Source organism: Nicotiana sylvestris, chromosome 5, assembly GCF_000393655.2.
Source record: "Nicotiana sylvestris chromosome 5, ASM39365v2, whole genome shotgun sequence".
In the NCBI taxonomy this organism is placed as follows: Eukaryota; Viridiplantae; Streptophyta; class Magnoliopsida; order Solanales; family Solanaceae; genus Nicotiana; species Nicotiana sylvestris.
The window spans coordinates 87830957-87903045 of record NC_091061.1 but is presented as its reverse complement, the minus strand read 5'-3'; the positions used below and the strand labels follow the sequence as shown (position 1 = coordinate 87903045).

General features: G+C 40.5%; 3 protein-coding genes across 4 annotated transcripts; 1 reads left to right on the top strand and 2 right to left on the bottom strand.

Moving 5' to 3' along the window:
- Positions 1 to 10035: 10035 nt before the first annotated feature.
- LOC138868938 (uncharacterized) lies at positions 10036 to 11661 on the bottom strand. Its single transcript, XM_070146519.1, has 3 exons — positions 11454 to 11661; positions 10263 to 10634; positions 10036 to 10175 (listed from the first exon to the last, which is right to left on the bottom strand). The coding sequence occupies exons 1-3, from the start codon at positions 11659 to 11661 to the stop codon at positions 10036 to 10038; spliced, it is 720 nt and encodes a 239-aa protein (XP_070002620.1).
- A 37091-nt stretch (positions 11662 to 48752) lies between these two features.
- On the bottom strand, positions 48753 to 56072 carry LOC104225045 (uroporphyrinogen decarboxylase, chloroplastic-like). 2 transcript variants are annotated; one of them, XM_009776807.2, is made up of 6 exons: positions 55813 to 56072; positions 53464 to 53585; positions 52760 to 52870; positions 52389 to 52577; positions 51518 to 51643; positions 48753 to 49537 (listed from the first exon to the last, which is right to left on the bottom strand). In XM_009776807.2, the coding sequence occupies exons 1-6, from the start codon at positions 55928 to 55930 to the stop codon at positions 49022 to 49024; spliced, it is 1182 nt and encodes a 393-aa protein (XP_009775109.1). In that variant the 5' UTR covers positions 55931 to 56072; the 3' UTR covers positions 48753 to 49021. The 2 variants fall into 2 exon arrangements, with proteins under 2 accessions (XP_009775109.1, XP_009775110.1); XM_009776808.2 differs by lacking the exon at positions 51518 to 51643.
- A 5110-nt stretch (positions 56073 to 61182) lies between these two features.
- Positions 61183 to 62348, top strand: LOC138868937 (uncharacterized). The gene is made up of 3 exons (XM_070146518.1): positions 61183 to 61306; positions 61679 to 61927; positions 62074 to 62348. The coding sequence occupies exons 1-3, from the start codon at positions 61183 to 61185 to the stop codon at positions 62346 to 62348; spliced, it is 648 nt and encodes a 215-aa protein (XP_070002619.1).
- The last annotated feature ends 9741 nt before the right edge of the window (positions 62349 to 72089 follow it).

The window sequence follows — 72089 nt, the reverse complement described above, 5'->3', positions numbered from 1 at the left end:
CGAAAACGCCGGGCAATTTTGATTTAGTCTCGAAATGGTATAAATTGTCTGTTCTTTGTCAATAACACACAAAGAACATCATTCTGAGACGAACCAGGCTTGGAAAACTCGGGGGAACTGAAGGGATGACCTTGCATGGATGAACCTAACTTTGACCTCTAGAACTCGAACCCTAGATTTAAGATTCGAAAGGTTTTGGAGGTATTTGAAAGAAACTAAATAAGATTTGAGATGAGGGGAGTGAGGTGGTTATAGGGTATAATTTTGGGAGGGATTGGAGGAGGCGGCGCCACCCTAAGGCGGTGGGGAAATGGTGGCGGCTCTAGGGTTCTAAGGGTCCCTGAAAGGCGGGGTTCTGAGCGAGACGAGAGATGAGGGGGGACCTGAGGGAGCGGGGTCCATTCGGACACTTATATACCATCAAGACCCACAGTTCCCAACCGTCGGATCTAAAGGAGATCAATAGCTGAGATTCATGCCTATCGAAACGAGGTTGTTTGGTTTAGTGTGGAGACGGACCGGTTTTGGACGGGTTCTGGGCCAACTTTGACGGGTATGGGAGGGAAAATTATTCGGGTTTGCCAAATTAGCCCAAATACAGCATTTCTTATTTCCTTCTTTTGTTTTTTTTCTTCTTTTTTTCACTTTTTTTTAGTTTCTTTTAAATTAAAATTAAAACTAAACCTAAATTAATCACTAATCAAATTATCCTATTATATTATCTAAATCTAAATAACATTTACCACAAATAATTAAAACCCAAATTCAAGGAAAAACTACCAAAATTCAAAATTAAAATTAAAAATTCCAAAATAAACTATTTTTGTGATTTTTCCCATTTTTATAAAATAACTAATTTGTTAATTAATCCTAAAATGTAGAATTAAATCCTAAATGCAAATGCAACATATTTTTGGTATTTTTCATTAATTAAACAAAGTTAACATGTGCAGACAAATGCAAACAATTAACGAAAAATGCTACAAAAATCTACGAAATTGCAAATAATGGGAAAATTTATTTTGTTTTGAATTTGTGGGAGTAATTCATATAGGTAAAAAATCACGTGCTCACACTGGGTACCGTTATGGTATACTAATACTATCTTCTATATATTTTGTGCAGATTCAGGTACTTTAGATCGTGTTGGGTTTTAGAGTTGTGCCTTTCCGTTCGTAGTTCTCGGAGTCACCATCTTGCTTTATTTATGCTACTATTTAAATTGTGATCCAAAACAGTATTATATTTTGAAATATCATGTGTACTCTCCGTAAAGCTTATGACTATGTATTACCGGGGTTTGGGTTTGTGAAAGCGTAGTGGCTATGTTTTGGGTCATTTTTCTCAGTTTTATTTCATATTAAATTGTTACATCCTATCTGAGGTTATTGTGTGATAGGCTTACCTAGTCGTAGAGACTAGGTGTCATCACGATCCCTAAGGTGTGATTTTAGGGTCGTGACAATCTCTACTATTTTTAAAGAAATCTATATGTGTATGTGTTGGGGGAATATGAAAGAAGAAAGGTGGTCGGATGGCGAGCTACTACCGATGGTCAGGGGCGGATCCACCTCCTGCCTACGGTTCACGTAAACCCAATAGATTTTTTCCAAATAGTGTAAATATGTTCGAAAAATTTACAAAATATTTATAAATATTTGAATGTGAACCCAATTACTATTGAAAATTTACTCGATGTCATTGCAGGAAACCATAAGTATTAAATCCTGAATTCGCCTCTGTCGTTGGTGGCACCAGACAAAGAAACAGAAAGAGAATATACTATGGTTTGAAAGTGAGATCCCATTTCCCCTTGTTTTCTTAGGCTTCATCTGTAACCATATCCCCTTTCTAAGAATCTGTATATGCATCTATGTAAAAATATGTATGTGTAAACTTAATGTATGTATATGTAATAAAGAATCTTGTTTACCGTGAAAATGGTAATAACAATTAAATTTGTTGATGGGACTCTAAAAATACGTGATCTATTTTTATGTTAGTTGTTAAGTAGTTGATGCTATGTATGTGAGACTTAGAAACAAAATAAGATTTAAAGATAGGGCGATAATCAAACCGTTGGGCCAATTATCGGGGCCTCGAGCTTGTTTATTCGGGGCCTCGAGGTCAATTCCGGAGCTCGGCATGGAGTTATCTAGGGGGGCCGGAATACGGATAACAGTCACAATATAATTAACGGAGGCTCTTTATGGCCAATAATAAACAATAAATGATGAACAAATATGAAGATAATAAATGAAAGCAATAATATCAAGAGAATATGTTAGATACCAAATAGGATGTTCTTGTATATTTCATGTGGAGCAACTGAAGCAACAGGAGACATACAAAATGACAAGGATCCCCTTTATATAGGAAGGGGATTCCAACATAGTACAAAATACATTAATTACAAAGAAATGAGGGTGGGACAGCTAGCTGATGTCATGATGCGGGCTTAGACTAGCCTCAGACTATCCTGACAGAGTTTATCAGCTCTGACTGCACCCATTGGGAACTCCCCTATTTTCCAATATAGCCGTTGGTTTGCATTACCCCGAGGCCGAGCCTCGACAACCCTCGAAGCCAAAACTCGATCCCAGTCTCGAACCTTGGGAAGTATGTTCACGGGGCATAATAATCACGAGGAAATTGGACCCTCTGGTTTCACCGTGCACAGATAGTCTCCGCGTTTCTTAGAGTAAAAGTGATAAGAAACGACTTTGAACCTTTTCCCCCTCCGATATTCTTGAAATGACGGCAGTCATAAGGTGCACAAAGATGGTGCACACGCAACCCTTGAAGGCCTCCGGCATTGATTATGGTAGCTAGCTGCCTTTTGGCCTTCTTCAACGCATACACGAGGCTCCTATAAATACTCTCCTTCTCGTTCTTCCCCACTCCCTACATTTCCAAACCTCAAAAAAGGTTCCTTCTTCCTTTACCCTTGTTATTTCCTAGGAACGCGACTCCCCTTTTTCTTCCGGAATTTCCTGGTAATGGCAAAAACTTCCCCCTCTGTTTCTCAGGAGAATATGGACTCATCCTCTTCTCTTTTATCTCAGGGTGAAGTGGCAGTGCCTCCTTGTGCTGAGGAATGTGTTCCAGGATTTTTCGCGATGGCTTCTGATTTTAAGGTTGAGAAGCCTTCTTCGAAGTCGGGGTGCAGTCAGCTTGTGACTCAGTATATTAGCTCAATAACAGATATCAAAAAAGTGAGAGCCGATTTCCATTGGGGGGACACGGTGCTTGTGGAGATCCCTACTTGGGAGGAGGATATTACAACATACAAAGTCGGTTTTCTCAGTGTGTACACTTACCCGTTCACCCTAGGGCTGGTGGTATCATCTTCGCCCCTGTTTGATCTTGTGATTCTCAACTTCTGCCAATGGTATCAAGTGACCCTTGGTCAAATTAATCCTTCATTGTAGCATGTTGTTTACTTAATCAGATAGTACGCAAATATGGTCGAGGAGATGCCCTTTACCCTCGACCATCTAATTAGGATGTACAGCCCCCGTCTCTTCCATGGGGGACTAATCAAGATCCGTTGTCGAGCCCTGAGGGCCCTCTTTGCCTGTATCGAGGAGCTCGGGAATGGAGGACGGATAAGCCGTTTTGTCCAAGTAAGGACTTCAGACCTGATCCCGGTAGAAAGGATGTTGTTTCCTGAGAGATGGAACGTGGAACGTAAATAAACATGTTACCTGGTTATTTCCTCACTTCATTTTTACTACATTCCCTCAGGCACATAATTTCTCTTGCTAATGTAGCCGCAGTAATTTATCATGGCACGGCCGCAGACCTACCAAGTTGGGTCAGCCGCCTGGACTCGATTTGCCCGTATGCAGAGCGAGTGTGGCGTGATCTATCTCAGGCTCGGTGGGAAGATAAGGATCATGGTGAGCCTCTACCCTTGCCGTAGTCATTCTTCTTGACCTAAATCGCGTCTGGAAGCTCTCTCGTCCCCTGTGATTACCTTTTGCATTTGTGCAGGTCCGGGGGAAGTCCCCTTGATGAAGGGAGCATTACCTGGCGGGGAGGATGATTTGGTACCTGATGAAGAGAAGAAGAGACAAAGGGACCCATTAGACGAGCCTTCTGAATCTAAGAAGATTAAGGTGGAAGAAGCTAAGGCCGACTCGGCAGCTCTAACCTCAGAAACGGTGGGCAACCCTTGAGTTGAGAGTGAGGAGGAAAATATCTTCTCGACAGTGCCCAAAAGAGGAATGAACCTGGCCGATCCTGGGATCATGGAGATGGTGGTTTCCGAGATGGAGTCTGATATCGTTGCGGTCTCACTTTGTGGTGGAGAGACAACTGAGAGAGTATCGAGTTCTGCCCCCGAGCTGGTTGGTGGTCAGAGTTCCCCTCGTTCTGGGGTGCCTTCGTTAGATGGTTCGGAGGAGCCTAGTTCTGGGGCCCTGAATAGGCAAGGGATGGTCTTGACTGAACTTTCCAGTGTCGTAGTCGTGATTTATTTCCCCCCAGGGACCGACACTGTCACAATCCAAACTGGAGGGTCATGACTAGCACCCGGGCCATACTTGCCGAGCACCAACATACATTTTATCTAACCTTCCTTATTATCCGTAAGGACCGATAAGTCAATATAAATGGTAGATATGGATCATGAACAACAAACAATGAAAGATAATGGCATGAACATACTTTACATGGGATAACCAGAAAGTCAGGAAACTATATATAAGGTACGAGCTACCGCGCTACCATGAAAGACTATACAACAAAAATCGACCGAAAAGGCATACCAAACTATACACGAGTTGACACTTGTCTATGAGCCTCTAAAGAAACATAAGTGCTGCAATATAGCCGGAACACGGCCCCGACATACCTATAATGTCTATAACAAAAATGCATACCAAGACCACGGCAAGTCCGGAGAAGGGATCTTGCCAATAACCGCTGAACTGGGCAGCCTACTGTGGTGGGGAGCAGCGTCTACCCGTCTATCAGGACCTGCAGCACGACATGCAGCGTCCACAAATAAAAAGGATATCAGTACGAATAAAGTACTAAGTATGCAAGGTTGAATAGCATAGTATGAATAGTAATGTGAATAAGGATAGAGAATATACAACCTGTAATAGCCATGTACCTTTGTGGGCTACTTACATGAAATTAATGATACAAACATATATATACATAAACTTTTAAAACATGTGCCTCTGTGGGCATCATCATCATATTGTATCCGGCCTCAGAGAGGACTCGGTAAAATTGTACCAAGCCATAATAAGGCTTGGTAGAATAGTACCCGGCCACGTGGAGCTCGATAAAACCCAACTGATCAATGGTTGCACAATAGGTACCGTACCCGGCTGTCTATAGCGCAGTTCGGTAGAGTACATTAGATACATATATACAATGCATGCTGGACTCATTGGAATAATATTTTGAACCTTCCGGAGTGATTAAGGTCGGTATCCTCTGTACACGTTATTAGGATTAACTCTTCATCATGAATCTAATAAGAATCAGGAAGTACCAACAACATTGATAACATAAGAATAAGAGAAGCAACATCAACATCAATTGCTCCATAAGAAGGGAAACAATGTAAGTACTACTAGCTTCTAAGAGTAGAGTATCTTTAGAATCTCGTTCATCACATTATGTACAATCGGAGTCGTGCAAAAGAAGGAAAGGGATAGCCTCACATACCTTGTATGTACTACCCAACCTCAAGCTATGCATATTTCATGACTCCTTAGTCTATAATAAGAGACACGACACTATCGTTACCATTTAAGCGTCATAACTATTATGTATCGACCACAACCTATTTTATGATGAAATGGACAGCACCTCCCCTATATATATGACTTCACACAAGTCAAAACAATCACCAAAAATCCCAAACAACATCAATAATAATCATATTGAGCCTCCCAAAATAGTCCACATAGCCTAATCACTTCATACATAAGATGACCATCGTAGTAGTGTCAAACGACCCAGAAATGTTACAACGAACGACCAGCCCACCACCCTACATATATATGGTGTTTCTCCACACCCTTCCTCCTCCAAAAATTTGCAAAATAATAGTAAAATATGCAGCCCAACAGCAACACAAAACAGTCCACAAAACAGTCCGCTACAAGTGAATCACTCAAACTCACGACTTCCGATCACCGTCCCGTGAGTCCTTACAAGTATAGAACGAATTACAATGAATTTAAAGTGGAAAAATGGGTGAAATATAGCAATAAAATTATCTTACTTGTTGGATAACTCAACCCTTATCTTGGTTCTTCAAACTCTAGGTTTTACCCCCAGTTGGAACTTGAAAGAGAGGGAAAATCAATTAGGGTTTGTGGATAAATTTTGGGAGGTAGTTTGCAGGGGTTTAGGTCTGGTTGTTTGTGATATATAATGAGGGTTATATTTCAGGAGATAATCCTATAAATGGGCTCTTTGGATGACCCAAAATTGCCTCTTTTTGGGATATCATTTAACCAAGTAGGTTACACACCTACTTGTCACCTAGCAGCTTGTGCAGTCTCGCAACAATGCCTATATCTATCTACTCCAATATCGTATTGATAAACGGTTTAATGCATTGGAAACTATACTCATAGATATTCAATTTGGTGGATAGATCACCCCGTAATTCAAAAGAAATCGGGAGAAAAGCTTCATAACATTTGACCTAAAGTTTAAGTAAAACTATGAACCTAAGTTGCGACAACTTTTGTCTACTTTTGTTTCATAACTCGTTTATCTTCAACACTTATGATATGGATATTATATGATTCAAATAACTTAAAATAAGACCTTTTGAGTGTATTAAGAACCTCTAGTTTTACCCAAAAATACGGCTGACAACATTCTTGATTCGTTTAACTTCTAATACTTGTTAACCACCCTTATACACCTTTGTATCATTTAAGACCAATGGGATTAAATTCTTATCATCTCAAAGATAATCTCTTCTTGGATTTATGTTGACTAACTTACGGCATAAACTAACGCATGTGAATATAGGTTGTAACACCCTCCCCCTCCCCCATTAGGAACTTTCATCCTCGAATGTAAGGGTTCATGGGGAGTCTAACTTATTGTGGATTTCAACGGAAATTTCTGGCCAAGTTTCTCCTATGAAATGGACGCTAGCCAAACTCACAAGCAGTTAAACCCAACGTATTGCATCAAAAGGCTATATAAGCATGATGGATATGTAAATTGTCTGCATATCAGTATTTTGTATTAAGGAAGAGTATTCTCAAGCTATTTCTTACCTCATAGAGTTGTTTCACCTTCTAATGCATCCTTTGTTCCCCTGGCATCCTCGTTATCTTCCTTCTGGAATAGGTAAGGGTATTTAGACTTTATCTCCTCTTCTTCTTCCCATGTCATTTCTTTTATATTCTTGTTCCTCCACAATACTTTGACGGAAGCTACATCTTTTGTTCTCAACTTGCATACTTGTTGATCTAATATAGCTACTGGCACTTCACCATATGATAGATCCTCTGTAACTTGTACATCTTTGATAGGGACGACTCGAGAAGGGTCTCCAATACATTTTCTTAACATAGATACATGGAATACCGGATGGACAAATTCCAATTTGAATGGTAATTCTAACTCATAAGCAACCTGTCCAGTTCATCGAAGAATTTTATATGGAACAATATACCACGGACTCATCTTACCCTTCTTCCCAAAATGCATAACACCCTTCATTGGAAAGATCCTCAGGAAAACCCAATCACTAACCTCAAACTCCAGATCATGACGTCGGACATCAGAATAAGACTTTTGCTTGCTTTGCGCCGTCCTCAATCACTCTTGTATCACTTTCACCTTCTCAATGGCTTGGTGAATCAAATCTGGCCCATATAATTCTGTTTCACCGACTTTGAACCATCCAATTGGTGATCTACATAATACTGGAATGGTAGCTATTATTGTAGGCAAATTCTATGAGTGGAAGAAGGTCATCCCAATTCCCCTTGAAATCTTGAACACATGCTTGTAGCATATCTTCAAGTGTCTGAATGGTACGTTCAGCCTGTCCGTCAGTCTGCAGATACAATGCAGTGTTGAGATTCACTTGTGTGCCTAAACCCTTCTGAAATGACCTCCAAAAGTTAGCCATAAATTGAGCTTCTCAGTCTGATATAATAGATATTGGTACACCATGAAGCCTAACAATCTCCTTGATATACAACTTCGCATAATATTCAGTCATGTAAGTAGTCTTAACTGGCAGAAAATAGTCACATTTTGTAAGTCGATCAACTATCACCCATATGGAGTCAAACATATGATAAGAGCGAGGTAATCCAATAATGAAGTCCATATTAATCATCTTCAATTTCCAGGTCAGAATCTCTATATTCTGAAGCAATCCACCGAGTTTCTGATGTTTGATCTTTACTTATTGAGAATTAGGACACTGGGCTACAAATTCTGCAATAGACTTTTTTATGTTATCCCACCAATACTGCTCCTTAACGTCATGAAACATCTTTGCCAAGCCGGGATGGATGGAATATCAGGATTGATGAATCTCAATCATAATCTTCTCTCGCAAACCTGCCACATTAGGCACACATAGTCAACCTTGGAATCTTAGTGCCCCATCTCCTCTGATCTTAAAAGCCAAAATTTTACACTGGTGAACGCTCTCTCTCAATCGTACTAAGATAGGATCTTCATATTGTCATGCTTTTACCTTGGCTACCAAAGATGATTCTAATGTATTCTGTAGAGTAACACCTCTGTCATCCGAGTCTAACAATCTGAATCTCATATTGGCTAGATGATGAAGCTCTTTAGTCAACCCTTATCTACCTGCCTCAATGTGTACTAAGCTTCCAATTGACTTACGACTGATAGAGTCTGCCACAACTTTGGCTTTATCGGGATGGTACAATATCTCGACATCATAATCTTTCAATAATTCAAGCCACCTACGCTGCCTCAAATTCAACTCCTTCTGCTTGATGATGTATTGCAAACTCTTGTGATCTGTGTATATGTCAACATGGATGCCGTATAAGTAGTGCTACCATATCATCAAAGCATATATTACTGCATCCAATTCCAAATCATGGGTCGGGTAATTCTTTTCATGCTTTTTCAATTGTCTTGATGCATAAGCAATCACCTTCCCACATTGAATCAATAAGCACCCCAAACCTATACCTGAGGCATCACAATATACCACATAACATTTTGTTCCTTCTGGGAAAGTGAGCACTAGCACGAATGTCAATCGATTCTTTAGCTCCTGAAAACTTTGTTCACAAGCGTCAGACCACTGGAACTTAGTAGCTTTCTGTGTTAACTTAGTCAATGGTGCTGATATATAGGAAAAAACTTCTACAAACCACCTATAATATCCTGCTAGCCCTAGGAAGCTGCATACTTCTGATGGTGTTATAGGTCTTGGCCAATTCCTTATTGCATCGATCTTCTGAGTGTTGACACTAATACCCTCGTCAGATATCACATGGCTAAGGAATGCTACTAAGTTTAGCCAAAATTCACATTTGGAGAGCGTAGCATATAACTTACAATCCTAAAGCGTTTGTAATATTATCCGCAAGTGGCCCGCATATTTCGCCTCCGAACGAGAATACATCAGAATGTCATCAATGAATATGATCACAAACACATCAAGATAGGGATTGAATACAGTATTCATGAGATCCATAAAAGCTACTGCGGCATTTGTTAGCCCGAATGACATCACCAGAACTCAAAGTAACCATATCTTGTCCGAAAGGCCGTCTTTGGAATATCCTTCTCCTTAACCCTCACCAGATGATACCCTAAATGTAAGTCAATCTTGGAGAAATACTCTGCACCCTAGAGTTGGTCAAAAATGTTGTCAATCCTTGGAAGTGGATACTTGTTCTTTATAGTAAACTTATTCAATTGTTGATAATCGATACACATCCTTAACGACCCATCTTTCTTCCGCACGAACAGAACTGGTGCACCCCAAGGTGAAATGCTAGGCCTAATGAAGCCCTTATCTAGCAAGTCCTTCAACTACGCCTTCAGCTTTCGCAACTCTGCCGGGGCCATCCTGTATGGAGGAATAGATATGGGTTGAGTGTCAGGAAACACATCAATGCTAAACTCAATCTCCCTTATAGGAGGAAGGCCTGGTAGTTCATCTGGGAAAACATCTGGAAATTCATTGACCACAGGGATTGATTATAGAGTAGGCGACTTCGCCTTCGCATCCCTAACGCGAACGAGATGATAAATATAACCTTTTAAAATCATCTTCCTTGCCTTAATATAGGAAATAATCCTATCTTTCGGCATAGCAATGTTCCCCTTCCATTCAATGACGGGTTCACCAGGAAACTGAATACTAACCATCTTCGTACGACAATCAACATTTGCATAGCATGAGGCCAACCAGTCCATCCCCATTATCACATCGAAATCAACTATTTCTAACTCAAATAAATTTGCTGAGGTTTGACAACTACAAATCATCACTGTGCAACCTCTATATACCCTCCTAGCAATCATAGAATCTCCTATCGGAATAGATACCACAAGTGGTTTACTTATTAATTCAGGTTCAAAGCCAAACTTATTAGCTACAAAGGGTGAAACATATGATAATGTAGATCCTGGATCAATCAACACATATACATCGTAAGAAAACATGGACAATATACATGTAACAACATCTGGAGACAACTCAAGATCCTATCTACCTACTAGAGCATAGGTTCGATTTTGAGCACCACTCAAACTTTGCACTGCACCTCTACCTCTATCTCGACCTGTCGACTGTTGAAAACCCCGTGCTAGAGGTCGAACTGATTAGGAAGAACCAGACACAGATCCAATCAGCTGAGCCATACCAGCTCCTCCTCTATTAGTACAATCCCGCATCATATGGAAAGGCTGTCCGCAAGAATAGCACACATCAGAACCTCGATGGCACAGTCCAAATTAGGCCTTGCCGCACTGATCACAACGTGGTGTTGGGGGTCTCGTCTGACTAGTATCTCTGTGATATTGTGAGCTTGATGCCCGCAAATTCTGACCTGGACTAGAATAGGTAAATCAATCATATCGAGGCCTCTGAAACTATGGAGAAGCACTAGCTACAGATGGCGCTGAACTCCTTGAAGACTGGGGCCTGACACTACCTCTGAAGTCATCAGAATACCCTGAAAATCTCTCCATATTATGTTGGCCCCTATCATGCTCCCTATCTGCCCTTTACTGGCGCTTACGATCCTCTAGGTTCTGGGCATAAGCCTGAATACGGGAAATATCCATGCCCTCCACCAAGGAGGCTGTCATGCACTCATTTATCAGATGTCGTCCCAACCCGTTCACGAATAGATGCACCCTATCACTCATCCCTGCTACTATATGGGCAGCATACCATTCTAAAGAATCAAACTGCATACTGCACTCTCACACACTTATATTACCTTGTCTAAGGTTCAAGAACTTATCAACTCTAGCTCGTCGTATCTCAACTGGCAAGTAGTGACGAAGAAAGGCCTTAGAAAATTCCTTCCACACAGATGGAAGAGCTTTCGGACCCTTGGATCTCTTCCAACTATCATACCAGAAAACTGCTAAATCCTGTAGCCGATAGGAAGCAAATTCTACTGCCTCTGTATCACTAGCATGCATAACCCGCAGTGTATGATGAACATGATCAATAAAAGTCTACCGTTCCTCCTTAGGGTCTGCTCCGGTAAACACTGGAGGGTCTAGATTAATAAAATCACAACCTCTCGTACTAATCGATTTATCAACAACTACATCGCATTCTGCATATCCTGGTCTGTAGTGACTGACAGAGGAACAAGTGGTGTTGGGTGCCTCCTAATTTCCTCTGGAGGAAATGGAGTAGATGAGGTATGAGCCAGCATCTCACTTTGAGCCTTACTTTGGCTTGCTCTAGCTTGGGGCACCTGACTGGTACCCTCTCCCACAGCTGTATCAAGTCGTCTACTAATATTTTGCTTCCTAGTCGAAGGCATCACTGAAAGAAAACAAAGTGAATATTAGAGACGAACATTTACGACTCAACTCTACGCACGATCTAGATTCAGGAAGAATGTAACAACCCTAGATGTCATGTAGCCTCCTGATTATAAATGTGGCATACTACACATCCATAATCAAGACTATACTAGACACGGCTCATAGACACCCTAGGACAAACTCGCTCTAATACAAAGTTTGTCACGACCCAAACTGGAGGGTCATCACTAGCACCCGGACCATACTTGCCGAGCACCAACGTACATTTTATCTAACCTTCCTTATTATCCATAAAGACCGATGATATATGGATCATGAACAACCAATAATGAAAAATAATGGCATGAACGTACTTTACATGGGATAACCAGACACTCAAGAAACTATATATAAGGTACGAACTACCACACTACCATGAAAGACTATACAACAAAAATCAGCCGACAAGGCATACCAAACTATACATGAGTCGACACCTGTCTATTAGCCTCTAAAGGAACATAAGTGCTACAACATAGCTGGAATAGGGCCCCAACATACCTAAAATGTCAATAACAAAAATGCATACCAAGACCACGGCAAGATCGGAGAAAGATCTCGCCAATAACCGCTGAACTGGGCAGCCTACTATTGTGGGGGAGCTGCGTCTACCCGTCTATTAGGACTTGCGGCACGACAAGCAGCATCCACAAATAAAAAGGACGTCAGTACGAATAAAGTACTAAGTATGCAAGGCATAAAAGCATAGGTATGAATAGTAATGTGAATAAAGATAGAGAATATACAACCTGTAACATCCGGGTACCTCTGTGGGCTACTGACATGAAATGCATGATACAAACATATATATACATAAACTTTTAAAACACACGCCTCTGTGGGCATCATCATCATATCGTACCCGGCATCAAAGAGGACTCAGTAAAATTGTACCTGACCATCATAAGGCTCGGTAGAATAATACCCGGCCACATGGAGCTCGATAAAACCCAACTGATCAGTGGTTGCATAATAGGTGTCGTACCCGACCGTCTATAGCATGGCTCGGTAGAGTAAAATAGATACATATATACAATGCATGCTAGACTCATTGGAATTATATTTTGAACCTTCTAGAGTGACTAAGGTCGGTATCCTCTGTACACGTTATTAGGACTAACTCTTCATCATGAATCTTATAAGAATCAGGAAGTACCAACAACATTTATAACATAAGAATAAGAGAAGCAACATCAACATCAAGTGCTCCATAAGAAGGGAAACAATGTAAGTACTGCTAGCTTCTAAGAGTAGAGTATCTTTGGAAGCTCGTTCATCACATTATGTACAATCGGAGTCGTGCAAAATAAGGAAAGGGATAGCCCCACATACCTTGTATGTACTACCCAACCTCAAGCTATACAAATTTCATGACTCCTTAGTCTACAATAATAGAAACGACACTATCGTTATCATTTAAACGTCATAACTATTATGTATGGACCACAACCTATTTTAAATGAAACAGATAGCACCTCCCCTATATATATGACTTCACACAAGTCAAAAAAATCACCAAATAGTCCAAACAACATCAATAATAATCATATTGAGCCTCCCAAAATAGTCCACACAACCTAATCACTTCATACATAAGACGACCACCGTAGTAGTGTCAAACGACCCGGAAATGCTATAACGAATGACCAGCCCACCACCCAACATCCATATGATGTTTCTCCACACCCTTACTCCTCCAAAAATTCGCAAAACAATAGTAAAACACGCAGCCCAACAGCAACACAAAACAGTCTGCTACAAGTGAATAACATTGAACTCACGGCTTCCAATCACCATCCCGTGAGTTCTTACAAGTACAGAACGAATTACCATGAATTTACAGCGGAAAAATGGGTGAAATAGATAAATAAACTTACCTTAGTTGTTGGATAACTCAGCCCTTATCTTGGTTCTGCAAACTCTAGGGTTTACCCCCAATTGGAACTTGAAAGAGAGGGAAAATCAATTTGGGTTTGTGGATAATTTTTGGGAGGAAGTTTGCAAGGGTTTAGGTCTGGTTATTTGTGATATATAACTAGGGTTATATTTTAGGAGATAAGCCTATAAATTGGCTCTTTGGCTGACCTGAAATTGCCTCTTTTTGGGCTATCATTTAACCAAGTAGGTGACACACCTAATTGTCACCTAGAAGCTTGTGCAGTCTTGCAACAATGCCTATATCTCTCTACTCTGATGTCCTATTGATAAACATTTTAATATATTGGAAACTAGACTCATAGATCTTCAATTTTGTGGGTAGATCACCCCGTAATTCAAAGGAAATTGGGATAAAATCTTCATAACATTTGACCTAAAGTTTAAGTAAAATTATGAACCTAAGTTGTGACAACTTTTGTCGACTTTTGTTTCATAACTCGTTTAACTTCAACACTTATGATATGGATATTATATGATTCAAATACCTTAAAACACGACCTCTTGAATGTATTAAGCACCTCTAGTTTTACCCGAAAATACTGCTGACAACATCCTTGATTCGTTTAACTTCTAATACTTGTTAACCACCCTTATACACCTTTGTATCATTTAAGACCAATAGGATAAACTTCTTATCATATCAAAGATAATATTTTCTGGGATTTACGTTGACTAACTTATGGGATAAACTAACGTACGTGAATATGGGTTGTAACAGACCCTTCCTCTTAAGGGAGTTCAAGATGCCCCGCACGAAGGATCTCCTGATACGGGGATGCCCGTCAAAGGCGGAGATGTACTCGAAAGGCTGCTAGTCGTTCCCAAGGGAGTCCTTGAGATCGATGCTTCCCTCGTCTTTGGTGAGATGAACAGGCTTTGCGAGTAGGTAATCTTTGCGAACCCTGCCTGTCGCTCGGGCCTCGGTTGCCTTGATCTTTGTCTTTCTAACTTGTCTTTTTTCATGCCTTCAGGCCAAGGTGCTTTACAATCAGACTTGCACTAGAAGGCTAAGGTGACCCGTCTTAAGCGTGAGAAGGCTCTTCTTAATGAACAGGTTATCTAGTCCCCGTTTGTCATTATCTGAATGTTTTGCCAAATCCCGATGTTTTAACGTCTTGGATCTGATTTGTGTAGTTTGAGAAGGAAAGTTTCTTGCTGAGGGAGGAGCTCCGGGCCAGAGATTCTGAGGTCTCTAAGCTCAAACGGCGAGAGAGAGAGAGAGAGATAACTTCCGAGAGGGATGCCCTACATGAGAAGGTGACCTTAGTTGGGCGTCAGCTTAGTGAGGCTAGGGAGGATAGTAACAAGTATAGAGGTATCCATTTTGAGTTGGTGACAGCATTATCCAGGATCAAAACTGAAGCCGAGGTGCTTATATCTTTGCATGGAGAGGATGTTATTGCGACAAACGCTCAAGCCGTGGGGATGCCCGAGGGGGATGAGCCGAGATTGACTCGGTCTGTGAAGCGTGCTCGATTGGGATCTTAGAGACAGACATTTGGGAACATATATGCAGGAGATATCATTTTGCCTGCCTAGTTCGAAAGGGTGAAGAACCTAGAGAAAGCAGATGCTACCTTTCTTGCTTTTGGAGATGTGCCGAGAAGTGGCTCAGGAGGTGATAAAAATGAAGGCACAGCCCTCGGAGGGGAAGAGGCCATCGAAGAAGGGTCGCTGAAGGACCCGTAGTTGTTGGGCCACAACCTTTGGTAAAGATATTGAAGACGTAGGCTTGATGATAGATTAGGATTCTGTTCGTTTCTCTCTCTCTAAGAGTTTTTTCGAGTCTTGTAAACATCCCCCTGGGGCCATAAAAAGGCTTTTTGTGTATACAACTAGCACGGTCTTTGATCTTAGTGCTGGCAATAGTGACTCATACGTATTGGGTCGGTACACCCTTTTGGTGTAAGCTGGAATTTGACCTCTTATGCCTTTGCTCTCAGGCATTTTCAATAGTTTGAGCTCAGTCTCTGAGTTGGATTTTGCCTCAGGTTCATTTGACCTTCAAGTTTTAAAAATTTCGAGCTAGCTCTTAGGCTCTTATGCATTGGGTCAAAGAGACCTTTTAGTGTGGGCTGGCAAAAATGGATCTTACGCCTTGCCCTTAGGCATATTTAGTTAACTATTTTGGGTTCAGTCTCCGAGTCGGGTTTCGACTCGAGCTCATTCGACCCTCAAGTTTTGTACTTGTGCGGGCTGTCGACAATGCCTCTTACGCCTTGGGCCGATGCGGCCTTTTATGTGTGTGAACCTGAGGCTCATTAGGTTGGCGACAATGGCTCTTATGCTTTGGGCCGATGTAACCTTTTATGTGGGCTTTATTTTTCCCCCGATAAGGATTTTTTGAAATAGTGTTTGCCCGGCTCTTTGATGTCTTAATAAAAAACCTTGATTGTGAATCGTATATGGCAATGATCGAGCACCTCGGGAGGTTTGGCTCGGAGGCTGAGAAACTCGAAGCTGATGTTTGGGAGCTAATGTGGTAGAAGCTCATTTGCTTGTATCAAGGGTAGCCTACTTAACCGGTTCTTTTCGAAGTAGATTCGAAGTAATTGAAGGACTGTGATTTTGTAGCGACGGTCGGGCGTCCCCAAGTCGCGTTAGTGCGGCTGGTACAGCCATATGACCGGAGTCATTTGTGTTCGGCCAGAGCCTTTGAGTCCCGAGTGAAGTAGTTTCGGCATCTATATCGAGGGTATGCCTTTTTAGGGGTCTTACAAGTTCGATATAGAGCCGAAACTTTGAGATCAGGTTTATGCCTTTAGTAAGGCCTTACAAGTTTTGCATGCCTTTGTGGTCTTACATTTTTGGATACTTGGTACAAGTATTGCTCATGCCTTGCTTGAGGTCTTACAGGTATTGTTGCTTCCTTATGTAGGTCTTACGAGACCGAGTCTGCCCGCTCGGTGTCTTAAGGCCTCGGGTTTTTTAATGAATGGCGATTGGCAATAGTCCCCAAGTCATCGAGGGTATCTTGGCTCGGAAGCCGTTACTTGTACTCTTTGTATTGCCTCATTGAGGGCTTACAATTTCGGAGATCCCGACCCTGAGGTCGTGTGTTTTTTGGAGATTTTGACGCTAGTCCCCGAGTGTTCGAGGCACTTTCGGCCTTGGAAATGCCTTGTGATTTTCATGTTGCCTTGCTGAGGGCTTGTGAGTTTGGAGTCCCAACCCGGAGGTCATTTAGGTGCTGAATTGTTGACGCCAGTCCCCGAGTGTTCGGGGCATTTTTGGCGGAGGAGTCGTTGTTGCGAAGGTGTCGAGCTTCTTTTTGAAGAGAGAGATGCTTTGATAGAAGATGCTTTTTCAATTACCTGATATAAGTGTACATGTTTTCGCCGTCGGGGGTCCAGCTATACAGACACGGTTCATTCGACCGTTTGGCCCGGTACATCATTTTCCTATTAGGACCCCTTTTGGCGTTTCTTGGCTTTTTCGAGGGGACGGCATTCCGGGGGGAATGTCCCTCAGTGTTCGAGGTTGATTGAAAAAGAAGCCTTGAATACTTGTTGAGTCGTACTTAGGTAGCATAGGAAGGTTGCTTCATTAAAAACCTTGCCGGTAAAACCCTTCTAGGGACAAAATCTAGTCGAAGGAAAAGAGTGCAATGCGTACTCGAGGGTGCTTTCAGAATATCTGATCGGATGTCCTAGCAATAATATCGTTTTAGCATTGGTATGTTCTAGTTTCTTGGAAGTTGCTCGCCCTCCATGGTACCGAGCTTGTAAGACCCTTTGCCGACTACTCCGAGGACGCGGTACGGTCCTTCCCAATTTTTGCCTAGCTTTCCTTTGTTAGGGTTTCGGGTGTTAAGGGTGATTTTCCTTAGAACCAAATCCCCAACTCCAAAATGTCGGAGGTTTGTTCTCCTGTTATAATATCTTTCAATCATTTTCTTTGGGCAGCCATCTGGACCTGCGAGGCTTCTCGTCTTCCATCTAGTAGTTCGAGGGCCGTTGTCATGGCCTCATTGTTCGAGTTCTCAGTGGTTTACTGGAATCTGGCGCTCGGTTCCTCGACCTCCACTGGTATCAAAGCCTCAGCGCCGTACATTAGAGAGAAAGGTGTTTCCCCTATGCTCGATTTTGAAGTTGTTCGGTATCCCCACAGCACCTCTGGAAATATTTTTCTCCACTTTCCCTTGGCTCTTTCTAGCTTCTTTTTTAAGTTTTGGATGATGGTTTTATTCGTGGACTCTGCCTGGCCGTTTGCACATGGGTGGTAGGGCATCGATAGGATTCTCTTGATTTTGTGATCCTCAAGGAATTGTGTTACCTTGCTCCCGATGAATTGTTTCCCGTTATCTCATGTTATCTCGGAAGGAATCCCGAATCGGCATATGATGTGGTCCCAGATGAAGTTGATGACTGTTTTTTCCCTTATCTTTTCAAAGGCCTGCGCTTCCACACATTTGGAGAAATAGTCAGTCATAAATAAAATAAATCTAGCCTTACCCGGTGCCGTTGGTAGGGGTCTAATGATGTCCATCCCCTACTTAATGAACGGCCATGGCGACAAGACTGAATGTAGTTGTTCACTGGGTTGGTGAATCATCTGGGCAAATCTCTGGCATTTGTCGCACTTGCGGATGAATTCTTTCGTGTCCTTTTCCATATTCTCCCAATAGTAGCCTGCTCTGATTACCTTTTGGACCAAGGCATCTGTACCGAAATGATTTCCACATATGCCCTCATGAATTTCTCGGAGTACATAATCTGTATCCTCTGGCCCCAGACATACTGCTAGGGGGCCATCGAAAGTTCTTCTGTACAAATTCTTGTTTTCATCGAGCGAGAATCGGGTTATTTGGTTCACAAGGCCCTCGATTCCTTTGGATCCTCGAGCAATTTTCCGTCTTTCAAATAATCAATATATTTATTTCTCTAGTCCGATGTTAGGCTGATAACCTTCCTCGATCACTGATTTAGATACCTGAACAACAACCCCGGGGAGTAGGTCATCTTCTTCAACTGACGATCCCAGGTTTGCGAGGGCATCGGCCTCGCTATCTGCTCTCAAGGTACATGGACTAAAGTCCATTCTTTGAAGCGACGTAATGCAACCTTGAGTTTGTCCAAATATCTCTGCATCCTATCTTCTCGGACCTCGTAGCTCCTATTCACCTGGCTCACTACCAGGAGTGAATTGCATTTTGCTTCGATGGTCTCGGTTCCCAAGCTTTTGGCCAGTTCTAAACCTGCTATCATAGCCTCGTACTCGGCTTCATTGTTAGTCAATTTTGAAGTTTTTATAGATTGTCTGATTATTCCGCCCATATTTGGAACCTCCCACATTTGTGGCGCCATCAGTGAATAGGGTCCATACCCCGGAAGACATGCCTAATTTCAGTAAAAGTTCCTTTTCTACCTCGGGCATGAAGGAGGGAGAGAAATTGGCCACGAAGTCCGCCAAAATCTGGGACTTGATGGTCATTCGAGGTTGATACTCGATATCATACCCCCGAGTTCGATGGCCCATTTGGCCAGTCGACCCGATAGTTCGGGTTTGTGCAATATGCTCTGGAGGGGGTACGTCATTAGAACACAAATACGGTGGCACTGAAAATAGGATTCCAATTTTTGCGATGCGCTTACTAACGCAAGAGCTAACTTTTCAAGGTACGAGTACCTAGTTTCGGCATCACCTAGGGTCCGGCTTACATAATAAACAAGGAATTGTGTGCCTTGCTCTTCTTGAACTAGCATGCCGCTTACCGCTATCTCGGATATGGCCAAGTATAGATATAGTGTTTCATCCTCCTTTGGCGTATGGAGCAGAGGTGGGCTAGTCAGATATCGCTTCAGATCTTCTAAGGTGTGTTGGCATTCTAGAGTCCATTCAAAGTTGTTTTTCCTTTTGAGCAAAGGGAAGAAATGATGGCTCATGTCAGATGACCTTGATATGAATCTGCCCAGAGCTGCTATTCGCCATGTGAATCGTTGTACAACCTTTACGTTGTTTACCACCGTGATTTCTTCAATGGCCTTGATTTTATCGGGGTTAATCTCGATACCCCTATTTGATACCATGAAGCCTAAGAATTTTCTCGAACCAACTCCGAAGGCACATTTCTCGGGGTTGAGCTTCATGTTGTAACTTCTGAGGATGTCGAACGTTTCCTGCAAATCAGTTAAATGGTCATCTGAGCGTAGGGACTTAACTAGCATATCATCAATATAAACTTCCATGGATTTACCTACTTGATTCTCAAACATTTTATTAACTAGGCCACTTTTATTAGCCCGAAGGGCATCCCATTGTAAAAGTAGGTACCATATTTTATTATGAACGAAGTCTTCTCCCTGTCCTTGGGGTTCATCTAAATTTGATTGTACCCTGAGTAGGCATCGAGAAAGGTGAGGATCTCGTGGCCAGCCATGGCATCAATCAGATGGTAGATGTTAGGCAATGGAAACGAATCCTTGGGACACGCCTTATTTAAGTTTTTATAATCTACGCACATTCTTAGCTTATTTCCCCTTTTGGGTACTACTACGTTGGCCAGCCATTCAAGGTACTTTACCTCTCTAACGGACCCTATTTTAAGGAGTTTTGTTACCTCGTCCTTGATGAATGCATGTTTTATCTCGAACTGGGGTCTTCTTTTTTGCTTCACCAGTTTAAACCTGGGGTCGACACTCAGTCGGTAGGAGGTTATTTCCGGTGGGATACCTGTCATATCTAAGTGGACCAAGCGAAACAGTCGATATTATTGATAAGAAATTGAATGATTTTTTTCCTTGAGTTTGGGGGTCAATCCCGTTCCTAGGTATACCTTACGATCGGGGAGGTGTCCGGTCAAAATAGCTTCCTCCAGATCTTCAATTGTCGATTTCGTTGCATCCGACTCTTTAGGGGCAACGAAAGTTCGAGAAGCGAGGAAATCTTCTTCCTCGTCGTCGGGTGTTTGCATGCTCCTAGATGTATCCGAGGTCGGGAGTACAGGGGTTGACTCCTCGTGGTAGATCGCGATCATTTCTTTTGCCATATGTTGCTCTTCATATATGGTCGTTATACTATCCTTTGTCGGAAATTTGATCATCTGATGCAGAGTTGATAGTACTTCCCTTATGATATGTATCCACGGCCTGCCAAGCAAGGAATTATACCTTATGTCGCCATTGATGACTTGAAACTTAGTGTTCTGAACCGTGTCGGACGTGTCGACAGGAAGGGTGATTACTCCTTTTGTTACTTCGCCGATCATGTTGAAGCCGTCGAGGACCCGGGAAGCGGGTATGATCTGATCGAGCAATCCGAGCTATTCTACTACCCCCGACCTGATTATGTTGGCTGAGCTACCTGGATCCGTGAGTACACATTTAACGTAAATGTTGTTTTAAAGAAATGAGATTACCAACATGTCATTGTGTGGTTCTGTCAAAGTCTCGAGGTCCTCTTCGCTGAACGCGAGGGTGTCTTCATCCAAGCGATCTCGGATCGACCCTTCTATTGCGGCGGATATTTTTGTCTGCTTGATCATGGGCCCTTTTTGTTCCCAGGTTGTAACAGCCACATCATTCTCTCCCCGATTCTCCGGGTAGTTATTTTCATCTCTATTTACTGAGTTAGGCATTTAGACCTGAAATTTGAAGATCTTGGACAAGAACAGGTGTGAATGATAACTTGCATTATGTGACGAAACAAGCAAGAAAATGATCACTATTATTTTTAGCCCCGCGGTGGGCGCCAAACTGTTTACCCTGAAAATGGTAATAACAATTAAACTTATTGATGGGACTCTAGAAATACGTGATCTATTTTTATGCTAGTTATTAAGCAGTTGATGCTATGTGTGTGAGACTTAGAAACGAAATAAGAGTTAAGGATAGGGCGATAATCAAACCGTTGGGCCAATTATCGGGGCCTCGCGCTTGTTGATTCGTTGCCTCGAGATCAATTCTGGAGCTCAGCAGGGAGCTATCAAGGGGGTCGGAATACGGCTAACAGTTACAATAAAATTAACATAGGCTCTTTATGGCCAATGATAAGCAATAAATGATGAACAAATATGAAGATAATAAATGAAAGCAATAATATCAAGAGAATATGTTAGAGAACAGATATGATGTTCTTGTATATTTCATGTGGAGCAACTGAAGCAATAGGAGACTTACAGAATGACAAGGATACCCTTTATATAGGAAGGGAATTCCAACATAGTACAAAATACATTAATTACAAAGAAATGAGGGTGGGACAGCTAGCTGATGTCATGATGCGGGCATAGACTAGCCTCAGACTATCCTGACAGACTTTATCGGCTCTGACTGCACCCCTTGGGAACTCCCCTCTTTTTCAATATAGTTGTTGGTCTGCATTACCCCGAGTCTGACCCTCGACAACCCTCGAACCCAAAACTCGATCCCAGTCTCAAAACTTGGGAAGTATGTTCGCGGGGCATAATAATCACGAGGAAATTGGACCCTCCGATTTCACCGTGCACAAATCTATAAATATAGAATACAAATAGTTCAAAAATGAATTTGTATACGGTAAAAATCAGGCTTGCATAATTTTGTATGACTAACTGAAATCGGGATGGCAGATCAGGGCTCGGCCTCAGTTATATAGGACCATGGTACGGAGATGGATTGGTAAGCTCGTAGATCAATGGCCGATCAAGATCGAGACCAGCCATGATCGAGACCGAAGTGAGAAAGAGATCGAGTGTGATCAAAAGAAGCCTGCTAGGTCAAATAACAAAAAGTCGTGATATCCGTGATCGGGCAAGGATCGTGGCAGAAATCGTGGGAAGATCGAGTCAGGACTGGTTACTTAGCCTATCATGGGATTTGCTTCTGTAATTAGAATTATACCATAAATAGGATTCCTCTACTATATAAAGAGGTTCCTAATCATTTTGTAATCATCTTATATTCACACATAATCAAGCAATATACTACACTTTTCTCTCTTAAGCTCTCCTGTTCAGTTCATACTTTTTAGCATACTCTATTGTTCGAGGGCGATCTAGCTCGAAGGCCACAATCGCTCATCATATTGGTTTGCTTTATTTTTTTGTTAATTTCTAGCATTAATTATCATATTTCTCGGTTTGTGCCAAGTGAAATCACGTATCCTTGAAACCACTTGTAAGTTTAATTGTTATCCAATTTTAAGGGTAAACAGTTTGGCGCTCACCATGGGGCTATGGATAATAGTGATTGCTTAGTACAAATTTTCGTAACGCACACTATTTATACTTGTTCTTTGAAGTGGCTTTGATTACATATTGAAAGATGTTAAACTCTCAGTCAGCACATCAACACATTGGAAATTATCTCAGCCAACACGGCGAGAATGAGAACATTGCACCCTCTGCTGGCCACAATGGAATTATGGCTGCAGTCCCAATCGATGCCAGTTTGCATGTAGCCATCAATAGAAACGTGGTCGTCGATCCCGAAAGTAGCGTTCGTGGGGGTACCCGATCAGCTACTCAGAATGCACATGGCGGTGAAGATGGCGGGATCAGCCTGCCTGTAATCTTAGAAATGATGCAGGCCTAGAAAACAGCAATAGCTCAGCACCAGAATTAGAACTACACGCTGAGCAGGGTCGAACTCGAGTCGTCCCAAGAAAGTGCACAGGGTCAAATTGACTTCGAAAAAATCAAATGATAAGGAATTGGAGACAAATCCTACTATCCAAAAGAAGCTCGAAGAGTTGACGAAATAGATCGAGACGGGAGAAAAGAAGATCGAGAAAAATGATAAGAAGGTGGAAACCTATAACTCCAGGGTCGACCAAATCCTGGGGGCACCTCCGATATTGAAAGGGCTAGATTATAAAAAGTTTGTGCAAGAACACTTCCCCCAAGTGTGGATCCGAAGCCAATCCCCAAGATGTTCTGTATGCCCGATATTCCTAAGTATAACGGGACAACTGATCAGAATGAACATGTCACCTCATATACATGATCCATGAAAGGAAATGGCTTGGAAGATGACGAAATTGAATCCGTAGTGCTGAAGAAATTCGGAGAAACTCTATCAAAGGGTGCCATGATATGGTATCATAATTTACCGCCCAATTCTATTGATTCTTTTGCTATGCTTGCAGATTCCTTCATAAAGGCGCACGCTTGAGCCATTAAGGTTTCAACAAGAAAATCAGACCTATTCAAGGTAAGGCAGAAAGATAATGAGATGCTCAGGGAATTCGTATCTAGGTTCCAAACGGAGAGAATGGATTTGCCTCTGATCACTGATGATTGGGCTGCTCAAGCCTTCACTCAAGGCCTCAACGTTCAGAGTTCCATAGCTTCACATCAGTTGAAGCAAAATTTGATCGAGTATCCAGCTATCACTTGGGCCGATGTACATAATCGATGTCAATCGAAGATCAGGGTCGAAGATGAACAATTGGGAACTACTTCTGGGTCCATCATTCCTAACAGGACCATGGGTAGAATCAAGAGGGATATCGATCGAGAGCCAAGGTCAAATAGAGATCGATACTAACAGTACAATGGAGACCAAAGAGGTAGCGGGTCTGGACAAAACTTTGCATGGAATGAGAGGAGAAACGATAGAGGTGAAAGTACACGGGGACTCATGAGTAAAGGTGGTTTTGACAAGGATGTCGGGCCCAAAGAAGCTCCTCGGTTATCAAAATATAACTTTAGTGTAGATGCATCAGCCATAGCATTAACCATCGGACGTATCAAGTATATTAGATGGCCTCGACCTCTGCAAATCGATCCAGCCCAGAGAAACCCCAACCAAATATGCAAGTATCATGGCACCTATGGTAATAAAACAAAAGATTGTAGACAACTAAGGGAGTAAGCAGCCCGATTATTCAACGAGGGGCATCTTCGAGAATTCTTAAATGATCAGTCCAAGAACCAATTTAAAAACAGAGATTCAAACAGATAGAACGAGCAAGAAGAGCCACAGCACGTGATTCACATGATCGTTGGAGGGGTTGATGTTCCTCAAGAACCGGTATTTAAACGCACCAAGGTGACGATAATAAGGGAAAAGCGAACTCGGGACTACTTACCAGAAGAAATTTTGTCTTTCAATGATGAGGATGCAGAAGGGATCGAACAACCTCATAACGATGCACTGATAATATTTGTCTTTATAAGTAAAATTCAAGTTAAACATGTGTTGATTAATACAGGTAGCTCAGCCAACATTATTCAAGCAAGGGTCGTGGATCAGCTCGGCCTACGAGATCAAATTATGCCCGCAACCCGAGTACTAAACGGCTTCAGCATGGCAAGCGAAACCACCAATGGTGAAATTATTTTACCAGTAAATGTGGGGGGGACCATCAGAGAAACAAAGTTCCATGTGATCGAGGGTGACATAAAGTACAATGCACTGCTCGGAAGGCCTTGGATCCAAAATATGAGGGTAGTACCCTCGACCCCTCACCAAGTTCTGAAGTTCCCGACATCGAAGGGACTCAAAATAGTGTATGGGGAATAACCTGCCACCAAGGAGATGTTTGTAATCGATGAAGTGATACTGATATCGACACTTTCAGCAGCAAAGGGATCGGATTCTAAGGAAAATAGGAAGCTAAATAGCAACCACAGCCACCAGCCTCGACCCAACCGGAGGAGCAAGGAACTTACGATGATGATGATTGTATGATACCTCGATCCTTCATAATCCCTGATGATTTTGACACCACAAAATCAACGGTCAAAGAGCTGGAAAAAATCATACTGATCGAGTATTTGCCCAATCGAAAGGTTAACTCCGTAAGTCAAGAAAAAATTATTCAATTTCTTAAAGCTAATATGGATTGTTTTACTTGGTCCTATCTCGATATGACAGGGATCCCGCCGGAGATCATTACTCATAAACTAAGCTTGGATCTAAAGTTTCGTCCGGTGAAACAAAAAAGGAGGATTCAGTCCAAGGTAAAACAGGCTTTCACAAGATGAGGTAACCAAACTTCTCAAAATAGGATCCATTCAGGAAGTAAAGTACCCCAAATGGTTAGCAAACGTAGTGGCAGTCCATAAGAAGGGAAACAAACTTAGAATGTGTATAGAATATAAAGACCTGAATAAAGCATGCCCTAAGGATTATTTTCCCTTGCCTAACATCGATAGTATGATCGATGCCACGGCCGTCCACGAGATTATCAGTTTTCTCGATGCCTACTCCGGGTACAACCAAATATAGATGAACCCGGAGGACCAGGAAAAGACCTCTTTTTTCACTTAGTATGGCACCTATTGTTATAATGTAATACCGTTCGGACTAAAAAATGCTAGTGCGACCTATCAACACCTAGTAAATTGAATGTTCAAATAACAAATAGGGAAATTTATGGAAGTTTATATTCATTATGCTAGTTAAGTCCCTGCGAGCAGAGGGCCATTTGAAGCATTTGCAGGAGACTTTCGATATACTAAGGAAGTATAATATGAAGCTCAACCCAGAAATGTGCACGTTCGGGGTTGGCTCGGGCTAGTTTCTCGATTTCATGGTGTTCAATCGAGGGATCGAGATCACCCCTTATAAAATCAAAGATATCGAGGATATCAAGGTTGTAGATAATGTAAAGGTCATGTATAGGCTAACGGGGTGCATAGCCGTCCTAGGGAGATTCATTTTGAGATCCTCATACAGGAGTCACCGATTCTTCTTGCTGCTTAGGAAGAAGAACAGTTTTGCATGGACCCTGAAATGGCAGCAGGCCTTGGAGGAACTAAAGCGATACTTATTGAGCTCGCCATTTCTTCATACCCAAAAATGGACGAGCAACTTTACTTGTACTTGGAAGTCTCAAAAATAGTGGTAAGTGGAGTCCTGGTCCAAGAAGAACAAGGTACGCAATCCCCTGTCTATTTTTTTAGTCGGACCTTAGTTGAGGCCGAAACTAGGTATCCTCACTTAGAAAACTTAGCGCTTTATTTGATAAGCGCCTCTAGGAAATTAAAACCATATTTTCAATGTCATCCCATATGTGTTGTGACAACTTATCCCCTCCAAAATATTTTGCATAAACCCGAACTTTCGGGGACGATTGGTCAAATGGGACGTGGAACTCAGCGGGTACGATATTGAGTATTGACCCCGAACGGCCATCAAGTCTCAAATCTTGGCAGACTTCGTGGCTGACTTCACACTGGCCCTAATACCCGAGATTGAAAGAGAATTGTTAGTCAACTCGGGTACATCTTCGGGGATTTGAACCCTCTTTAAAGATGACGCTTCGAATGTAAAAGGGTCCAGACTCGGTATCGTGCTGAAACCACCCACAGGTAGCATGGTGAGACAATCTATTAGAACTGTAAAATTGACTAACAATGAGGCCGAATATGAGTCCATAATTGTAGGTCTCGAACTAGCCAAAGGCTTGGGAGCAGAGGTGATCGAAGCCAAATGCGACTCCCTCCTCATTGTGAATTAGGTTAACGGGACCTTTGAAGTTAAAGAAGAATGAATGCAAAGATACTTGGAAAAGCTGCAAGTAACTCTACGCCAGTTCAAAGAATGGTCTTTGCAACATGTGCCTCGAGATCAAAATAGCAAAGTCGATGCCCTCGTAAACCTAGGCTCGTCAGTCAAAGACAACGAACTTAATTTGGGGGCTGTTGTACAACTCATGAAGTTAGTGGTCGAGGAAGGCCATGTCGAGATAAATTCCACAAGTTTGACTTGGGATTGGAGAAACAAGTACATAGAGTATTTGAAGAACAGAATACTTCCTTCAGATCCAAAGGAATAGTGGGCTCTGTGTATGAAGGCTGCCCGATTTAGCTTGTCCGAAGATGGAACCTTACTCAGGAGGATGTTTGATGGTCCGCTAGTGATATGTCTGAGACTGGGTGATACCAAGTATGTTTTGAGCGAAGTTCATGAAAGCACATATGGAAATCACTCAGGCGCCGAATCGCTGGTCCGAAAGGTTATCCGAGCCAGCTATTACTGGATTGATATGGAAAATGATGCGAAGGAGTTGGTGAAAAAATGTGATAAATGTCAAAGATATGATCCGATGATTCATCAACCCGGAGAGTTGTTGTATTCGGTCTTATCCCCATGGCCATTCATGAAGTGGGGTATGGACATCGTCGACCCTCTTCCATCGTCGCCAAGTAAGGTTCAATTTATTTTACTTATGACTGACTATTTTTCTAAGTGGATTGAAGCACAAGCCTATCAGAAGGTCAGGGAAAAAGAAGTTATCGACTTCATTTGAGACCATATCGTATGTCGATTCGGGATACCATCCGAAATTGCCTGCGACAAAGGTAAATAGTTTTTCGACAGCAAGGTGACCAAATTTTTCGAAGGCCTCCAGATCAAAAAGATCTTATCAACAACTTATTACCCTAGATCGACCAACAAAACCATAATACAAAACCTTAAGAAAAGGTTGACGATGCCAAAGAAAGATGGAGAGAAATCCTGCACGAAGTCTTTTGGGCATATTGCACAACTTCGAAGTCCAGTACTGGGGCTACCCCTGGAAGCTTTAATACCTGTCGAATTTGGGGAGCCAAGTATCAGATTTTGATACGCGACAAAGGAATCGAATGACGAGGCTATGAATACGAGCCTGCAACTATTAGATGAACAACGAGAAACTTCTTTTGTTCGATTATCCACCCAAAAACAACGAATCAAGAGGTATTATAATCAAAGGGCCAAACTTCGATACTTTACTGTGGGAGACTTGGTACTGAGGAAGGTAACGCTAAACACCCAAATTCCAAATGAAGGAAAATTGGGTCTGAACTGCAAAGGATCGTACCAAATTCTCAAAATCACAGGAAAAGGATCCTAAAATCTCGGCACAATGAACACTGAACAATTACAAAACAACTGGAACATATCGCACTTAAAACGATACTACTGCTAAGGTACGACCCCTTCCATTTTCATTTATATTTTAAACTAAATCTCACAGGTGTTCGATCAGAAACAGCAATGGACTCCTTGACACGAAGTTTTTAGGTCTGAAAGCATACATTGCACTGTTTTTCCCTTAGACCAGTTTTTTTCCAAATGGGTTTTCCGGCAAGGTTTTTAATAAGAAACCATTGAGCGTGCTAACTTAGAACAATTCAACAGTTTGCGTGGCTTCTTTACAATTAACCTCGAATATTGAGGAGGCATTACCCTGAATGTTAACTTTGTTGCGAGGAAATTACTTCATGGCATCAAGGTCTAGATAGGAAAATTTGTAAGGCCCAAACGATCAAACGAACCGTGCCCGCAGTTTTCTCGAACCCTGGCACAGAACATGTATGCATGTATAATCAATTATAAAGAGAAGTAATTTTTCCTTGCCAATATCTCATGCCTTAGAAAACTTCTTCTACTTTACAATTTCATACTCTCTATCTATTATGTAAACAAGCCTAAGGGCCAATCATAACCAGAGTTCGGATAATTACCCCTACAATCGGGGACTGCTGGCCAAAAAATAAATGAGATCAAATTGTTAAAACTTCAAGATCATAAGACCTTTTAGGCAACTCTCGATTTTTGTAGGCCACGGTCACCGCACTCAAGGACTGACACTTTGGGCAAGCTCGAAGTGAAACAGAAAAATAAGCCCAAGGGGCAAATTCCGAACTAAAGAGGCTACAACCATATTATCACGGCTCAGAGATGTCCAAATTCCGTAGAAAAATAGGCCTTCGAATTCTTTCATAAACTGGTTAAAAGGGTTACTCCCCTGCCCCCGCGAAAACATAAAAGGCTTCAATAATATCAAGCCTCAAAAACTCTAAAGAGTACAAAATTATTCGAACTCTCGAACATTTCCTTATTTCATGTTAAGGCATTACAACCTTTGTGAACACGGGTGATAAACAAAGGGAAAAACTATAAAAGCCGAGAAGGGGAGAAAAGCCTTATGCATATAAACGATTGTTTTACAAAGGCCAGATTGGTCAAATATAAAATTTACAAAGGCCTAAGGGCTACTTTCACTTCATGTTTGAGAGATCCTTCTCACTCGACTATAAATCCTAAGGGCTACCTAATTCCGAGTTCGAGCATGTCCTCACTCAATCATTAAGCTTAAGGGCTACATAAATTCATGTTGGAGCTATCATTGGGGGTCCATCAATTAGAAAAGGTCAAAGGCAAGGCTTATTATCGTCCCTTACCTTCTCCAAATCTTGGACCCATGAACACAACTTCATGATCGTATGCTAAGGTATTTTGACCGTTAAATGAAATAACAAAGAAAAGACAACAGATTTATAAGCTATGAAAAGGAAGAAATTTATATTCATCAAAAACCTTTTACAAAGGCAACACAGCCCAATTGGAAATTCATTACAAAGGCCAGAACGACCTCAACAAAAATTCAAAAACTGTCAGAAATCTTGTAGCACAATCCTTGTCGGAGGAAGCACCTTCGCCCTCGGAGTCTTCTTCACCAGATCCACTCAAACTTTTGGAGTCCTCCACGGGAAAGGCCAGCTTTCAAGCCTTCATTTCCTCTGCCCTGGCAACCTCAATTTTAGTAGATATATCGAAACTTTGATCACAGGCCCTCTCAAGGGCCTCCCTTCGAGCTTGCACTTTACATGATTCACCATTCTCTTGGCCTACGCTAGGGTGGCTTTAGCATCGACCTTGTATTTGGTCGCACTAGCCTTAGCCTTAATATTGGCTGCGGGCGCCTTCGATCTGGCTACTTCGAGCTCTTTGGACAAACTGGCTAAACTACATACGAGCTCATCGACCTTTTTTGTCTAAACCGAGGCACTCTCTCTAACAGAACGAAGCTGAGACTCGGCCGAATCCAACTCTCCTTGAATGGCCTCCTTTTGTGCAGCCAAAATATCCATACACCCCTTGAACTCTTGAGCTTCAGCTCGTACTTTATCTATTTGTCCTTGAAGGCCCTTGATCTGCTCGAGCCTTTGTCGAACCTGCAAAATTGGATCGTTATTTGTTATCTCTGATTCGTCCTTACTATCATGAAGAACTCGGAATACTTACTCAGCTATCTCAGCATGCTCATCTCAATCCACGACCAAGTCTACCTCAAGCTTCTCACTAAGAAGCCTGTAAGTATCGCATTTCTTAATGAGGCCCTGGACCCCGGCCTTGCATTCCTCTCGAATTCGAAGAAAGGCCTCCTGATACAACATCGAAGCCTACGAGAAAGGAACAAAATGTTAGAGAGATATACAATTCAAAGTCATAAAGATATAATGTAGTGGCCCTTGAACTTACCCGATACTGAGCATGTTGGGCCTCGTTGAACAAACAAGCAACTTCCAGTTCGTCCATCTTACCAAGTATCGGAGATAGCTAGCCACCCCTACGGGTTATAGAAAACTTAAGCATCCTCCGGGACTGCGATGATAAGTGGACGCTTGTGCCCGATATCAATGTTGGGGATCGGGAATTGGTTGGTCAGTTTAAAGCTGGAGGAAAAACTCATTCAATTTCTTCCTCGGTACGTCCAAGTCACCTAGTCCGGTGATATCTTCCACTTCAGCAAAATAGCCATCAAAAAGGTCGTCTACTTCATATACCTCTTCGCCATGGTGAGTCTCTATCGCTTGAGCATCCTCGATTGTCGTATCAGAGAAGGAAGGCAACGAGGAGACAACCCCAATCTCCATTGCCCCAAGTGAATCTTTTAGGGCTCCGCCTTCGTCACGGGAAGCATCGAGCACGGTTTCTACACCGACCTTGACTGCCTCCTCAGAAGCCCTCTCACCTCGAGTGAAGCACCTTCTGCTTTTTCTAACTCAGGGACTTCGTCAAGACGAGGCAAAATAGTTTCAGCTCCTGTCGGCCCAGTAGTCCTTTGAGTTTCGGTGCTAGTTCGCACACAGGTCACCAGTTCGGAGTCTTTTTCTTCTTTGTGCTCTTCAAACTCATCCCTCAACTGTTTGACTGACACCATGGTTAGTCGGATGACATTCCCCTCGAGTTTACGAGGCCTCATCGCCGATTTTTTCTTTTTCGATCCTGGAGAGCTCGGAGCCCCTTTTCTCTTCTTTTCCTTGGTCTGCTTCAGAGCAGGTGGAGGGAAAAGCGCCTCTTCTTCAGCAGAGGGGGTCTCATTGGTACACCTTCCCTAGGCCTACAAAGGGGAAAAAGATGAATAGATACAATATAAAGTCTGAACAGAAACCATTTTTAGAAGAAAAAATTACCATGGTTATGGGCCTCCCATTAGCCCTTCGATATTTCCACCCAAGCATGCTTGGAGTATGACCTCTGTGACACTAGACCCCTGACCCATTGCTCGAGATCAGGGATCACCTCTAGAACGACGGCCACAGCTACAACACAAAGGCTCGGATGAGGAAAGAAGATGACAAACAAAATGGCAAAGTTAGATATTCAAGTCAGAGCAATACTTACGATTCATATTCCATTTTTTAGGGAACGGCATATCTTCTATAGGGATTAGGTCTGAAGTCTTTACTCAGAAATATACCCATCCAACCTAGGGCTCGGGTCTCGTCTATGCTCGAGAACGAGGTTTGGTAGCTCGACGATAAAGCTTGACCATGCCTCCACGATAAATTCGGGGGCTATAGAGACGCATAAGGTAATCGAGGATAAAAAGATGCCCCTCGATCTTGCTTGCAAAGAATCAGAGGAGGATCACGATCCTCCAGAATGATGGATGGATTTGGCCAAGAGTGACATCGTACCTCTTGCAAAAGGCGACGATGATTGGGTCTAAGGGACCTATCATGAAGGGTTAAGTGTAGACACTCAGATACCCCTCCACATGAGTTGTGATGGATTTCTCGGGGGTAGGAAATACTACATCTTTACCTACCCAGTTGCACTTCTCTTTAACCTTCTCGAGAAGATCTCATGTAATTGTATATATGTACCTCGACATTGGTTCGCATCGACCCGATGTCGAGGGTGTATTCTCCACCTTGAAATCAGCGGCAATGGCGCACTTTGTCGGAACGAAGTCCTCAAGAGGATTCTCCACTGCAGCTACGGCACCGGCGGACTTTAACGAGGAAGCATTTTCCTTGTGTGGGATAGTTTTTGAGGTCTTAGCCATTTTGTAGATGGGGAAGAATGAAACGGAGGAAGAACGCTTGGTGTTTTGCGATGTAACAAGTAAGGAAATTCAGAGATCTGAAAATATAGAGCTCTGAAGAAGGCAAAGATTTTGGAAATTAGAGGAAAGAAGATTTGTAAGTAAAGTTTGAAAGATGAAGAAAGATGCATTTATAGTTTGAAGATGACAGTTCAGTACTGGTGGTTGCCGACCATCGACTGACAAGCATTAAATGCCTAGAAAACTATACTGACGAGATGTTTTAGTCACCTCTGCCGCTTACGTCATGATAAATTGAGGGAAACTTTGAAGACTCAATTCGTTTCTTGCCGTTGCACTCCAAAAAATGAGGGGACGATCTGTATTTGATCAAAATCGGGCTTGCCTAATTTTGTATGACTAATCGAAATTGGGGTGGCAGATCAAGGCTCGGCCTTGATTATATCGGACCATGGTACGGAGATGGATTGGTAAGCTCGTGGATCAATGGCCGATCAAGATTGGGACCATCCGTGATCGAGACCGAAGCAAGAAAGATATCGAGCAAGATCGAAGGAAGCTAACTAGGTCGAATAACATAAAACCGAGATATCTGTGATCGGGCAAGGATCGTGGGGGAAATCTCGGCACGTATCGAGTTAGGACCAGTTACTTAGCCTATCATGGAATTTGCTTCTGTAATTAGAAATATACCATAAATAGGGTTCCTCTACTATATAAAGAGGGTCCTAATCATTTTGTAATCATCATATATTCATGCGTAATCAAGCAATATGTTACATGCTTCTCTCTTAAGCTCTCTTAAGCTCTGGTGTTCGATTCATACTTTTTTAGCATACTCTGTTGTTCGAGGGCAATGCAGCTTGAAGGCCATAATCGTTCATCATATTGGTTTGCTTTATTTATTTTTTTGGTTAATTTCTTGCATTAATTCTCTCATTTCTTAGTTTGTGCCAAGTGAAATCACATATCCTTAAAATCACTTATAAGTTTAATTGTTATCCAATTTTAAGGGTAAACAGAATTGAAAGCAAAATGTGTGAGGTAGTGAGCAAGTGTTCTTGCAAAATCAATAAAAGAAGAAGAAAATGTGCAAGTGCACAAAGTGTTGAAAATTTTTACAAGACCATCTCCCTTTAATTATACTAAAAACTAAATTCCCTTTTTACCCATTGTGTAAGGAATATCATCATTACTTTTCAATTTGTCTCATGTTTATTACTCAAAGGATAAAAATATGTTTAATCACATTAATTGTCTAGCCACATCAATTGTCTAGTCACATCAAATGTTATGTTACATCATGATATCTTGTCACATTAGATATTGATGAAGCATTAGGTTGGACTAAATTTGATCCATATTTTGAATAATTTTACTGACTTCCATGTAATTTATAAAATGTGCTATAAACTTTAAAGATAATTATTTAATTTAAAATATTATTTGTATTATTTATTAAAAATATCAACTACTACAATAATATTGTAGTAATTATTATTTTTATTTTTTAAAAGACAAAAATTATATAAAATACTAATATTTAAAAAAGGATAATTATCAATAAATTATTTTAATATTTAGAAAAATACACAAAAAATTATAATATTTAACTAATTGTAATAAAATAATGATAAATCCTATATTTTGTAAAAATAAGAATAATTATCAATAAATTGCATTAAAGCTAAAAATGTATAAAAGGCTATATTTTTTTATTTTTTGACTAGGAAGCCTGGAGAAGTTATTTTAAATAGGGAGGGTCAATATTGAGTGTCAATAGTTAATGAATAAGCATGGGATTCCGTGTGCTGCAGACCGTAATAAGGAATGTTGCTACCACAATGTCTCCTGAGCAGCAGTGCCCACGTTTCTGTATGACCACCAAATGTAACTATCTCGGTATTTGCAAAATTAGTGTGGAAGTGTAGTATGAGTACATAAATCAACGCATACCTAGTAAGTATCTAATCTAACCTCGAAAAAGTAGTATCGGGGAATCAACATCAACACTTACTAGTGGTCCATCAATCAAGGTACAATAAATGTAGACAGGTATGAAGCATAGCAAATAAAAGCAACAATAAGAGATATATCTGTGTATAACACGATCCTCAACATAAGAATAAATAAGAAATCCTCAAATATTGAATACTACCTCAAATGACCAATATTAGGTGCAAACGCCAAATCCGAGTCCGTATACTCATATATGCACCGACTCCCTATCAAAATATTGCACATGATTTTTGTATACGGTCAAAATCATGAAGTCCAATTTCGAAGCCTTAAATTGGGCTATGAGTCACAGAGTCCGGCGACTCGAGGTAGAGGTCAGACCCGGTTGGGGAACACGCACCTCGAGGAAGTAGATCGAAGACCAGGCTCGACCTACATCGACGGCAGTATATTCTCGGGGGCAATCAAGAAAGAGTGGGAATTTCTCAAGGACACGTGGACTTGGGCATTAATTATAGGATAAGGGTTTACAAAATGGTACAGGTCTCTTATACACCTCTACCAATAGAATTCTTTACCTTTATGAGCAAGGTACTATATTGGGGTTTTCTCCTCCTATATAAAGGGGACCCCAATCATTTTGTAAAAGCATCATATCATTCACTGCAATAGAACATTCTTATTCTTCTCTTGTTTAAGGTGCTCAGCAATTATTCTTCAGCTTTATTGCCTTTAATTTATTATTCATATTGGTCTTAGCTGACCTCGAGGTCCCTGGATAGACGAGCTTGAGGCCCCTACTATTTCGACAATATTAGTTTGGTTCATCAATTCTTCTTACTTAAACATAATATTACTTGTATAATCGCTAGTATTAGAATATATCACATATTTTTAAAATCACAAATAATTTTTAATTGTTACTTCCATTTTTCGAGGTAAATAGTTTGGCGTCCACCGTGGGGCTAAAGATAATAGTGATTGTTTTACTGCTAGTTTTCTAATAACACACGTTATTCTTTACACTTCTTCTTGTCAAAGATTCTTTGATTTCAGGCTTAAACATGTTTAGAACACAAAACGCACCTGCTCATGATAGTGAAGGTCTAGGAGAAAACATCGATTTAGGGGTCGGTGTATCACCCATAAATCTTGAGGGAGTGCCAAACGTGGAGCCAGTTGATATCAGTTCGCACAACTCTCTAAACACGGACTCAGGCACAGACCCCGCAAGGAACGCACATAGGGAAGCCCGAACAGGAGGCTAGGAAACACGAGGGATGGAAGAAGGAGGAGTAAGCCTCCAAGCAATATTTGAGATGCTGCAAGCTCAGAAAGTCGCCATCGCTCAACTTCAGAGTCAGAATAGAACCCCCAACGCAGTCGAACCAGTGAACACTCGGCGTACAGAACTAACAAGGTCCGATGAAAATGGCTCGGGGACTGACCCTGCTATCATGAAAATGCTTGAGGAGCTCGCCAAAAGCATAGAAACCGGAGAGAAGAAAGTTGAAGAAAATGACAAAAAGGTGGAAACGTACAACTCAAGGGTCGACCAGATACCGGGAGCACCTCCGAATTTAAAAGGACTGGATTCGAAGAAGTTCGTACAAAAACCTTTCCCCCAGAGTGCGGCTCTAAAGCCCATCCCGAAGAAGTTTCGTATGCCAGATATCTCGAAATACAACGGAACCACATATCACAACGAGCACATTACCACATACACTTGTGGCACAAAAGGGAATGATTTGGAAGACGATGAGAATGAATCAGTTTTGCTAAAAAAGTTTGGGGAAACTCTGTCTAAAGGTTCCATGATTTGGTACCATAACCTACCCCCGAACTTTATCGATTTGTTTTCCATGCCGGTAGACTCGTTTGTGAAGGCACATGTGGTGCCATAAAAGTTGCAATAAGGAAATCCGACGTATTCAAGATAAAGCAAAAGGAGAACGAGATGCTGAGGGAGTTTGTGTCCTGTTTTCAATCACAATGAATGGAGTTACCGCTAGTCTCCAATGACTGGGCCGTACAAGCTTTCACTCAGGGACTGAACGACGAAGCTCAATAGCTTCGAAGCAGCTGAAGCAAAACTTGGTCGAGTATCCTGTTGTGACTTGGGCGGATGTGCATAATAGGTACCAATCAAAGATTAGGGTCGGGGATGACCAGTTGGGAGCCCCCTCTGGCTCAGTTTATCCAAGCAGGTTGCTAGCAAGGGAGTCAAGAAATTCAGACAGGGGGCCAAGATCGAACAAGAAAAGATATTAGCCATACATCGAAAACCGAAGGAATATGTCAAAGCATAAGTTACCTCAGAATGATCGAGGAACATATCGAGGTCAAAGTTCCCGGGGACTCATGAGCAAAACTAGGTTTGATAGGCACTTGGGACTGGCAGAGGCGCCTAAATTATCGGAGTACAACTTCAACATCGATGCCTCAGTGATCATCTCAACTATTGGCAAAATTAGAGATACTAGATGGCCCAAGTCTATATAGACCGATCCTTCTTAGAGGAACCCTGACTTGATGTGCAAATATCATGCTACTCATGGGAACAAGACCGAAGATTGCAGGTAGTTAAGGGAATAAATGGCTAGGTTATTCAATGAGGGCCACCTTCGAGAATTCCTAAGTGATCGGGCTAAGAAACACTTCAGGAGAGAGATGCATGCAGGAAGAATGAACCTGAAGAACCTCAACATGTCATTCACATGATCATCGGCTGAGTCAACGTCCCACAGAGACCTGTATTCAAATATACCAAAATATCCATCACAAGGGAGAAACTGACTCAAGATTACATGCCCGAGGACGCCCCCACATTCAGTAAGGAAGACATCGAGGCTTTATCTCAGCCTCATAACAATGCACTGGTAATTTCTATTCTTTTAAATAAAGTTCAAGTTAAACGTGTTCTTGTGGATCCAGGTAGTTCGGCAAATATAATCCGGTCAAGGTTGGTGGAGCAGCTCGGACTGCTCGATCAAATCATACCGGCATTTCGAGCCTTGAATCTCTTTAACATGGCAAGTGAAATGACAAAGGGACAAATCAGCCTCCCAATCAACGTGGTCAGAACCATACAGGACACCAAATTTCATGTCATCGAAGGTGACATGAGGTATAATGCTTTGCTTGGAAGGCCGTGGATCCATAGCATGAGGGCAGTGCCATCGACCCTCCATCAGATGATGAAGTTCCCAACAAAGGATGGCATAAAAACAGTATATAGAGAGCAGTATGCAGTTAAGGATATATTTGCAGTGCATGATTTGGCACCGGTATCGGCACCATCCACATCGGAAAAATCGAAGGACAAGCAGGTGACCAAATAGCAATCACAGCCCGTGCCCTTGGTTGAGCACGAGGGATAGGTGTCAGACGAACAGGTTGCTGAGGATGAAGAAGAAGATTTTCTCACCCCTTGAGCCTTCATCGCTCCCGAAGAATCGGATGCGATGAAGTCCACAATCAAGCTCGAACAGGCCATATTGATAGAGCATCTTCCAGGACAAAAGGTATAACTGGGAACGGGGTTAACTCCCTAACTCAGGAAAAACTCATTCAATTTCTTATCTATAACATTGATTATTTTTCCTAGTCCCACTTAGATATGATGGGAATACCACCGGAGATAACTACCCATCGACTAAGTGTCGATCCCAGATTTAAACCAGTAAAGCAGAAGAGGAGACCTCAGTCCGAGGTAAAGCATGCGTTAATTAAAAAAGAGGTATCCAAACTTCTCAAAATAGGATCCATTATGAAAGTAAAATATCCCGAATGGCTAGCTAACGTAGTGGTAGTACCTAAAAAGGAGAATAAACTTAGAATGTGCATAGACTACAAGGATTTGAACAAAGCACGCCCTAAAGATTCTTTCTCGTTGCCCAACATCGATCGATTGATCGATGCTATGACTGGCTACGAGATCCTTACCTTTCTCGACGCCTACTCCGGCACAATCAGATTCAAGTGAACCCGGAGGACTGGGAAAGACTTCATTCATTACGAAGTATGGTACATATTGCTATAATGTAATGCCCTTCGGGCTAAAGAATGTTGGGGCCACATATCAACGCCTAGTTAATAAGATGTTCGAACATCAACTGGAAAATCCATGGAAGTTTATATTGATGACATGCTAGTTAAGTCCCTGCTCACATAGGACCATTTGACCCATTTGCAGGTAACATTTGACATCCTAAGAAAGTAATGAAGCTCAATCCCGAGAAATGCGCTTTCAGAGTCGGCTCGAGCAAGTTCTTGGGCTTCATGGTGTCGAACAGGGGGATAGAGATCAACCCCGAAAAAATCAAAGCCATCGAGGATATCACCATGGTGAACAATGTGAAAGTCGTACAACGGTTGACCAGGAGGATAGCTGCCCTAGGCCGATTTATCTCGAGGTCATCGGATTGGAGCCATCATTTCTTTTCCCTACTCAGGAAGAAGAACAACTTCGTATGGATTCCGGAGTGCCAACAAGCCTTGAAAGAGTTAAAACGGTATCTCTCGAGCCCACCTCTGCTCCATACCCCGAAGGAGGATGAAACACTCTACTTGTATTTAGCCGTATCCAAGGTGGCGGTAAGTGGAGTGTTGGTTCGAGAAGAGCAAAGTATGCAATTTTCTATCTATTACGTGAGTCGGACCTTAGGAGATGCTGAAACCAGGTACCCACATTTGGAAAAATTAGCTCTTGCGTTAATAAGCGTATCTAAGAAATTAAAACCATACTTTCAATGCCATCATATATGCGTGTTGACTACATACTCACTTCGAAATATCCTGCATAAGCTCGAACTATCAGGCAGATTGGCCAAATATGCTATCAAACTTGGAGGGTATGATATCGAATATTAGCCTCGAACGGCTATCAAGTCTCAAATTTTGGCAGACTTCGTGACCGATTTCCCGTCTGCCCTCGTACCCGAAGTAGAAAAGGAAATCTTGCTAAAAACGGGTATGTCGCCGGGGGTATGGTCCCTCTTCATAGATGGTGCCTCGAATGTGAAAGGATCCGGGCTCGACATCATTTTAAAACTACCCACGGACGGTGTCATCAGGCAATCTATCAAAACTCCTAAATTGACTAACAATGAGGCTGAGTATGAGGCCATGATTGCAGGTATTGAACTAGCCAAGGGCCTTGGGGCAGAGGTCATCGAGGCAAAATGTGATTCTTTTCTGGTTGTAAGTCAAGTAAACGGGAGCTTCGAGGTGTGAGATGATCGAATAAAGAGGTACTTGGACAAACATCAAGTGACTTTGCACTGCTTCAAGGAGTGGACGCTGGATCATGTACCTCGAGAGCAGAATATAGCAAGGCCGATGCACTTGCAAACTTGGGATCATCGGTTGAAGAAGATGATATCGTCCTGGGGACTATTGTCCAACTATCGAAGTCAGTGGTCGAAGAAGGCCATGCAGAGATTAATTCAACAAGTTTAACGTGGGATTGGAGGAACAAGCACATCGACTACCTGAAGCATGGGAAGCTCCCCGCGGACCTAAAGGATTCGAGAACACTTCGAACCAAAGCAGCTTGTATCTCACTCGATAAAAATGGAATGTTGACCTTCGATGGACCACTGGCAGTGTGTTTGGGACACGGGGATAGCAATTACATACTGCGTGAAATCCATGAGGGTACTTGTGGGAACCATTCTGGTGCAGACTCTCTGGTTCGCAAGGTGATCAGAGCGGGGTACTACTGGGATACCAAGGAGTTCGTTCGAAAGTGTGACAAATGCCAAAAATTAGTACCGATGATCTACCAACCCAGTGAACAACTCTATTTGGTCCTATCCCCGTGGCCATTCATGAAATGGGGGATGGACATCTTCGGCCCCCTACCAATGGCACCAGGTAAAGCTAGATTTATTTTGTTTATGACTATCTACTTCTCAAAATGGGTAGAAGCGCAGGCCTTTGAGAAGATAAGAGAAAAAGAAGTCATCGACTTTACATGGGACCGCATCATATGTCGGTTCGGGATACCCGCATAAATAGAATGTGACAATGGAAAGCAGTTCATCTGCAGTAAGGTAACAAAATTCCTTGAGGACCATAAAATCAAAAGGGTTCTATCAACACCTTACCACCCAAGCGCAAATGGCCAACCTGAGTCCACAAACAAAACTATCATTCGAAACTTAAAGAAAAGGTTAGATGATGCTAAGGGGAAATGAAGAGAAGTGCTACCCGAGGTGCCTGGGCATATCGCACAACTTCGAAGTCGAGCACAGGGGAGACCCCGTTTTCTTTGGTATACGGATCTGAAGCATTGATCCCAGTCGAAGTCGGGGAACCTAGCGTCAGATTTCAGTATGCCACCGAGGACTCAAATCATAAAGCTATGAACACTTCCCTCGAACTACTTGATGAAAAACGTGATGTCGCGTTGATTCGAATGGCCGCGCAAAAACAAAGGGTCAAAAGGTATTATAACAGAAGGACAAACCTTCGATATTTCAGAGTTGGGGACCTAGTTCTAAGGAAAGTCACTCTCAACACTCGGGACCCAAACGAAGGGAAGCTAGGTCCTAATTGGGAAGGACCGTACTGTGTCCTCAGAGTCGTAAGGAAAGGATCCTACAAACTTAGCACAATGGAAGGCGAGCAACTACCAAATAATTGGAATGTATCGATGCTCAGGTGATACTAATGCAGAGGTATGACCTTCTCCCTTTTTTCCATATGTGTTTAAAACTAACTCCTTGCAGATGTTCGATAGGAGATATCGAGGCATCTTTCAGCTCAAAGACCTTGGGTTTGAAAGAATGCATTGCACTCTTTTTTCCTTAGATCGGGTTTTATCCTAAATGGGTTTTACCGGAAAGGTTTTTAATGAGGCAACACCTATATGCTACCTAAGGAACATTCAACAAGTATTCAAGGCTTCTTTTCAATCAACCTCGAATACTGGGGGGCATCACCCTCGGAGGTTATATTTTTGAGAAAGATATTCCATGCCTAAGGGGGCCTCGATAGGAAAACTTTGTAATGGGCCAAACGGTCAGATGAACCGTGTCCATATAGAATAGTCGATTCCTGACGACAAAGCATGTACGCATGTATCGATTATTTGAAAAAGCATTATGTTAATATCAAAAACACTTTGTATCTCAAATAAGTCTACTATTATATGAGCTCTACACTTATAATCCTACGGGAAACGGCTCAAGTGCCAAAGTATTAAAGCACCCCGGAATACTCGGGGACTGTCATCAACAGTCAGTACATCCGAGTCATTGAAAACTCGGACTCATAAGACCTCAAAGAGGCACCCCCTTGAAACAAAGTCCAAGGCCGATATACTCGAGGACTAACTTTTCGGACAAGTTTGAAAAGTTATCGGGAAACAAGTCCAAGTGACATACCTGAAGGCTACGGCTATATTAGAGACTATGGTCATATAAAGGCTACGGCCGAAATAATACGGCTCGGAGACCTCTGACTTCCGCCATAAATTAAAGGCCTTTGAACATTAAAAAACCAGTTAAATAAGGCTACCCTCGACAGAAGCAGAATATAAGGTGCTTCAATAAATTCAGCCCGCAAAAAATCTAAAGGCTTCGATAAATTCGGCCCTCGAATAATCCAAAGGCTTCGGTAACATCAGCCTTCGGAAAAACATCAAGATGTATTCAATGATGTTTAGTCAAACAAATTACTAATAAGGTTCCGACACGTCGAACCTTCGAAAAACCCAAATGGGTACAAAAAATATATGCTAAGGCATACAAAAAAATTTACTAAGTCTTTTAGCCGGAAAGAGGGAAAAATTATAGCCATTTTAAAGGGCGAAACACCCCAACTTAAAGAGACTAAGGGCCGATATATAAGATCCTAAGGGACATCTTAAAAGAGCATAAGGACCAACTTTAAAAAAAGCCTAAGGGCCAAAACATGTAGAGGTCGAGATCTCGTTCTCACTCAACTCAGACTCGAAAATTCCGATGTCCCAAGCTCACATCAAATCAATTTAAGTTTAGCTCAAAACTCATCTAAATCTTTAAGGGGTATAATATTGGGCAATAAATTCCTAAGAGCTTATTAAGAGTCTAAACCGACGCCCCAACTTAGCATTTGAATCATCGGAATTTTTCATAAACGGGGACAAAATAAAAGTCAACACAAATCAAAGACAGAGCGAAAAGCTACTTCATATTCATTTGGGAAATTTACAAAACATATTACAACGCCCACAAGGGGCCCTTGTACAAAAGGAACCTAATCTATTTTCGGGCCCCCGTCCCCGGGCGTGTCGTCTTCATCTCCAGTGGCTTTATCTTCGAGAGCCTCTTCTCCTTTGAGAGCATCTTCTTCACTTTCCTCATCCCCGGAGCCACTCACCACGTCCTCATCATTAGAGGAGACAAGAAACCTAGCATCGGTTTCCCGTGTATATGCTTCGGCTATCCCCTCAGCAAGGTCGAACCCTCGAGCATGAACTTCCTCGAGAGTCTCCCTTCGGGCTTGGCACTTAGCCAATTTATTTCTCTATCTTGCCCGGTCAGAGGCCTCCCTCAATGCAGCTTGAACTACCGCGGCTTCTCTCCTGTATATAATAATGGATTTATCGGCCACAGACTTTGTCTTCTCAGCTTCGGCCTTAGCTTGTGCAGCTTCAATCTGGGCTTTAGCCAGCTCAACCTCCAACCCCTCAGTTTTTCTAGCCTGAGCTAGGCCTTTCGCTTCAACATCTCGAAGCTGAGCCTCAGCCGAGGCCAATTGGGCCGCAATAGCTTCCTTATCGGCAGCAAGTTGATCCATGTTCTTCTTCCACTGATGACAATCAGCCCAAACTTGATTCACCTCGCCCCTGAGCTGCCCAATCATGTCTAGCTTTTGTTGCAGTTGAGGTGTCAAAGTATTAGCCCCCGAAGCAGGGCCAAGAAGGTCGTACTTTGTTAAAATCAAAGTTACTTACTCGTCCAGCTTGGTTTCACTTTTCGAGCTTTAGCCAATGCTGATCGAAGATCCTTAAGCTCCTCTTCTTTCTGTCCACAGAGGAGCCTCAAGGCCTTTTCTTCGCCTGAAACCTTCTTGATCTCGGTCTCACATTGGCTCAGCGCAGCTCTAAACTTTGCAACGGCCTACACATAATATAAATAAAAGTCAGTCAAAAGAGAAGAAAGAAAAAATTACAATGATAAAGGGTAGGTCCTTACCGGGGAAAAGAGACATTGGGCCTCTTCAAAAATGGAGGATGCATCATTGAAGTCATCGGCATCCTCAACTCCAGCATAGCAACTCTGGAAAAGATCATCCTCGACGACCTTACTTGGGTCGGGCGTATGCAAAGTGTTGGCTTCCTCGAATGCCTCCCCGGAATAAGTTGGCAATAAAAGGGAATGACTTGTTGTCGTGGCCCCGAGCTCTTCACACGGGGTGTTCTCATTAACATCGAGGGCCTCAGCATTTACCCCCTCTGGTATAGTTGTTGAAGACGGAGGGACAATCTCAACCTCCGGAGATATGGGGCCTTTGCCCGTCTCTTCCCTTCGGGCATCCTCACCACAAGGTGGATTTTCTAGTTCGGAAGGCTTGGCGGCCTCGACTGGCCTCCTGGTCCGAGTTACCAGCGCTGATTCTTCCTCACCATCCGTGGAGTAATGGCTGAGTCTATGCCCGTTTGAGCAAACCTTTTCCACAGCCTTCGAGTGGAGGTTTTCTTGACTTGGGGTCTTCGGGTTTCGAGACCCATTTTCTTTTGTTGTCCTTCTCGGGCTTTGGATTTGAAGGTTTGTTTGTTTCCCTGGGTGGGGCCGGTCTCATCTCGGACGCATCTCCAAGGCCTGCATAGGCAAACGTGAGTAAGTAAAAATACCGCCGAATGTATGGGAAGTGTTGAAACTATAGAAAGGGACTTACCGTGGTTCTTGGCCTCCCACCGGCCCTTTGCCAAATCGCGCCACTTGCCCTTATCATAGGAAGAAGTGGCAGCTAACTTTCTGACCCAATCCTCGAGGTCGGGTACCACTAGGAGTGCCCAAGCTTTGGCTTCCAAAAGAAAGATAAAGGTGTTTTGGAACAAGAAAGAACATAAATGTATACAAGAAATACGAATTCCACTTACGGTTAAAGTTCTACTCCTCCTGAACGGCATTTTTTCCACGGGGATGATATCCGAAGTTCTTACTCTGATGAACCGGCTCATCCAACCCCGATATTTGGGTTCATCGGTGCTGGCGAAGAAGGACTTCATTTTTCGTCATTGCAGCTTGATGAGCCCTCGAAATAGCTGGGGCTGATACAACCGAACTAGGTGGCTAAGGGTGAACTCCAAACCCTTGGCCTTTTCAGTAAAGTACTGCAACATGATCATGATACACCAAAAGGAAGGGCGGATTTGGCCAAGGGTGACTTCGTACATCTTGTAGAAGTCGATAACCACTGGATCAAGGGGACCTAGTATGCGGATAAGTGTAAACACTCAAAAATCCCTCCTTGTGGGTAGTTATGCTTTCATCAGGCCCCTGGATTTGGACCTCGACCTCGTCTCCCCACCGATAATCCTTCTTTACTTTGTTAGTAAGCTGCTACGTTATCTGGCTAATGTATCGGGATATGTGCTCACATCGACCTTCGACATTGGGATGATTCTCGATACCAAAGTCCTTCTTAATGATGTAATCACTAGGGGTGATTTCCTCAAATGTTGGTAGCACCACCGTCATGGCCGGCCGAGACGCAGAGGAAGATGATGCTTTGTCTTTTTTGGGGACCGTCTTAGAAGTTTTGGCCATGGTTGTAAACTAAAGAATGCAGGTGTACAGAGATGTGGTATTTCCGGCAAGAGTTTGGTGTTTTCCGATTCTTAAAGAGGTGGACGAAGCGAGTGATTGAAGAAAGAGATGAAGATGGGAAAGGATTAAAGCACGGGTAAAGGTCTTTACTTAGAGAAAACACCTCATATTTATAGAGGGGCAGCAACGGTTCAGTGGCACTAGCGATCGACCAACGCTGGCATGCATTCAATGTTTTTGGGAAAGTGAGCCGATGTTACGTTTCGATCACTTCGAACGCTGGCATCACGAGGATGACATCATCACTAAGGGCTTCGGGAATCCAAATCGTTCCGTATCATTTCATTCTAAGAAACTTAGGGACTATCTGTATATGGTCAAAATCAAGAAGTCTAATTTTGAAGTCTTAAATTGGGCTATGAGTCCGAGTCCGGGCGACTCGAGGTAGAGATCAGACCCAGTTGGGGAACACGCACCTCGAGGAAGCAGATCGAAGACCAGGCTCAACCTACATCGACGGCAATACATTCTCGGGGGCAATCAAGAAAGAGCGGAAATTTCTCAAGGACACGTGGACATAATTATAGGATAAGGGTTGTACGAAATGGTACAGGTCTGTACTAGGCCGTTACACACATGTACCAATAGAATTCTTTACCTTTATGAGCAAGGTACTATATTGAGGTTTTCTCCTCCTATATAAAGGGGACCCCAATCATTTTGTAAAAGCATCAGATCATTCACTACAATAGAACATTCTTATTCTTCCCTTGTTTAACGTTCTCAACAATTATTCTTCAGCTCTATTGCCTTTACTTTATTGTTCATATTGGTCTTAGCTGACCTCGAGGTCCCTCGATAGACGAGCTCGAGGCCCCTACTGTTTTGACAACATTAGTTTGGTTCATCAATTCTTCTTACTTAGACTTAATATTACTTGTATAATCGTTAGTATTAGAATAAATCACATATCTTTAAAACCACAAATTATTTTTAATTGTTACTTCCATTTTTCGAGGTAAATAATTTTGCCGAAGCGAACGACCTGATCCTATGTAATTGTACAATATCTCGTCGTGATCGTATGGCCCACTACCATAATACCGCCGAGGTTGTACGACCCGATCCATAGATGCATCTCGTAATAGAGCCGACGCAACCATTTTGCACCATTTTCCTCATTGTTATTGAGTTTTCATTGCATTAGAAAGTTCACTTTTTCCAATTTCAAATTTTCTCATAATCAGGATATAAAGTCAATGGAAGAAATAATGGTAAATGTTATATCGGAACTTTTCACCAAAAAACAGTAGAGGAATAATATTGAAGTAGTAGTTTTAACAGGTAAGTTTTTTTTTTTTAACTTTCGTATGAGTATTCAACAAATTATATTGTTTATGCGAGTTTTGGTTAAGAAACATTCCCTATGCTTTTTGGTTTCTTTAATAATCATCAATCGGCGAATCGATGTATATTATTCAAAAGTTATTTGGTAAACTTTTGGAATTGAGGCAATTCAACAACATTCTGAATGAATGTACATTGTCCAGAAGGTCATAAACTAACCACATTCTCTAGTGCCTGAATAGAAATATCTGCATCACATCATCCGCTGATTGTTGGCAAATTTGGTTTACAATCAAGCCAAGCATACATCTGACTTAGAAGATTAGCCGGTGATATAGAAAAGAATTATAAAAAAAAAAAAAAAAAAAAAAAAAAGCAAAAAAGGAAACTCTCATATTCATAAAATGAAATCTGAAATTTGAGCAAAAACTAATACAACATATGCAAGGATGACCAAGTATCAAACTTACAAGATTATATAAAACAAATAATTTAGACAAATAAAAAATAAAGACCAAATTTTAGTTCATCTCTTTGCATTGAATTTTATCATCACCACCTTATAACATTGTAAATACAACTACACATAATAGTATCGAAAAATGAATTTTAATTAATTATGAAAATGTAATAATGAATTTGTTGACTGTGTGCAAATAAAAACTATAATCATGACTGAAGTAGAAAACAACTACTAATGAAAAAAAAAATTCTCCCATATTTCAACTCATCATCAGAAAATGAATTATATCCTTTCATCAATTTGAATTTGAATTTTCCCCTTCAATTTTTGTGTTACTCATCATACTCATGTTCTAATATTATCTATACTGTTTAAAGACGTTTGTACGTATTAGAATGAGATACACCTACAACGCACGTGTCCAGAGACTAGTGTGTGTATGCTTTGGTCCTTGGACTAAATATTGTGCTATGTTCGGACTTTAATGACGAAACTGCTTTAAATTTGCAAAAAGAGTGTTTTTTCTCTAGTACCAAATATGCTAGAAGAATAATGGCTGAGTATGACTAGTCTGTTCAGACGTCACATGTTTGCTAAAGCTAAAACTGGAACTTAGCTTCTCGCTATTACAACAGAAGCAAAATCCTCTACTTCATATACAATGCGAGTTGGAATGGGGTTGCCTTAGCGACTGTGGTGTGCATAGGTCAGAACGAGTGAGGATAAACCTACCTACCAAGGAAAGGGCCAGATCTCGATGTAGAAAGGAGCTGTCGAGCTGAGGCGGAGAAGCTTGGCGAATAATGAGAAAATCAAGCCTAGTTGAAAAGGCTTACTGTTTAGCAAAGGCACGACACCTCCACCCCCTCACAAGCTATGTTCGCCGCACCCGCGTCGGATCTTTCAAAAATACGCTACTTTTGGAGGATCCGACACGTATCCGGCTATATTTTCAGAGAGTCCGAGCAACATAGCTCACAATTCACAACGGTAAGCTTTCATCTCATTCCTGAAAAAGTATATGCAACTGGCAAACAAACCACAGAGACGGAGAGAACAAAAAAGAAAACAAGCTGCAGCAACCAATATACAAAAAGTTTAGTGGGTTCAACTCTAAAACTTTACCAAAGTTGAACTAGTCAACTTTCAGTTAATATATACTCTCAGATACACAATGGGATAACCTATCTTCAACGCTTCATCTTCAGTTCAAATAGAGGGAAAAATACACATTCCAAAAATAATGCTTTGAATATATTCTTTGCCTGTTCATAGGAAGCATTAGATACAAATGAGAAGAATGAGAGATCTCTGGAAAGTTAAAATTAATGACAATCTAATCTGTTTCCAAATTAAGACCTTTGGCAACCTCAAAGAAGGGAGCTACATTTTCCCTTGTTCATAGGAAGCATTACATACAAATGAAAAAAATGCGCCGAAGAATGAAAGACCTCGTGGAAAATATGGAACACGTTCAAATTGATAACAATCTAATCTGTTTCTAATACCTAAGACCTTTGGCAACCTCAAAGAAGTGAGCCACATTTTCCTCAGGTGTACCAACTTTGATGCCGTGTCCAAGGTTCAAAATATGTTTCCCTCTGCCAGCTTTCTTCACGGTATCGTTTATCCTATTGGTAATAAAATCTTTTGAGCCAAAAAGCACTCCAGGATCCACGTTACCTTGTACAGCCACATTGGGACCCAGTCGTCTCCTACCATCAGCCATATCAACTGTCCAGTCCAAGCTGACCACATCTACCCCTGTCAAGAGTAGCCTCTCAAGCAAGCCACCTGATCCACTCGCATAAAGAATCAGCGGAAGATCAGGATGGGTTAGTTTCACTGATTCAACTATCTGTTTTAAGTAAGGCAAACTGAACTCTTCAAAATCGACTGGGCTTAGCTCTGTGGCCCATGAATCAAAGATCTGTACTGCTTGAGCACCATTGTCAGCTTGATAACGGATATACTTAGCCATTGAGGTCGCAAATTTTTGAAGCAGTGCATGAAGGACCTACATATCGACAACAATTGATAACATTGCAACATAAATTGGCAGAGCATAAGCTAGTGATAAAATGTTCAAAAGGAGAATTGACACAGGGAGTTGATTGACCCTGCTTCAAGTAGTAATCATAACCCAAGTATTCATTGATATAACCACATGAAAGGACATGTACTAACATGTAGATCATGGGTGTGGAAATTTACATGCACAAAATTAATGCCATTTTCAATTTAATGTCACTCCCAAATATTGGTGATCACATGACCCAATGCAGAACAGGATTTGTCAAATGTTTCAGCAGTGTCTCTTTTCTTTTCTCCCGGGCAGGGTGGGTTCGGAGGATGGATCTGCAGGTTGTTTTAACATGCTAATTAAATTTGCAACAGGAAAAGGCTATTTTTGTTTAAAAAGTCAGGTATCAATAACAATGGCATACAGCCCCTCAGGTTCAAAAATATGGCAGCTTATTATATCTAGAGTTATTGTTGTTGGCTTCCAGCAGAAAAGAAAGGAAATGAACCAACTGAATCTTCAATAGACTTTGTTTCACCATTTAAAACTTGCAACGAGCAATTAGACAAAAGAATGAGCTTAGCTTTCCCTTAAATTTACATTTCTCCTTTCTCCTTGCATCAGACACCTCTGAGTTTCCCCTTTTCTTGTCCTTACGTTTACCTTCTTGCATTTGCATATAAAACAAATCTAAGGCCCAAGAAACCTTGGTGCTTAAAAAGATTTCTCATTTCTCCCCGCCCCTCCTACTTTACCTCACAGCACAATTTTCAGTTCAAATTCTAGGAATCAAAACTTATTTCCCCAAAAGTAGAACGTGCTCCATGCCTTTTCCTTTTTATTTTCTGTTTGGAATATAACATAACATATTTACTGCTCTCTAACAAGAGAGTGGTTGACATGAGACAGTGCTTTTGCGATTTTCCTCATTTATTTTTCCTCTGTTTCCTTTTGATGAATTTCTTAATGCATTTACTTGGTTAGACCTCGATGAACGAGGCTTCATTCTTCAACTTGTGATTTTGCTAGGGGCGACAAAGTACATGGCCCGTCCTTTGGCAAAATAAGAGCAGAATTGCCACTTGCTCAAACTTGAGGGAGCTCAGTGGCAGCTTGCCAAACCATAGAAAATCCAGGTGAAAACAGCAGAAAGAAAAAGACCACATCAGCATATCACCCACCTTTAGGAACTAGGCTAAGATGACTTGTTTTGGTGGTAATGGTAAAACCCTCACCCTGCACTACATAGCAGGAAGAAAAGGAAAAAAGCAGAAAAACACGCTCCTGTAACTGATTGAATTTAGTCACCAAATCACCAATGACAAACTCCAAATATCTACCCCCCCCCTTTCCCTCAACAGATATAAGTGTGATAACAAGAGGATCACTGTCTACAAATCACGAACTCGGCAATCCAAAATCGGAACTGTTTCTGAGAGAAACTCCAAGCTGAGATGACTTCTTTTTGGTGGTAAGGAATAAAGAGAGCTAAGATGACTTCTTTTTGGGTGGTAACGGATAAAACCGTCACTCTACCTTCTATAGGAGAAAGAAAAGAAAAAATACAGAACAAACAATGCTCCGGTACCCGATTGAATACATAAGTCATCATATAACCGATGACAGCCACCAAATATCTATCCCCTCTCTTTCCCATAACAGATAGAAGTGTGACAACAAATAGGATCAGTATCTACATATCAAGGTTTCTGCAATTTAATTGAAACTGGTTTGAGAGAAACTCCAAGCAATGGATGGTTGACATAAATCCCGCACTAAATTAAAATCGTACTGAAAGTGAAATATCCATCAACATTGCTTGGGCAGTCCTAATACAGGAAGCAGGACCAGGGAATATCAACGGAAGATTCAATAAAATGATCAGGATTGAAAACATAATATGATCCAATCAATTAAACAAACTATGATTGTCATTGTAGGGTTTAGTAACATAGAGAAGCAATAGTAAATTACTTTGGGCTCTGCAAAAGCTAATCTCTTAATTTTTGTGAAGTTCTTAGAGGAACCGCCTTCAATCACGTATGATGCCAATGTAAATGGTGCCCCAACGAAACCCAGAACTGCTGCTTGATTATTGACCTAGCAAAGCCAAGATAAGTTCTAACACAATCAACATGGTAGCATACAGGTTATAGTAACAGTAATCAGGTTGTAACATTGTTGAATTTAAGCAAAGCCCAAACGTTTTCTGTTACTCCCCCATTTCAATTCTATGGCATCACTCCAGTTCGCGGTTGACACTGTGCTCCATATACAACTTTTATGATTTTCAAGAACTCAATTTATTAAGCTAATTAAATTTTAAAATTTGATGCGATGCTTTCTCTATCAAATTAATTGTGCAACCAATTCTTAATTTTGTTCCACTATCAATAATTAATATAAGTCATTAATATCTTAAGTTCCATATACAGTGTATTAACAGTTGGAGTATAATTTTACAACATTTTGCCCAAGGATCTCATATAGTGACAACGGAAGGAGATTAGTAGAGATGCCGAATCATTCTGTCTAGAGACTCTAAGCAAATCACAGTTTATATCACATGAACTGCCCATAATATTTAGCAAACAAAACACTGCTCTGCAAGTTTAAGTTCCTTTACTTTGAAGATCTCAAACTACAAACATATGCAGCTTTTTCGAACATCATCATACATGAATTTTTGGAAGGAAGCAATAAGCTTCTCCTCGTTGGAGATTAACAAAATCCCTCGACTTATTTCCACCTCTGGTATTTCCAAATAAGAAAAGACAAAAATGCTCCTTAACAGATAACCTCCAAGGTTCATATATATAAAAAATAAAACAAACAAAGAGCAAACCTCTTTCCGCAAAATTGTTAATGCTTCTCCGACATATGGAACTGATTCTTCAGGAATGAATTCTCTAACTTTCTCAACATCAGTAGCTGTTCTCGGTGGATCAAATATGACAGGACCCTTCCCCTTTATGATGTCAAAAGGGATGTTCATTCCAGAGAGCGGAGTAAGAATATCTGAAAACAAAATGACCTGCCAACATGAGGAAAACCATCAGAACAAACCAATAATCAATAATAGAGCTAAGATGATAGCTTGTGATAAACACCCAAAGATGGGATACTGCTCTGGTAAAAAGTAAAAATAATGAAATATCTAACAATAAATGCAACACCAAATACATGCCGAGATAGGACTGCAATAAAGTTTCTTACCCCATCGGGCTGGAATACTTTCCATGGCTGTAGAGAAATTTCTACCACAAGATCTACATTTTCTGATCTCTCACGGAAGGATGGATGCTTCTCACAAAGGATTTGATAACTCTACACGAAAGAAATGCTGAATAGTAATTAGATGGAAAATGAAATGATCTGAAAATTTCTAATGCAAGTGTAGAAAATAGATCCACAAAAGAAATCATGAAGATCAAGCCTTAAAACTGCTAACAAAGAATTCAAAAACAAAGGCAGCAGAACTAGAGCTTTGAAACTTCTCAAGCTTTATGATCCGCACAATCTGTCGTCCTACTTGAAGTCCAATGAAATATCCAACAAATATGATTCACAAAGTTCCAAACTTTTTTCCTATTTTACCAGCCCTTCTCTTTTCTCCTAAGTTTCAAACAAAGCAGAAAGATAAAGCCATTACATTCTCATGCAAGCAGCTGATTAGTAGAGAAAATGCATCTCAGGTACATCAATTAGTAGGTGTGAGCATATAGTGTCAGATCCCTAAAGACGATTTTTTAAGTTATCTATTCGAAGCCATTTGGGCGAAAGATTATCTTTAACAGAATACATCATCTCTTGCAGAGCGGATAACATGAGTAAGTCAAAATTTGCAGCATGGAATGCAGTTAAGATCTCTCAGAGAAGTTCAGGATATACTCAAAGTTAAAACAGAACTATAAACCTGCCTTCATATACCTCCCTGCTTGTCTCATAAGCCAAACAGGAGGCCTTTCTACTTCTTTACCCCTAACAGCATCAAGCAACAAAGGTTCAGTTGCATTTATAGCTTTTGGTTCAGCAACAGTTCCTGGAAATTAAGAGTAGCATCAATCACGCGACCATGTAAAGAATACAATAAATCTATTTGAAATTTTGGAACATTAGAAGGTTTCTAGTCCTGAGAGATAAGCACATTAAATCCAACGTGCAGTGCAACAACACAAGCATGCAAGAGACACTAGCCACGGATTCACTTCAGTACAAGGAGAATCTAAAGGATATGCAGGTTTATCTTTAATAGCTCACTGTTTGACGATAGGACATTGCTCATTCATTTAGCTTGTTGTAGAAAAGAGTACGAGAAATATTCAGTGATGAAAATTATGCTCATTTCCCATCGAGTCTTACTAATATGTTATTCCAACCTAGTTGAAAAGATTTTGATGAAGTTCGACCTAGTTGAAAAGCTAGAGATGTAATTGCCTACAAATATATGGAAACAAGTAGCTTTAGCTTTTTATTAGGTAATTCCGTTAAATTAGGATGAGTATGCAACACTTTGTGTAATCTATAACATCTTTAAATAATAGGCTATAATGCACTATAGTACCCTAAACTCGACCTAGCAATTTTCCCCTCACACTACTTTCCTTAGCATTTTCGGCCATTGACTCACTCTGTAATGGTCTCCTTTTTTAAGGTGGTAGCTAAAAGCCTAAATCTAACATAAACCTTCGGTCCATTTTCTCCTTGTGATTTTTCCAATTACCTATCTCTTTTGAAGCATTGTCTCTATATTTTTCCAAATTTCTTGTTATCTTTTTTTTCCTCCTTCCATCACCATAATTCTTCTGTCATTCTTCATCCTCTTCTCCCAATCAAACTAACCATTGTTTTGACTTGTTATTCCAGACCCCATTTATGGGATCAAACTGGCTTTGTTGTTGTTATTGTTTTGACTTGTTATTGAAATATTTTAAACTTGTGATTTTATTAAGAATTAGATGGTTTGTGCTAATTCCACATAAGATATTATTTGTACAGACCGCTATATAATGGCACGTACAATTAAACAAAGAGACTCCGTATCCTTGAAATTAGTGGAGGACAATTACCGGATTAGATTTGTCTTTTGTTGAATTATACTTACATTGTTTTAGTATTTATTTATTTTGAAGGCATAAGCTTTGACATCTTTTTTCAACTTTTTTGTTGTATTAGCTTCATTTATGCCATTGTTTGCTCAACATGTGTGATTATTCTTTCTTGGTTGGATAAGAGAGGTCGATAAGTTTTGTATTTTAACAAGTCTTTCGAAAATTCCTTCATCATCAACTACACATCAATCCCAAACTAGTGGGACTTTGCTATATGAATCTTCGCTAACCATTTCGCTCTAGTTAGGGACATTCATGACAATGCTAAATTGTCTGTGTTTATGGCAAACCAGGAATCCATAAAGAGAGGCGCTCTAATCTCACAATTATCCCTATACATGCCAAACTATTAAAAAAAACTTCTAGCAAATTCCGAACTTAATGTAAGTGTAACACAAAATATATGTCATAAGTTGAAATAGTTGGTACTTGGTATTGCCTATATGAATTCTTTGCATTCTATTGTTAGCTAATACCACATTAACCGCAAGAGTTTGTAGCTCTTCTGATACAACTTGCCCCAAGTGAATTTTCTTACGCAGTCCCATGTTAGCCCTTCCAATTATAAGTTTGTGACAGCAATGGACTGATGCATTTGGATGTAAACCTAAGACTTGGACAAACCATCTCAGGCTACTTCAAAAAATTTCTTATTCACCAAATTTTCTGCTATACAAAAAGCAAGAGCCTAAATAAATCTGTTTTCAAGGACGACCAAAAAGGGGAAGATAGCACAATGTTTAAAGAGTTGGAGGAAAATAACGTATTTGAAAAATTGCTAGGTATGTAAGTAGTTAATTTTTACCTAAAGTACAAATAGTTTTTCTTCAGGTTCAGTTAATCGATCATAACCAAGTTCTAGAGACAGCAATCCGCTGCACCATTTTGACGAATTTCCAAAAGCATATCCCATCATAACACAAGCCCTAACTTAACCAAAATCCGGACCAAGGTATAACATAATAAGCTTAAACTAATAAACCATTCATAGAAATTACTAAACGATATATAAAGAAGATTCAGAAACAACAAATGAAAACACATACAGATATCACCAATCACAGACAGAAACGAATTGTTCTGGTGAAACTAAGCTGCATTGAATGATTGAAAAATATAAGAGGAGCAATTAGAAAGTAAAAAGGCTTGAAATTATACCTCCGACGGAGCAACAGATTCTGGACTTGACATTACATCGAGAAGAAGAAGGAAATGCAGATTTAGATGAAATTGGGATTGCTGAGAAGGAGGACAAGGAGCTGTAGTTACAAGCCATGATTTCGGAGTGAAGTGAAAAAAGGGATTACGAGCGTCGGACGAAATTGCTTTGCATTTCAAACAGTCGGTAAAGTGGGTTTTGGCCAACGAAAAGATAAAAAAAAATGGAGGGTAAATGAAAAAGTAGATAACTTCAAGATAAGGTGGCAGGATATCTCAAATCTAATACTAATGGGTGAGCTTTGCGATTACTTCCAAGCTCCACTTGTTACTCTGTTTCTTTCCTCTTTCTTATTTTTTATTATTACTCCCTAGTCCCTTCATGTTCAATTTTATCTAGGGGTGTTAAACGGGCCGGGTCGACCCGGTTTCGGACCGGTCCAGCCCGGTTAAAATCGGAACCGGCCCCGACCGGTTAAAGGGGCTGGGTTGGACTGGGTTAGGGGACAGGCGGGTTGGTCCCTTTACCATTAAAATACCGGTTACCCGGACCGGTCCAACTCGTTAGGTGAACATTACCCCTAAACTGGTTAACCGGCCCGGTTTAACGGTAAAAAAAAATTAATTTTTTTTTTTTAATTTGGGCCAGATCTAACCGTTGGCAACGATCCATTTCAGAAAATGGTCGTTGCCCAACGGGTGAATTGCACAAATAGCCCATTTTGGGTTTTTTTTTTAAAAAAATTAACCCCCCTTTCAAAATCTATAAATACCCCCCCCCCCTCTTCCTCATTTTTTCACTCAATTCTCATATTCTCTCATTCTTCAATCTTCATTCTTCACCTATTAAAGTGCAATCAACTATTTGACTATTCTTTTTTGGAATTTAATTTATCGTAGTACTTATTTTTTGAAGTTTGAACAATTGAACTTCAAAATTGGAAGAATTGACGTTTCTTCGTGGTAACATTTGAGTTGCAGAATCATCAAATGCTCAATTTATTGCCGAATTCGGTGCACTCCCTCCAACTCTTTCTCTTATTTATTATTTTACTTGCATATTTATTTGTTTTGTTGCTAGTAGTTAAATTTTTACAATATGTTTAATGCTGCAAAAAGAGTTTGTAACAAGGTTACTAATCGGAAAAATAAAAAAAGAGGTAGTACTTCAGATTCAGCATCTGGTAGTAATTTAAATACCTCTCCAAATATTCCTGAAACATTACCTGATAATAATATAGACTATGAACAATTGCAGGAAGATTTTGGTATAGATGATAATGAATTAGAAATGGAAGATGAGATACCACTTACACCTAGTAGTGTTGGAGCTGCTAGCAGGGGTGGTGGTCGTGTTGCTAGTAGTAGACCACCTGTGGCCCCGACTAGTAATCGTAGAAAAAGAAGTAAGGTTTGGAAATTCTTTGAGGAAATAGAAGGTACTGATAGAGTTAAATGTAAATTTTGTAATGATACTTTTAAACATAAGACTGGGGTCAATTAGGGGGGACTAGGACACTTAGTAGACATATGAGAATTAAGCATCCTATAGAATGGGGATCTGATGGAGATGGAAATCAATCAACTCTAAACCCTAATACTGGTGGTCTTGTGAAATATGATAAAATGAAGGATCGTGAGGAGTTAGCAAAAATAATTGCTTTGGGTTGTCTACCTTTTTCTTTTGCTTCTTCATCATATCTTATTATGTATATTCAAAGGATTTACAATCCTTTATTTAAAGGTATCCCTAGAAGTACTTGTAGAGCTGATATCTTTAGACTTCATGGACAATATCAAACATACATACGTTATTTGTTTAGCCACCTTCCTTGTAGAGTTTCTCTAACTTCTGATATTGGCCATGCTGTTAATGGAAATGATTATTCGACAATTACATGTCATTGGATAGATGATAGTACTTGTATGCAAAAACGTATTATCACTTTTAGATATGATGAAGATCAGAGTCCTACTGCTACGTTTATAAGTAGTACTATTTGTGAAGTTGTTGAATTTTATAATCTCAAGCAAAAAGTATTGTGTATGTCTTTTGATAATGCTTCTAACAATAATGCCGCAATTTCAATATTAAAACTGCATTTGCAACCACCTCTTGATGAAATTTTTCATGTTAGGTGTGCATGTCATGTTTATAATTTAATTGTTAAAAGTGGCCTTGATTTATTTTCAACTGAGATTACTCATGTTAGAAGAGCAGTTGGTGTTATTCAAGGAAATAATAGACAATCTAGAATAAAGGAATTTAAGAATAAGTGTGTCCAGTATAACCTTAAACCCAGATTCATGCCAGACGAAATTGTTACTAGATGGAATTATACATATATATTTTTAAAATGTTGCTACAAATATAGATTCCCAATAACTGAAGTTGCTAATGCGCATTGTACTGATCCAAACCGTATGTTAACAACTACTACTTGGGAGGTCATTAATGATGTTGTTAAATTTTTACATAAATTTTATACAGCTACTGTTGAGTTTTCTGGAGCATATTACCCTACTGTTACTATGGCTTTAGTACATATAGCTGAAATTTCTTTTCTACTCTTTGAATTTAAGAAGAAAGAAAAATATAGGGATGTTGTTGAAAAAATTCAAGCAAAATTCAAAAAATATTTCTTTCCAATTCCTCCGATTTACTTAATTGGTTCCGTTTTAAATCCTTCTATTAAGATGTCTGATTGTCACCAATTAATGAATGCTTTATATACTTATATGGAGATTGGACCAACTGAAACCCCCAGATTTATATACTTGTATGAACAAGCTAAATGAATATTTACAAAAATTATACAATTATTATTCAAAAGCAATTGATGATGTTGCTCTTAATGTAGGCAATGTTAATCCCACTATGCATTGTACCACTTCTGCTACTGTGGATGATGAAGAAGGCCTTGATAGTTTTAATATTTTTTCTACATTTTCTAACACTCAAACCAGTAGCAGAAACATTGATGAACTTCAATTCTACTTGCAGAAGCAAAAAGAGCCTCGCACAAAGGAATTTTCACCGTTGGGATGGTGGCATGAGAATGGAAAGCAATTTCCTGTTCTTTTCGCTATGGCTCGGGACGTGCTGAATGTGCCAATTTCAACGGTTGCAACAGAGAGTGCATTTAGCCAAGCAAGACAACAACTTGGAGACACCCGTCACTCATTGGGAAGCAATGCTTTGGAAGTTTTAGTATGTTTCAGAGATTGGATTAGATCGGAACGAAGAAATCAAGGACGTGAAGATGTTGATAGCCCAGAAGACGAGGAACTTGGAGATATATTAACACATGGTAACCCATCCGAATTTAACACTCCAGAAGAAGGTCACTCAGTTCATATTGATTATGAAGAACTTACTAAGTCAATGCACAACCTTTGAATTTATTCTTTTTTGGTTAATTTACTTGTTAAATGTAAGCCTTTTAATTTGTAAGTTTGAATTTTGAAATAAATGTAGCACTTGAAATTTATAAGTGCATTTTTTTTCCATCTTACTTGTATTCTTTATATTAATATAACTTACAATAGTTATACAAAATACAAAAAAAAAATACACTAAACCCGGCCCGGCCCCTCAACCCGTAACCCGTACAGTTCAATTTTTACCCGGATGAACCCGAACCCGTTAAACCCGTTAAGAATCAACCCGGAACCGGCCCGGACCGTAACCCGTACGGGTCCAAAAAAAAAGCGGCCTGGCCCACCCGTTTAACACCTATAATTTTATCACGTGAGATGACCCATTTTATCTATTAGTTAGTTTTTAAAAAATTATATTTAAAAAAAATTGACTTTGTACCTTTTATTTTATTCATTATATTTTTAATGATAAAGTAATCTCTATGGACCTACATGTTATGGGTTCGAGCCATGAAAATAATTATCGCAATCCTTCTTCGGACCATATTTGAATATGGAATATTTTGTGCATCAAGTTACCTTTTTTATTCTTAATAATAAACTTTTATGATCACATAAGTATTACGTGATCATAATACTTATCATCACATATCGAGTTTAAGACCATAAGTTTATCATCACATAAATATCATAATGTATTTAACACCACAAACTTCAAAAGTCTTCATTTTTCTTAAATTTCATGTCGAATCAAACTACACATACATCACATAAATTGAAACTAAATGAGAATTATTTTAATATGCTCACTCAAATTTTACCAACACCAAATAAGTGGGTGTTTGGATAAGGTAAGCATTTGTTAAACTTATTTATTATTATGGATTATTAACCACTAAATAGTAAAGTGCTTATGCCCCAAGAATTTACAAGTCAAAAGCCATAAGTTTATTGCAACTTTTAAGTACTTTTGATTTGATTAAGATTGTTGACAACCAATTTTGGCCCTCCCTTTTAAATTAATTTTTTACACTTATCGATCAGCAATAAATATAGTGAAATAGTTTTTAAAATTAACGATACTTATTTTCTCAAAATATAAACAATATAATAGGTAATAATAATCATAATAATAGTTAATAATATTAATCTCATAATCGATAAATATTTATATTACTTCTACTATTTAAACTAATTAAACTAACAAACAACAACAACAACAACAACAACAACAATAATATACCCAGTAGAATCCCACTAGTTGGGTCTGAGGGAGTAGAGAGTAGAGTGTACACAGACCTTACCACTACCCCGAAAAGGGTAGATAGGCTGTTTCTAGGAGACTCTCGGCGCAACAGGAGAGGCAAACTTAAATGAAACTGCGCCAGTCAATTTGGGTAGTTTAGAAGAGGTCCAGGAAACCATGATAAGCATTCACACTGATGAAAGAACTAGGGATGCATTGATCCAACTTTTGTTCGAGTTCAAAGATGTGTTTGCTCGGTCTTATGATGATATGCCAGAACTGAGTGTTGATTTAGTGGTACACAAATTGCCAACTTACCCAAATTATCCTCCGGTCCAACAAAAGCAGAGAAAGTTCAAAACTGACATCAGTGACAAGATCAAAGAAGAGGTCACTAAACAGTTAAAAGTGGATGTGATCCGAGTGGTCCGATACACCATATGGTTGGCTAATGTGGTCTCAGTGCCAAAGAAATATGGGAAAACCTGAGTGTGTGTTGACTATTGGGATCTGAACAAAGCAAGTCCCAAAGACAACTTCCCTTGCCAAACATCCACATCCTTGTTGACAACTCTGCCAAACATGAGATACAATCTTTCGTGGATTGTTATGTTGGATATCATCAAGTCCTGATGGATGAAGAAGATGCGGAAAAGACAGCCTTCACCATACCCTGGGGCACCTATTGTTACAGGGTCATGCCTTTTGGTTTAAAGAACGTCGGGGCAACTTACATGAGAGCTATGACTGCCATCTTTCATGATATGATGCACCAAGAAATTGAGGTATATGTGGATGATTTGATCATTAAATACAGAATGCAGGATGCCCATGTTCAGGATTTGAGAAAGTTCTTTGAGCGTCTGCGTAAGTATGACTTGAAGTTAAATCTAGCTAAATGTGCATTTGGAGTTCCGTCTAGGAAACTCTTGGGATTTATAGTCAGTCGGAGGGGCATCGAGCTAGATCTAACAAAGATAAAGTCTATTCGGTATTTGCCTCCTCCGAGAACCAGGAAAGAGGTTATGAGTCTGTTGGGAAGGTTGGATTACATCAGCAGGTTCATTGCTCAATTGACTTCCACATGTGAACCCATATTTAAGTTGTTGAAGAAAGATGCGACGATTAGATGGACAGATGAGTGATAGGAAGCTTTTGACAAAATCAACGAATATTTGTCGAATCCGCAAGTCCTGGTCCCACCCGAACCTGGAAGGCCTTTGTATTTGTATTTGACAGTGTTGGAGAATTCCTTTGGATGCGTTCTCAGGAAACATGATGTGACCGGGAAGAAAGAACAGGAAATATACTATCTGAGCAAGAAGTTCACCAGTTATGAAGCCAAATACACTTTGTTAGAAAGGACTTGTTGCGCTCTAACTTGGATCGCTCAGAAGCTTAGGCATTACTTGTTGGCGTACACCACTTATCTCATCACCGGGATGGATCCTTTAAAGTACATATTCCAAAAGCTGATGCCCACGGGAGGTTAGCGAAATGGCAAATCCTGCTCACCGAGTTTGACATAATCTATGTCACCCGCACGACAATGAAAGCCCAAGCTTTATCAGATCACCTAGCTGAAAATCCTGTTGATGATGAATATAAACCTTTGAGTACTTACTTTCTGAAAGAGGAAGTAAATTCAGTTGAGGTAATTTCGGAAGACACCAATGCTTGGAAAATATTCTTCGATGGAGTTGTGAATGCAAAAGCTATCGGGATTGGGGCAATTTTGATCTCACCCACCGGTCAGCACTATCCAGCCACAGCTCGGGTTTGGTTTTTCTGCAAAAACAACATTGCCGAGTATGAGGCCTGCATTATGGGTATAAACATGGCAATCGACCAAGATGTGGAAGAATTGTTGATCATGGAAAATTCAGATTTGATTATCCGACAAGCTTAGGGTGAATGGGAAACTCGGGATATCAAGCTTATTACATACATGCAACATATGAAAGATCTTAGCAAGCGGTTCAAGTCAGTTGAGTTCAGGCACATTCCTTGGTTTCACAATAAGTTAGTCGATGCACTCGCTACTTTGGCCTCGATGTTGCCATATCCAGGAAATGTCCACATTGACCCATTGGAAATCCAAATCCGGGAAATGCATGGTTATTGCAATATGGTTGAGGTAGAACCAAATGTTCAGCCATGGTATCATGATATCAAGAGATTTTTGAAAACAAAGGAATATCCCGAGCAAGCCAATGGAGACCAAAAGAGAACCATTAGAAGGCTTTCTAGTGGCTTTTTCTTAAGTGGAGAGGTCTTTACACAAGGACTCTGGATCTGAACCTTCTAAGATGCGTGGATGCCCAAGAGGCTAGAAAAATCATGAATGAAGTACACGCATGAGTGTGTGGACCCCATATGAATGGATGCGTCCTGGCAAAGAAAATCCTTCAAGCAGGTTATTACTGGATGACCATGGAAAAGTATTTCTTAAGTTTTGTCCGAAAATGTCATCAGTGTCAGGTGCACAGTGACTTGATTCATGCACCGCCTTCAGAATTACGTCCTATGTTAGTTTCGTGGCCATCCGTTGCTTGGGGTATGGATGTCATTGGTCTGATCGAGCCAAAAGCTTCAAATGGGCATAGATTCATATTGATTGCCATTGACTACTTCACAAAGTGGGTTGAAGTAGTCACGCTCAAAGCCATCTCTAAGAAAGCAGTGGTAGACTTCGTGCACTCCAACCTCATCTGCCGTTTTGGTATTCCTAAAGCTATCATTACGGACAATGATACGGATCTCAATAGTCATGTGATGAGGGAAGTATGTGAACAATTTAAGATTATGCATTGGAATTCCACCCCTTAAAGGCCTAAAGCTAACGGTGCCGTTGAAGCGGCAAATAAGAACATCAAGAAGATTCTTAGGAAGGTGATCCAAAATTCTAGACAATGGCATGAAAAGTTGCCATTTGCATTGTTGGGATATCACACAACTGTGCGCACATTAGTTGGAGCAATAACCTATCTATTGGTTTATGGCACTGAAGCCATAATACCCGCAGAAGTTGAAATTCCTTCTCTCCGAATCATCGCTGAAGCCGAGATTGAGGATAGTGAGTGGGGCAAGACCCGTCTAGAATAGCTAACCCTAATTGATGAAAAGCGGATGGTCGCAGTTTGCCACGGGTAGTTGTATCAACAAAGAATGGCCCGTGCCTACAACAAGAAAGTGCGGCCTAGGAACTTTGAAGTGGGGCAACTCATTTTGAGACGTATTCTCCCGCATCACAAGGAAGGAAAAGGAAAGTTTGCTCCAAACTGGAAAGGTCCATACATTATAAGAAAATTGTTGCCGAAAGGGGCATTGTACTTGGGAGACGTTGAAGGAAATGACCCTGAAACAGCTGTAAATGCATACACGGTCAAAAGGTGTATTACGTTTAACCCTTCTGCGGTACCGATATTATCCGATTGGGATGGCGAAGGCCTTCATTCTCGCTACCACTAACACTTCAACCATTTGCTAACCCTTTGAGTCGGTTATCTTTCCTCAATTACCCTCTTTGGAACCCGAAAGTGTTTGTGAAAAAAAAATCAAAAACAAAGTTTCCCTGAACTACGTTCGACTTGATTTCAAAAGGATACGTAGGCAGCCTCTCTCTGGGGTTCAATCACGCCAAAACATAAATCCACACTTCCCCAAAGTTGAAACTAGGGCAAAATTTATAATGGTTCGGCGAAGGTTCGCCTGAAAGGTTCCAAAGTTGTAATTCAATCCAAACTCTTTTACCCTAAATCCTGTTTAAAGTCCTTCTGATTAACCGTTAAAGATGTTCAAAATGGACGTATGTTGGTTATTTGAATTTGATACAATCAAATGAGAGGAATAAAATGAGAGAGTCTTATTGGTGAAAACTCACACGGGCACCATAAGGCGATGGTGAGCTGAGAAATTAAAAATGAGAGAGTCTTGCTAGTGAAAACTCGCAAAGAGCACTATAAGGCGACGGTAAGAAGAGAAATGAGAGAGGTCAATTGGCGAAAACCCGCAAAGGGCGCCATTGATCAAAAAGAAGGAATTCCCCACAACCATCGGCACTAATAGAGTCCTGGCAAGGTTTCTCGATTTAAGATACGAGTTATGATGGGTTTATGAGAGATTGGGTGGTTGCGCAGATCGGGTATCTAGTCCAAGAAGCATGTCATGTCTATTGAAGTCTGTATGTACTCTTGATAAGTCCTTTTTTCTTCTCCCGAAAGGGATACTTCTTGTTAAATTCATTACCCTGTCCTTTGTTTACTTTTCTTTGAATCCCTTTCGGTTTAATCCTTCTCCGAAACTAATACAAAGAAAAGATGCAAGATTGGTTTTACAGGGTTCTGCTTAACAAAATCCAAATTTAAGGAAAAACACCCAACCTCAGCAGGTGCATCAAGTTGATCTCGACTGGCTATGATGGCCGATGCTTCAGAGTCAAAATTATTGAAAAAGAAAGAAATTCAAAGTCAAGGCAAAATAAGATGAAAAAGGCCAAAGCCCCACATGCGTGAACCATCATGTGAAATTTAGGAAACTCAAGATCCCTGGGTTTAGTAGAGAGATCGATCTCCAGAAAGCCAGCGAGCAATAGAGGTTTTCATCGAAGAGTTGGACCGAGATCAAAACAATCAAGGCCACAAAACCAACCACCATTTCAAACTAACAATTGTTCTTTGTTTGAAAACATGAAACATGTGCAATCCAAAGCAACCTTCCAAGAAACAGGTGCAACCAAAAGAAACTGTGCAAGGGCTAGAAACAGTTTTGCAGCAATAATCAATCCAAAAGGAAGTCTCTTCCAAATTCTTTCCTGCATTCTTACTCATTTTTCTTAAATAAAATTAAAAAAAAAAAAAAGAAGAAAATTCAAAAAAAAAAACATGGTAGCCTAGGGTCTCCACTCCCTAGTCTGCCTTTCCAACATAGGGTCTTCACTCCCTAGTTGAATTTATTTTAGACATAGGGTCTCCACTCCCTAGTTGAATTAATTTTAGACATAGGGTCTCCACTCCCTAGTCTATTTTTCCAACATAGGGTCTCCACTCCCTAGTTGATATTTTTTAGACATAGGGTCTCCACTCCCTATTTGAATTTATTTTTAGACATAGGGTCTCCAATCCCTAGTCACTTTTCCAATATAGGGTCTCCATTCCCTAGTTGAATTTATTTTAAGACATAGGGTCTCCAGTCCCTAGTCACTTTTCCAACATAGGGTCTCCACTCCCTAGTTGAATTTATTTTAAGACATAGGGTCTCCACTCCCTATTCACTTTTCCAACATAAGTTATCAACTCCCTAGTTGAAGTTAGTTTAGCTATAGGGTCTCCACTCCCTAGTCTCTTTTCCAATATAGGGTCTCCACTCCCTGGTTGATTTCATTATAGATATAGGGCCCCACTCCCTAATTTTTTTTTTTCAAAGATACACAATCCTGATTTTATTGTTTTCAATAAAGAAATAGTTTAGATTTTTGTTACAAATAACTCACGAAAGTTTCCTAGTGAAAACTGGTGCAGAAAATTTCATTTGTTTGTTTGCTTTGGTGCTCGAACAGGTTTTCACCGTGAGGCACAAGGTTTGAGATGACCAAAAGAGGAAGTCGCAACCCTAATAAAAGAAAAGAAGAAACAAGAAAAGAAGTTGAACTCTAAGTGTAGAAGCGGAGAAAAGATGGGGATTGCCAAAGATAAGATTGAAGTCACAAGTTTTGCATTGTCCCGCCTTGATCCGAATAGCTGAAGAAGAATGAACCAGCAGTTGCAACTAACAAGCATCAAGATTCAGATCAGAGTCTACAGGAAGAACCATCCAAGACTCAAGATCAAGATTTAGAAGGTTTATAGATAGGAATCTTAAAACTCGTAGTTGATAGGCTTAGCTAGTTTAACTTTTCATCTTTCATTTTGGAGTAATAAGGAGCTTAGCAAGCAGAAACAGCAGCAACAACATTGAAATCACAATTTTCCGGTAGTCCCAGCTACCAAAATTTCCAGAACTACACTGACCTGATTCCATTATAGCCAAGGATATGTAGGCAACCTCTGAAGCAAGGTTCGGTCAGACTTTTTCAAAAGATGCTTCTCATGGAGTTTCAAATGGGCAAAAATCGCTCGTAGTTGCTCATTTTATCTTCGCCCAAAAACCCTTCGTGTTTTCTAGCAAAGAGGGGCAACTGTGAGCATGTGATTTTTGCCCTATATGAATTACTCCTATAAAATCCAAGAAAATAGATTTTTTCCAATTATTTGCCATTTTATATGAATTTTGTAGGATTTTTATTAATTGTTTGCATTTTTGTACACGTTTAATTTTTATTAAAATCATGAGAATGCCAAAAATACCATGCATTGCATTTAAGTTTTGTTTTTACATTTTTAGGATTAAGTAGTTAATTATTTATTTTATTAAAAATAAAAATTACAAAAAAATGGCCAATTTTTACATTTTTTATCTTTTAATTTTTTAGATTGTTGATTTTTCTCTTTTAATTTAAGATCAAGTAATTTTTATAATTTTCATAATTAGGTAATTGGTTAGTTTTACAATTTAGATTAATTTAGGATTTTAATCTAGGATATTTTAATTAAAAAAAAAAAGAAAAAGAAAAACAAAAGAAAAGGAAATCCTTGGGTAATTGAAGAAAAGGGGGTTTTTAATTTAAATTTGGGCTGTTTTAAGTACCCAAATCGGCCCAAAATTTCCCCTAAACCGACCCAAACCCAGGCCCCAAAGAGTCATACCCGATCAGACCTCTTTCACTCCAAAACGACGTAGTTGCATGGCAAAACTACGTCGTTTCAATTAATTAACCCCATTAAACAACCCAAATTTCTTTGGTTTCATTAATTCAACCCAAATTGAGTTTTAAAACCTAGGTCTTATTTCTCTCTGAAATCGCCGCCCAACTCCACCGTCACTCCTGCACCCGAAAATCGTCTCACAGCGGCGGAACACCTCCAAAAGCATCCAAATTTTAACCATCCAACCCCCGTCATCCCCTCATCCCTATCCCGCCATTGGTTTCACCAAAAGATCACCCGTTTTCTCTGAATTTGAAATCTAAGAAATAAAAAATTTGAGGTTTTCACTTTTGTTCGATTTTTCTTGACTTAATCCTCAATTCATGCTAAAGTCCTTGTGAATTCCCCTAGTTTTTCAACAAAGGGAGTTCGTTTGATGTCAAGAACGCCCTATCTCATAGGTTTGGCTAGATTTTGGACAAATAGCTTTGAAAGATTCAAATTCTTCGAGCCTCTGTCTCGTCTTGTCTGAGGCGTGTGGTGAAAATTGTTGCATGAAGCATTAGCCATGGACGAAAGTCCGCTAGTATTCATGTAACAATTCCCACCATTGACCGAGTTTCGTGGTTCATCGGAGTTCAAATGGATTAGTTACCACCTTTTCTCGAGTTGTCGAAGCTTTTGGCGATATAATCGGTATAATCCTCCTCCTTTTTCTTCACATCAGCTAATGGGATCCCCTTTTTCTGTCTAAAGATTGATTAGTATTATTTTAAGGCCTAATTGTTTAACAAGTGATTAATAGCTCATTAATTAGGTTTAATTATTTTCTTAATATATATAGTTTTCTTAAAAATGCATCAGTAGTTTGTGATTAATCAATATTGGTTTATTTTTGCATAAGGTGGTTTTTGTTTTGGGTTGGGGTTCATACTGGTTTTCGATTGGTACGAAAGCCCAAGTAAATACTGGGCTTAACGTTTTAAATGGCCCAGGTCCAATACCACTGGGTTTAAACCTATAAAACAGTAAAAACAAAAAAAAAGGGTAAATACGAGGCTGCTTGGTTTGGAATTGGATAGAATTTGAGTAAGCTTATAACAAGCTTCTAGAAAAGGGCTGACAAGGATTATCCTGGGGCAGAGGGGTGTTAAATTAATAAAATCAGAAACTTAAGGGTTGTTTTTGAATTACAAAAGATGATTTGGTTGCCCTAAAATACCTTCTATATAAAGGACCCTTTTGCCAATGATTAAGGCACAGAAAAAGAGTAGAAAAAGAGGAAAATGGCTGAAAATATTCTCCAAAAAGGTTTCTTAAGAAATTTTTGAGTTTTTTTTCTGTTTTGGTGTGACGACCCGGCCGGTCGTCTTAAGAATTAACGCCCTGATCCACTATTAACAACTTTTCCCAAGTTTAATTCTGCTAATTTGATTCGCTGGGATGTTCGGTTGTGAGTTTCGGAGAGTTTTGGGAAACTTAGTCCCTGAATGAGACCTTAAGTGTTGGAAAATTGACCGTAGTTGAAATAGTGTGAAGACGGCCTCGGAATGGAAATCCAATGGTTCCTTAGCTCCGTTTGGGTGATTTTGGGGTTGGGAGCATGTTCGGATAGTGTTTTGGAGGTCCGTAGCTCATTTAGGCTTGAAATGCCGAAGGTTGAATTTTTGAAGTTTTCGGTTCAATAGTGAGATTTTGATCCGAGGGTCGGAATGGAATTACGGAAGTTGCAGTAGTTCCGTCATGTCATTTGGTATGTGTGTGCAAAGTTTTAGGTCATTCGGATGTGTTTGGTTAGATTTTTGATCGAAAGCGTATTTGGAGGAAATTGGAGTTCTTAGGCTTAAATCCGTGATTAATTCAAGTTCCCGATGTTGTTTTAGGTATTATAAGGATTGGTACAAGTTTGAGTAAGGTATTAGGTGATGTTGGCGCTTTTGGTTGAGGTCCCGGGGGCCTCGGGATGATTTCGGATGGTTGACGGGAAGGTTGAAGAAGTGTTGGAGCAGCTGTAGCATTGATGTCTGGTATTTTTGCATCTGCGGCTTGGGGACCGCAGATGCGACCAAGGAGACCGCAGAAGCGGATTTTGGTTTGTTCAACAGGTTCTGCAGATGCGGTGGATATTTCATAGAGGTGGAACCGCATCTGCCAGTGGAAGATCGCAGGTGCGGAAAATTGGCCATTTAATGAAAGTCGCAGATGCGACACTTGTTCCGTAGAAGCGGGACCGCATATGCGGTCCCAAGGCCGCAAATGCAGAAATCGCTGGGCAAAACTTATAAATAGTTGCCTTTGCAAAATTTGGCTATTCTTCCACCATTTTAATCCGGGTTTGGAGCTTTTGAGAGGGATTTTTGAGGAAAATAAAGGGAAATCGATTAGAGATTTGGGCCATTTGGAGTCGGATACTCGAGGCAAAAGTGTGGTTTCAAGTTAATTTTGAGTCGGTTCAAGGTAAGTGGCTTGTGTAACCTTGTGTGGGGGACCTTCCCCTTAGGATTGGTATACTTGGTAATTGAAACGCCTTGTACGTGAGGTGACGAGTGCGTACTTGAGCTAATTGTTGGAAATCCAGTTTTTTTCTGAAATAATTACTAGTATGTTTCTTTTCATGTGTCTATTTCTTGCACTATTAATCATGTTGTTAGCTTAGGAAAGCATGTCTAAGTGACTTAATTTGCTTTATTTGATTTTACCTGCCTTACTTGGATTCTTTGCAACATGCTAGGCTAGAATCACTTGTTGCCTTAATATGAAATCTTGCCATTTCTGTATATCTTCCTGCTGTTGCTGTGTATTTATTTTGGGACTACGGATGTGGGATTCCGGTAGCTCCCCCCCCTCCCTTATCTGTTTACTTTGGGACTATGGGTTAGATTCCCAGTAGATCCCCCTGCACAGTTATATGGAACAATGTGAATGCACCCGATAGATTCCCCCAGTACTGGGTATTTACATTTGGAACTACGGAATGGGATTTTCGGTAGATCCCTGCGCACTATGAGTTGGACTACGGGATAGTATCCCGAGAGATCCTTCGGATATATATATATATATGATGGACAATGCAAGTTAAAATGACAAGAAAAGTAAAGAAAATTTAACCGAAGAAAACTGAAAAAGAAATACCCGTGGGGCTCAGAATGGACTTGAATACACTTGAAGAAATCCTTCGATTTTTCGACCAGATTAGACCTTAACCTTGTGTTTTCGTGTGAAAACACACGACTATGGTTCAATATAGTCTAAAATCCTCACAGGCCCATTGAATTTTGAATTTGGAATTAAGGCTGAGTTCTCTAATTTGATATTCGAGAAATTTGAGGGGAATTCGAAAGAAAGTATTTGGATATTTGGAATGAGGGGAGGCAGGGGACTTCAGGGTGTAAATTTGGTGGTGGTTGGTGGTGGTGCCGCCACCAAAGAATATTAGGGTGGCGCTAGGGTTCTACCCTTTAATTTGAAATTCGAGGGGTTTCAAAGGGATTCGAGGGACGGTGATTAGGGATTTGGAAAGAGGGAGTTGAGGAGATGATTTGGTGTTGGTTTGGGTTTGAACGGAGCTGGTGCCGCCACCAGATATGGCGAAGGATTTGAGGCGGCTGACTAGGGTTTCGGGGTCTTTGAGGGGTGTGAGAAAGATGAGAGATGGGGTAGGGGGCGGGCATTTGGACATATTTATATAAAGACCTCCCCACTTCTGAACTGTCAGATCAACAAACCTCGACGGTTGACATCAAATGGGGAAAACGGGGTCGTTTAGAGTCGATAGGGGGAACCGGACTGGGTCAGGGTAGTTTTGGGCTGGGTTTTGGGTATTTTGACCGGGTCTTTGGTGGGTTTGGTCTGGGCTGGCCCAAATTCGGATCTTTTATTAAGAACTTCAATTTCTTTTTATTTCTTTCTTTTTTCTTCCTTTTTCTTTTCATTTCATTTTCACATTTTGTTAAAAAAAAACAAAATTAAAATAAAAACAAAACCTGATTTAAATCCTAAACTAATTGCTTTTTTTCAAAAATTAATTAACTCCTAATTTAAAAGAAAACTATGACAAATTCAAAAAAATAAAAGTTGAAAATGCAAAATGAACAATTTTTGTGATTTTCCTTCATTTTTGTAATATTAAATAACTAATTATCCTAAAAATATAAAAATTGGGTCCTAAATGCAAATGCACTATTTTGGTATTTTTTCTATGAATTATATAAATTAAATATGCACACAAAAATGCAAATTACATGAAAATTATGCAATTAATTCCTAAAAATCGAATAATCAAAGGAAAATCCTAAATTTAAGAATTCTGTAGGAGTAAATCATGCGAGGCAAAAAACACGTGCTCACAGCTACCCCTCTTTGCTTGGAGACACGAAGGGTTTTCGGGCAAAGATAAAGTGAGCAATTATGAGGAATTTTTGCCTGCTTGGCATTCCATGAGAAGCATTTTCTGAAAAATGTCTGACCGAACCTTGCTTCAGAGGTTGCCTACATATCCTTGGCTATAAAGGAATCAGGTCAGTGTAGTTCTAGAAGTTTTGGTAGCTGGGACTACCGGGAGCTGTGATTTCACTGCCGCTGCTGCTGCTGCTACTGCTTGCTGACCTCCTGATGACACCAAAAAGAAAAATCAAAAGCCAAGCTAGCTAGGCATATCAACTATGAGTTACAAGATTCCTATCTATAAATCTCTTGAAACTTGATCTTGAGTCTTAGTTGATTTTACTGTGGACCCCGATCCGAATCTTAATGCTCGCAAGATGTAGGTGCTGGTTCTTTCTTCAGCACTGGATCAAGGCAGGACAGGCGAAGCTTGTGACTTCAATCATATCTTGAGCAGTCCGCATCTTCCTCCGCTTCAACCTTTGAATTCACTTCTTTTGTTCTTTTCTTTATTTTCTTTACTC

What these genes read in the sequence shown, in the direction of transcription:
- LOC138868938 (XM_070146519.1), bottom strand. Translation starts at nt 11,661, where the DNA reads ATGCATGCTAGTGATACAGAGGCAGTAGAATTTGCTTCCTATCGGCTA. An exon ending in GTTCTTGAACCTTAGACAAG is followed by an intron (nt 10,635 to 11,453) that starts GTAATATAAGTG and finishes TGATTGATCCAG; the next exon opens with GATCTACATTATCATATGTT. An exon ending in AAGGAAGATGATTTTAAAAG is followed by an intron (nt 10,176 to 10,262) that starts GTTATATTTATC and finishes ATGAATTTCCAG; the next exon opens with ATGTTTTCCCAGATGAACTA.
- LOC104225045 (XM_009776807.2), bottom strand. Translation starts at nt 55,930, where the DNA reads ATGGCTTGTAACTACAGCTCCTTGTCCTCCTTCTCAGCAATCCCAATT. An exon ending in TAACAATTTTGCGGAAAGAG is followed by an intron (nt 51,644 to 52,388) that starts GTTTGCTCTTTG and finishes TGGCTTTGCTAG; the next exon opens with GTCAATAATCAAGCAGCAGT. An exon ending in TAGCTTTTGCAGAGCCCAAA is followed by an intron (nt 49,538 to 51,517) that starts GTAATTTACTAT and finishes GTCGATATGTAG; the next exon opens with GTCCTTCATGCACTGCTTCA.
- LOC138868937 (XM_070146518.1), top strand. Translation starts at nt 61,183, where the DNA reads ATGACTGCCATCTTTCATGATATGATGCACCAAGAAATTGAGGTATAT. An exon ending in AAAGTTCTTTGAGCGTCTGC is followed by an intron (nt 61,307 to 61,678) that starts GTAAGTATGACT and finishes TGTATTTGACAG; the next exon opens with TGTTGGAGAATTCCTTTGGA. An exon ending in AAAGCTGATGCCCACGGGAG is followed by an intron (nt 61,928 to 62,073) that starts GTTAGCGAAATG and finishes ACTTTCTGAAAG; the next exon opens with AGGAAGTAAATTCAGTTGAG.